General features: G+C 38.4%; 1 protein-coding gene across 1 annotated transcript; it reads right to left on the bottom strand.

The window, feature by feature from the left end:
- Positions 1 to 34,522: 34,522 nt before the first annotated feature.
- On the bottom strand, positions 34,523 to 37,548 carry LOC109793057 (cysteine-rich receptor-like protein kinase 25). The gene is made up of 7 exons (XM_029270289.2): positions 36,623 to 37,548; positions 36,302 to 36,436; positions 36,074 to 36,198; positions 35,768 to 35,978; positions 35,334 to 35,571; positions 35,073 to 35,220; positions 34,523 to 34,969 (listed from the first exon to the last, which is right to left on the bottom strand). The coding sequence occupies exons 1-7, from the start codon at positions 37,407 to 37,409 to the stop codon at positions 34,724 to 34,726; spliced, it is 1,890 nt and encodes a 629-aa protein (XP_029126122.2). The 5' UTR covers positions 37,410 to 37,548; the 3' UTR covers positions 34,523 to 34,723.
- Between the last annotated feature and the right edge of the window lie 34,541 nt (positions 37,549 to 72,089).

The raw sequence follows: 72,089 nt of genomic DNA, 5'->3' as shown, positions 1-72,089 counted from the left end.
ATGGATTAGTGGTTTTCGCAAAAAGAAGGGGTTCTTGGAGTCGCCACCAATGTTTTACTCAAAACATTGGAAAAAGATATAAGGCAATTTGATTTTCGCAAATCAACTTCGGCCATTACAACCAGAGTTGGGTAAGGGAGTCGGTTACGTGTGAGGAAGGTGTTAGCACCCCACAACGCCCCTTTCGGGTTCCCTATGACAGATTATTTCATAAATAATAGCGTAAAGTTACTAAATTACCCCCATTTATTAGAAACGGTTATAAGTAAAATATTTACATGATGAAAGCTTTAAACGTGTAATGCAACAATCAAAAAGCGGTAAAAGAAAGGATTTTGGGAATAAACCTTTGAAGCGTGCTTTTATATATTCAAAACGAAGTTTAGGAGGCTTTTTGGCGCTCCTTCCCACTACACGTCCGCTCGCTCCTTTCCCTAAAAATAATTTTTACTATGGAAATCAAAGAGATTTCCCTTCGACTTGTTCGAGTCTCAAGCTAATGGCTCATGACTCAAGAACTTCGTCGGATTGGCTCTCGGAGAGACTTCTAGGGCAGAGAATAGCTCAAAAACCCAAGAATACTCAGCACGAGGGTCCAGAAGTGTGGAAAAAGTGTGGGAGGACGTGCCAATGACGTCCTATTTATAGGATTGAGGCGCAGTACGGCCTAGGGGGTCAATACGGCCCGTACTGAGTTTTTGAACTACAGTACGGCCGTATTGATTTCACTACGGCCGTATTGTAGTTCAAATGGCTCAGTACGGCCGTACTGAACCTCTAGGAGGGTGTATTGAGCTCCAATCCTCGCACACCCTTACTCTAAGCTACTCTAAGACTTCTAGACCTACAAAGAATCATCCTAGGGTCTTCCAGGAGTCCTTCCGGCTGACTTTCCTTCGGTCTTCGAGAGTCTTTGAGTCTTATTTCCGACCCGGACAATTTTAGGGGTCTACAGCAAGGCTTAGGCCCAAGTTAAGGGCACCTAGGTTGCATGGTCTTATCATGCACCTAGATGTAGCTTAAAAAAACCCAAACATTCCATCATTGGCCACCAAGTAGGATCTAGGGTTAATTTAGGTTTCATTTGAAGTGCATTTGGCTTGCATTTTTCAGCCAAGCACTCTCAAATGCAACCCTAAATGCTTCCTCCCTTCTATAAATACCCTAGGCTATGCAACTTGTAATCACTTTGGAAATTATGATATTGAGAGTGCCTTTGAGCCTTAATATCCTTCCTGTCGCCACCGGCCCAAAACGGGCTTTCGGCATTTGCGAAGGATGGTTGGACTCGTTTATTTGTTTAAAAATATGGATTGCTAGAACGACTTATTCTCAAACTGAGACCTTATCGAACTAACAATTTTATTAAATGATTCACCAATCCATGTTAATCCCAAGCGGGACCCTCCATGGATTAATGGTTTTCGTAGTAAAAGGAAGGGTTCGTGGAGTCGCCACCAATGTTTTACTCAAAACATTGGAAAAAGGGATAAGGCAATTGATTTTATAAATCAACTTCGGCCATTACAACCAGAGTCGGGTAAGGGAGTCGGTTACGCGTGAGGAAGGTGTTAGCACCCCACAGCGCCCCTTTCGGGTTCCCTATGACAGATTATTTCTAAAATAACAATATAAAATTACTAAATTACCCCTATTTATTATAAGCGATTATACTTTAGATATCTACATGATGACAATTTTTAATATGCACACAGAAAGCAGTAAAAGGAAGGATTTAAGAAGAAACCTTTGAAGCGTGCTTTTATATATTTCGAGTAAAACTGGGAAGCTTTTTGGCGTTCCCTCGCTCTACAAGCCCGCTCGCTCCCTCCTATAAAATTTTAACTATGGAAATCCGGAGGATTTCCCTTCGACTAGGTTCGATCCTCAAGCAAAATGGCTCGGGGCTCAAGAACTTCGTCGGATCAACTCTCCGAGTGATTTCTAGGGCAGAACACTGCTCAAAAACCCCAGAATACTCAAGGAGAGGGTTAAAACTATGTTCAAAAGTGTCAAATGACGTCCAATTGACGTCATATTTATAGGGAACAGGCCCAATACGGGCCCTGGAGCCAATACGGCCGTATTGAAATTTTTGAACTTCAATACGGCCGTATTGAGTTCAATACGGCCGTATTGAAACGCAGAAATTTCAATACGGCCGTATTGAGTTCACTGCGGCTGTATTGAAGCTTCAATACGGTCGTATTGATTTCAGTACGGCCGTATTGAAGTTTCAGAAACTTCAATACGGCCGTATTGAGTTCACTGAGGCCGTATTGAAGCTTCAATACGGCCGTATTAAGTTCAGTACGGCCGTATTGGGCTTCATTCCCTCCACTTTCTTATTTTGAGCTATTCTAAGACCTCTAGACCTACAGAGAACCCTCCTAGGGCCTTCCAGGAGTCCTTCTGGCTGATCTTCCTTCAGTCTTCGAGAGTCTTCAAGCTTTATTTCCGACCCGGACAATTTTAGGGGTCTACAGTTGCCCCCCCTTTACTTAGTCAAACGGCCTTTTGGTGTACCGATTGACAAGTAAAGGAGTTGACCCAATTGTCCGGGTAATACACCAACCTTCTGACTTGTAGTGTCTTCCGGTGGAAAATTGTTGAGTAGCCTCTCCAGGTTGTTGCATACCTTGGCGCTTCTGACAACCTCGGTAGCTAAGTTTAACACCAACGTGCTTCTGACGACGCTGATGGCTGAGTATTGTCTCTCCAGACCTTGAGTATTGTCTCTCCAGACCTTGAGTACTGTCTCTCCAGACTTTGTTTGAGTATTATCTCTCCAGACTTTGTCTGAGTACCGTCTCTCCAGACTTTGTTTGAGTATCGTCTCTCCAGATTTTGTTTGAGTATCGTCTCTCCAGACTTTGTTTGAGTATCGTCTCTCCAGACTTTGTTTGAGTATCGTCTCTCCAGACTTTGTTTGAGTATCGTCTCTCCAGACTTTGTTTGAGTACCGTCTCTCCAGACTTTGTTTGAGTACCGTCTCTCCAGACTTTGTTTGAGTATCGTCTCTCCAGACTCTGAGTACTGTCTCTCCAGACTTTGAGTACTGTCTCTCCAGACTCTGAGTATCGTCTCTCCAGACCCTGAGTACTGTCTCTCCAGACTTCGAGTACTGTCTCTCCAGACTTTGAGTATCGTCTCTCCAGACTCTGAGTACTGTCTCTCCAGACTTTGAGTACTGTCTCTCCAGACTTTGAGTATCGTCTCTCCAGACTTCGAGTACTGTCTCTCCAGACTTTGAGTATCGTCTCTCCAGACTCTGAGTACTGTCTCTTCAGACTCTGAGTACTGTCTCTCCAGACTTCGAGTACTGTCTCTCCAGACTTTGAGTATCGTCTCTCCAGACTCTGAGTACTGTCTCTCCAGACTTCGAGTACTGTCTCTCCAGACTTTGAGTATCGTCTCTCCAGACTCTGAGTACTGTCTCTCCAGACTTGTGCATACCTCGGTGCTCTCGACAACTGGGTAGCTGAGTACTGCCTCTCCAGGCTTGTGCATACCTCGGTGCTCTCGACAACTGGGTAGCTGAGTATTGCCTTTTAGGCTTTGAGATGATTTTGTCTCCACAGTCCACGATGCTGCTTCGACGGTTTTTCTGATTTTGTGCCGCTGAGGGCTGGATAACGCAGGGATCCGTCTAGGGGATGTGCAGTCATTCATAGGTTCCTGTGCCCCAACTTGCATTGCATTGTTGGTACCCATGGGGAATTTCTGTTTCCTTGGGGTGTAGACACAGATGCTCTTCTTGAATTGAGCGATGCCTTATGTTTGGCTGACGTCCTTTGACGTTAGTGGAGTATCCCGGTTGTCCTTATTCGGGTGACTCTTTTTTATTTTCTGGTTTTATTGCCTCTGTGTAGGCTGTTATCCGCTGGGGGATTCTGTCATGATGATTTTGTCTCCACAGTCCACGATGCTGCTTCGACGGTTTGTTTTTTGATTTTTGTGCCGCTGAGGGCTGGATAACGCAGGGATCCGTCTAGGGGATGTGCAGTCATTCATAGGTTTTTGTGCCCCAACTTGCATTGCTTAGTTGGTACCCATGGGGAATTTCTAACTCCTTGGGGTGTAGACACAAATGCTCTCTCTTTGAGTTGAGCGATGCCTAATGTTTGGCTGACGTCCTTTGACGTAAGTGGAGTATCCCGGTTGTCCTTATTCGGGTATCTCTTTTGGTTTTCTGATTGTGTTGCCTCTGTGTAGGCTGTTATCCGCTGGGGGATTTTGTCGTTGATTTTGATTAGCCTCTTCTGTTAGGCGTATCGGCTTGACATTCGATGTTTGGCTAAGAGCCGGATTCCACTTGGGGAATACTTATTGATATTTTTGATTTTCTCCTTTTGTAGGGGTGCCTCTTGAGTAGGCGACTGGGGATTTAGGGATCTTATGTATCCCAGAGTATTATTTAGGAAGCCTCTGCAGGCTTAGCCTCACTCAGCTCTTGAGTTGGAGAGCTATCTTCCACTGAGGAAGTTTTAAGTCCTTTGACTGAATATTTTGCTTTGGATGATCGCGCTTCCATTGGGGATTTTGACGATCTTGCTTTGATAGCTCTCGCTGGGGATTTGTTCCATGAGCTTAAGCTGAGGTTTCTCTGGGGAGTATTATTTCTGCGAGCCTCTTCAATTATTCTGTACAGTTGGGGAGTATTATTTCAGCAAGCCTCTCCAGGCTCAATTATTCTGAGGGAGTATTGTTTCGGCAAGCCTCTCCAGGCTCATTTATTCTGTACAAACTGATGAGTATTGTTTCGGCAAGCCTCTCCAGGCTCAGTTATTCTGTATGGTCAGAGAGTATTGTTTCGGCGAGCCTCTCCAGGCTCAGTTATTCTGAGAGTATTATTTCGGCAAGCCTCTCCAGGCTCAGTTGTTATGTGGGAGTATTATTTCAGCAAGCCTCTCCAGGCTTAATTATTCTGTGGGAGTATTATTTCTGCAAGCCTCTCCAGGCTCAATTATTTTGTATAATTTGTTGGATTTTCTGTATTTTGCCTTTTTGTTGATTTTGGCTTTTTCTGTGTTTTTGCCTTTTTTGTTGATTTCAGCTTTTGCTGTATTTTTTGTTAATTTTGGCTTTTTCTGTATTTTTGCCTTTTTTTGTTGGTTTTGGCTTTTTCTGTACAGAAATGTCTCTAAGGAGTATTATTTTGACAAGCCTCTTCAGGCTCAGTTATTCTGAGAGAGTATTATTTCGGCGAGCCTCTCCAGGCTCAATTATTCTGAGAGAGTATTATTTCGGCGAGCCTCTCCAGACTCAGTTATTCTGAGAGAGTATTATTTCGGCAAGCCTCTCCAGGCTCGGTTATTCTGAGAGAGTATTATTTCGGCAAGCCTCTCCAGGCTCAGTTATTCTGAGAGTATTATTTCGGCAAGCCTCTCCAGGCTCAGTTATTCTGCACGTTTTATTGATTTTGTTTGCTGCTGTCATACACAAACAATTTTTTCTATTTTTCTATTTTATGTGATTGCCTCATGACGAGGTCTTTGAAAATTTCTTTGTAGCCAATACGGCCATATCCATTTCAGTACGCCCGTATTGAATTGAAAATTTGTTCATAACCCTAATTTTGGTACGGGTGTACTGAACATGATACGGGCGTATTGTTTTTCTGAAGTTTATATTTTTTGTTTTTTTTGTTTTTTTGTTTTTTTTGTTTTTTTGTTTTTTTTGTTTTTTTGTTTGTTTTTTTTTTAATAAACAGAGAATAAGTGATCTTCCAGTACACCTATCATCTGTATGCATGTATGCAGTATGATGCACCTAATTCTATTTGATTTATTTTTTCAAAAGAATTAACCGATGCGTTTCTTTGTTTGGATCTTGCCATTCCTCTAGACGGGCTGTGCGCTGCCGACTTCTATAACCGAGGAACGATGCGTATTAAGATTTGGTGTCATCAACCAAATGATCCTTCCCTTCCTTTAGAAGATGTGTCAACCCTCCTATTGACCACTATATCTCCATGTTTCCACTAGATTATTAAAAAATCGTTGGGACAAGAGAGAAAAGAAGGAAAGGATATATTTTTTCGAAAGTTTATGTTTTAGAGGGGATTTATTTTTATTTTGAAAAATGGTTTTTGTAAGAATGGCTGGCCAAGGTAGGCTTATTGTGTTTAGGCTTGTTTGATTAAACACTTATGAAGTTAAGCACGTCTTGGTTATTAACATTTGTGATTTGACAACTTGGATAGCTTTTCTTGAGCCCCTTTGTTGAATTCAGTTGGTGGTTCCATCATGGATTTATTCTGTTTTTCGATTGCCCTAACTTTTGCCTAAAACACCCATTTGTGGAGTTTTAGCGGGCTTTTGTTTTTGTTCATTATTTTGTAACCCTAATTTTTGCCTAGGTCACCCTTTTGTGGGATTCCTAGCGGGTCTTTTGCTCTTATTTTTGCGCAGTCCCCTTTTTGGGTTTCCTGCCGAGCTTTTTTTTTTTTAGGATTTTTGTCCTGAATGGATTTCTTTTTATCCATGACGACACTTATTGAGGCCAAGAAAAGGTGCTCCAAGTTGTCGTGCACATTTCCACACAAAATGATGTGGGTTTATTGATTATTAAGACGATTTTAACCTCACTTATGTTCATTCAAACAGGGTTAAATAATGTGGTTTAGAATTTTATTGCAAGCAAGAAAAGAAGCAATAAGAAATAATGAAGAATGATTTTATTATAATCATAGTGGAAACATGTGCCCTATCGAGGCTCGGGGGTCGGGCTGTCCCCGAGGAGTGATCTCTAATAGTCACTGAATTTACACATCCCTATTAGAAGGAAAAGGACACTTGATGACGATAGCTGGCCTTGACGTTTGTGAACCAGCCTTCCTAAAGATCTGGCTTAAAGAACGTCGAGAAGGATCTTGATTCCTCTTCGTTCTTTGATCTTTAACGGGGTTGTATCCTAACCCTTGTTTCCCCGAATTATCCTTGATAATGGGTAGCTCCGGGATTCCTTGGGAGTCCTTGCCTAATCCTTGTCCTGGCAAGTATCCGTTCTTAGTGAGCATATGGGCTACCCTCTTCATTTCTCGGGGAAACGTCTCAGCATTGGCAATTTCCAATGCTTGGAAGGCGGTTTCCAAAGCTTCCTCTACTGCATCCACATAAGGTATGGTGGATGGCTTGCTGATGAGTATGTCATCTTCAGCTTGTACAGTCACCAGTTTGTCACCCACTATGAACTTGACTTTCTGGTGGAGCGTAGAGGGTACAGCTTTTGCATCATGAATCCAAGGTCGGCCGAGGAGACAGCTGTATGCGGGAGTAATGTCCATTACTTGGAATTCGACATTAAAGATAGTGGGTCCAATTTGGATCGGAAGATTGATTTCTCCCACCACTTCTCTTTTGGACCTGTCGAAAGCTCGAACGATCATGTTGCTCGGGCGCATTTGGATTCCCTTGATTGCCACTTGCTCGAGCGCTCTTTTTGGCATTACGTTCAAGGAAGATCCATTATCTACCAAGACTTTAGCGATGTGATACTCCTTGCACTTTATAGAGATGTGCAAGGGCTTGTTGTGGTTTGATCCCTCGGCGGGGATTTCTTCATCGATGAAGGTGAGGTGATCATTAGCCTTGATGTGACTAACAATCCCCTCAAACTTGTCTTGGGAGATAGTGTGCGACACGTATGCCTCGTTCAAGACTTTCAACAGAGCTTGTCGATGCGGTTCGGAGCTTAGGATCAACGACAACAGCGTAATCTTTGCTGGCGTCTTATGAAGTTGATCCACGATGGAGTACTCGCTCTGTCGGATATATTTTAACAGCTCGTCTGTCTCCTCCTCGGATTCTTTTTCCTCGGTTTTTTCTTCTTTTTCTTTATTCTTGGGGGCTTTATCATGAAGATCTTCGGGAGTGTAGACCCTGCCACTCCTAGTCATGCCCCCAAGTCCAGCGATGTTAGAGATATCGCTGTCGGCAGAAGAATGGATGTCGTATATCCACGGCACAGCCTTATTTGATTCGTAGGGGAAAGGTCTTGGAGCAGTGATCCTTAACGGTGTTGGACCTTCCCCTTTGTTCGTCTTGATTACCAACAACGGAGTTGACGTGTGTTCGCTTGGTGCGGTTGTTGGCTTACACTTGATAACGAACGGCGTGTGATCCATTCTTTGAATATACGCATCGATTATTTCTTTCTTTTTATTAATGTTTATTAATGGATTACTAGGAGAGATGTATGAATGACTCCTAGATCTCTCCATGATCTATATGCATGATATGAGATGATGAGGTTGAATATGCATGCATAGTGTTTATTCAACTAAGCATTATCATGTTTTTAGGATGTTCCTAAGATGATGCATGATATTGCTTGGTTTGGATAAATAACCCTTTTTTCTCTTTTTTCGGGTATTTTGTTTTGTATATATTTTTATTTTTATTTTTTTGGGTGAAAATGGAAACTACCTATATGAATGTGATGAAGGTAGATGTTAACACCATGTAACGGAAGATTCTTATTCCTATTTATTCTTATTTTAAAAAGGAATGTTGTATGTTTAAAGAATGCAATGTATGCTCAAACAATGTCACATAAACAATGCACAAACAATTCACTCATCCACGAACAGTCACGAGCGAATCACGAGGTAGGGGTCTCCTGCAGAAAAGTGCATGTTCAAGGTGGTTCTAACTGTTCTCACCGGTCTGAGGCCCCCAAGGTGCCCCCATTATAGGGACCCAATTCCTCTCGTCGTAAGTCGATGGAAAGTTCCAACGCACTGTCGGACTTGAGTTCATGGTTATCACCTTGAGTGATGCTTTCCGACAACGGTCTACGGGCACCTATAGACCCATTCGACAACCGGCCGTACTAACATCCACTCCCTATGGATTACCACTCATGCCCCCGGGTATAGAGGGAACTGTTGTGTGCAAAGGTTTGTGTACAGTTTGTATTTCAAACAATTGCGTAAATTTAAAAATACAACAGTTATTAAAGCCAAATAGATAAACATGTTATCATACAAGTGAGGGGTAATGAAGTAATTTTAAACTATTATTTTAAAAACAATCTGTCACTAAATGCGACTGACTCTCGAAGCTTCCCCAGTGGAGTCGCCATCTGTCGCCACCGGCCCAAAACGGGCTTTCGGCATTCGCGAAGGATGGTTGGACTCGTTTATTTGTTTAAAAATATGGATTGCTAGAACGACTTATTCTCAAACTGAGACCTTATCGAACTAACAATTTTATTAAATGATTCACCAATCCATGTTAATCCCAAGCGGGACCCTCCATGGATTAATGGTTTTCGTAGTAAAAGGAAGGGTTCGTGGAGTCGCCACCAATGTTTTACTCAAAACATTGGAAAAAGGGATAAGGCAATTGATTTTATAAATCAACTTCGGCCATTACAACCAGAGTCGGGTAAGGGAGTCGGTTACGCGTGAGGAAGGTGTTAGCACCCCACAGCGCCCCTTTCGGGTTCCCTATGACAGATTATTTCTAAAATAACAATATAAAATTACTAAATTACCCCTATTTATTATAAGCGATTATACTTTAGATATCTACATGATGACAATTTTTAATATGCACACAGAAAGCAGTAAAAGGAAGGATTTAAGAAGAAACCTTTGAAGCGTGCTTTTATATATTTCGAGTAAAACTGGGAAGCTTTTTGGCGTTCCCTCGCTCTACAAGCCCGCTCGCTCCCTCCTATAAAATTTTAACTATGGAAATCCGGAGGATTTCCCTTCGACTAGGTTCGATCCTCAAGCAAAATGGCTCGGGGCTCAAGAACTTCGTCGGATCAACTCTCCGAGTGATTTCTAGGGCAGAACACTGCTCAAAAACCCCAGAATACTCAAGGAGAGGGTTAAAACTATGTTCAAAAGTGTCAAATGATGTCCAATTGACGTCATATTTATAGGGAACAGGCCCAATACGGGCCCTGGAGCCAATACGGCCGTATTGAAATTTTTGAACTTCAATACGGCCGTATTGAGTTCAATACGGCCGTATTGAAACGCAGAAATTTCAATACGGCCGTATTGAGTTCACTGCGGCTGTATTGAAGCTTCAATACGGCCGTATTGATTTCAGTACGGCCGTATTGAAGTTTCAGAAACTTCAATACGGCCGTATTGAGTTCACTGAGGCCGTATTGAAGCTTCAATACGGCCGTATTAAGTTCAGTACGGCCGTATTGGGCTTCATTCCCTCCACTTTCTTATTTTGAGCTATTCTAAGACCTCTAGACCTACAGAGAACCCTCCTAGGGCCTTCCAGGAGTCCTTCTGGCTGATCTTCCTTCAGTCTTCGAGAGTCTTCAAGCTTTATTTCCGACCCGGACAATTTTAGGGGTCTACACTTCCTTAGTCACCTTGGTCAATTCGGCCACCTATCTTCCTCATCTTTACCGTGAGTGTTCTCACATTTAGGAGTGGCCTTCATCCATCAATGAAGTGAGCCAAAAGCCCTAGAGCACCATTCTATCATTTCATCAAACACCTAGCCTCCATAAACACCATTCGCCCATCTCCATCACCAAGGCTAGAAACCTTGAGTTCCATGATCCAAGGAGTCCGGTCTTTCCTCTTTGATGCTCCTAACTCAATTTATGCAAGGAGGGTTGCCATCATATAAGTGTCTATAGTTTGTCTGGGAACCCTAAGTACAAAATAACGTGAATTAGTAAGTAACAATAATGTTTTGGATGTAAGAGTATTTAATTGATGACTTACTAGTGTAAAATTAAGCTTATTATACATTTTTACCGATTGAATTCCATGTTTTTCATTTGGGTATATGATGTGTGATTTTTTTGGGTGTTAGACGTGGGAGAGATAAAGAGTATAAGTTGGCCTTTGTGGCTTGTACGCTAGGTGTGGGAACTCGAAGGGCTCCTTAGTGAAATCTCATCGCGCATGAGTGTATTCATGCTGAGCATGTTCCTTTTAGAGAGAAACATATGTTCTCTATGTGAATTACGTCAGGTGTAAGGTACTTGACGTCGGGCGCCACTCTATTATGTTAAGTTATTTGTTCCTATATGCTATGACCTCTAGTATTTAAATAATATAATATGCTAAATGAGTAATGAATTGTGTGTAATGTAATAGTATAATTTAACTCTATGCTTACATTTGGCAGCTTGTTGTGGATGATATGTGAGGTGTTCATGTGTGGACCATGTTATGGTCATGTAATGTGAAGTCTAAGTTAAGGCTTAGCCAGGATAAAGTTTTGGTGTGATTGCGTAGTCATGATATGTCATGAATGTGATGTTTAACATAAACTTATGATGGTGAATACATGTGATATGAACCATGCATCGAGTCTTGTGTGACATGCATCATAACCATAATGTTTTGTGATAGGTACAATATGGAATATGCTGCCAGGAAGGTCCCCTTGTATGAGCTTAGGGTTTCATGACCTTAGGGATAGTTGAGTTTAGAAGTCCTAGTTCCACCCATTTGTGTGCATGGGGTGTAGCTTGACCAACATCACTATCCCAATGTTCTTGGGTGTATCTCCTCCCAATGTAGAGTGTTGTGATGGCTTGACCCGACATGTTCTCCTAGGTTAATTAATGGGTTCCTTCAAGCAAACGTTAAAATGTTTTATTGGTGTCACATGCATATAGACTAATGAAATTTGTGTCCATATAATTGGTGTGAATAATGACTTGTTAATGTGTTAAGTGAAATTGAACCGTGATTGCTATATTGCAATGATCATGTTGCATTTTTGTTTATATGTGCGTGTGTTGTTTTGTTGTGTGTGGCTACACAATCAAATCTTACACCGACAGCTAGAGTGAAATGTTTCCCACTCCTATTTTATTTGTGTCTGTTTTTTGTTATGTTTTGCAACTAAGAATCATCCTAAAGATGATGCTAGATAAGAGATTTAGGCCTTATGTGTTGGTGATGTATTGAGCTCGAATAGGATATGCAACATCGGGGTAATAGTTTAGGATTTCCTATTTTCTTAGTTTCATCATCAGTATGATTTGTGTTAGTTTTTCAGTTGTAAACATCTTGTTAGACACCTATTTCATATGTGATAACTTTATTCAAAAGGATTTTGTAAATGGTTTTCTAATGGACTCCTTCCTTCCATGGTGTGATCTTTGACTTCCAAGGAGGAGCTCGCTCTTTCTCCACAGATTAAGATGAAGAATGATGGCTGGATGTTTCCTCAAGGGTGATGAGAAACAACTTTGGGTGGTAAAGAAGTGAAGGTAGACAAATAAAGAGAAGGATATATAGGTGGAAGGTGTTTTTGGTGCTCTTGGCTAGCTTTCTCCACTTAGGGATGGTGGAGGCCACTCAAGGGAACCCAAGCTCACTATAGGGTAGAGAGAAGAGGATATGGATGTGAGGTCCTAGGAGACTAAGGAAGGCTTCTTGAGGCAAAAATGTTCACTCAAAATGCATATATTCCAAAGTGGCTATAAGGTGGATGATGTAGAGTACTTATAGAGAAAGAAGAGCATATAGGGTTTTTGGGAACATTTGGATAAAATTTTCAAGCCCAAATGCATTCTAAATGAGCCCTAGATACAATCCAAATGAAATGGCTTTCATCTCCCCAAAAAGAGTAAAGTGCCCTTAGGCCTAGAAAATGAAAGCAATGGGCCTTGACCTCACAAGTCAAGGTTTAAGTCCCAAAATAAATCCTAAGACTAATTTGCCCCATAATACAAAGCTAAATAAAAATACAAAATAAAGTCCTAATATTTAATGTACCCCAAAATACAAGGGAAAAATAGGAAAAGAAAGCAACAAACTAAGGAAAGGGTACAAAATCCACACACATGATGATCATTGCTTTTGGTGTGGTGTGTTCTTCATCTTCCTCCATTCACCTAGCCATGGACCTTGCGATATGCCCTATATGATGCCTCAAGGATGGTCCTCCATCCTCCCTTCCTTATTGAGAAGGATTTGTCATCAAATCTTCAAGTTCATCCATGTCATTAGTCCCTACAAAAGTTGTAAGATCGCAAAGATTAAAGTAGGAACTAACTCCATAATCGGAGGGAAGGTCTACGATGTATGCATTGTCATTAATCTTGTTAAGAACTTGGAAAGGGACATCTCCTCTAGGGCTTAGTTTGGACTTCCTTTGAGTAGGGAATCTATCCTTCCTCAAGTGAAGCCAAACCCAATCCCCAACTTCAAAGGTTACCTTTTTCCTCCCTTTGTTGTTGTACTTGGCATTGTTGTAACCCAGAAATTTATGATCTCATGACCAATGGTTTGGACTACCTTTTGAAAAATCTCATCAATTAGGGAATTCCGGAGACCAGACTAATCCCTAATTAATGGTTTTGAAAATAAGTTCTTGGAATCGCCACCAATGTTTTACTCAAAACATTGGAAAAAGAAAAGGTTTTCGAAAATCCAATAATGGCCTTGACAACAAAAATCGGGTTTGGGGGTCGGTTACATGTAGGGAAGGTATTAAGAACCCCCACAACGCCTTAAATCGGTGCCCTTATGATGAAGTTAACATGACAAGAATTAATTGATTAGATACTACATGCCCTTTGTCAACAGTTACTTAAATATGAGAAATTTAAATTTACACGGTTATTCTTGAAGCATCTACATGATGATTATTGGTTTAGGGTAATATTTAACAAAGTGAGATGTATAAAGGAGGGAAGAATATTGATTGAAATACCTTGTAATTGAGCTTTTATTTGATCTTCAAACTTGAGACTTCTTAGGTGCTTTTTGGCCACCTATCACACTACACTTCGCCTCACAAGATTTCAAGAAATACAAAGATAAAAGAGAAGAGAAGAGATTTCGGGCTAGATGAAGTTCTAAAGTAATTTTTCTAACCCCTAGGACCAGTGTCTAAGTCTACTATTTATAGACGTCAGACCTGACCAGAATGGCCCATTCTGGATTCAGAATGACCCATTCTAGGTGATTTAGTTATGAGTTAAATTTGAACCTAGAACGGCCTGTTCTGAAGATGGAACGACCCGTTCCAAATTTGAACGTGTCTCATAACAGACTACACTGGAATGGCCCTTTTTTTCCCGTTCTCAATTAGGGTTTTTGGGCCTTTTAGTAGCTTGAAATGGCCCGTTCCAGTTTAGGAACGGCCCGTTCTAGCTTGGGAACGTCCCGTTCTGGGCTACTAAACCATTTTTATTGGGCTTCAAGTCCCCTCCTTGTTGGCATATGGTGTTATCTCCAAGCTTTGGGAGTTCCTTCCTTTTGTAATAGAAGTCCATTTCGTTGATTACGGGTCTAGACGAAATTGGGTGTCTACAGCTACATCTGTATCGGACACAATTATTTTGGGTAGGCCATGCAATCGGACCACTTCCCTAAAGAAAAATTTAGCTATATAGCTAGCATCATCTACTTTGTGGCATGGTATGAAATGAGCCATTTTTCTAAAACGATCCACTACCACAAAAATAGAGTCAAATCCTCTTTGAGTCCTTGGGAGACCAAGCACAAAGTCCATACTAATATCAACCCAAGGGGAGCTATCTATAGGGAGGGGTGTATAGAGTCCATGATGCATTACTCTTGACTTTGCTTTAAGACAAGTGATGCATTTTAAGCAATGCCTTTGGTCATTGTCGCCACCCGCCGAAACGGACCTTGGCATTCGCGACGATGGTCAGACTCTTTTTAAGAGTTTGAAAAATGATGGAATGTTAGAACGACTTATTCTCAAACTGAGACCTTGTCGAACTAACAATTTTATTAAAATGGTTCACCAATCCATGTTAATCCCAAGCGGGACCCTCCATGGATTAGTGGTTTTCGCAAAGTAGGGTTCTTGGAGTCGCCACCAATGTTTTACTCAAAACATTGGAAAAAGGGATAAGGCAATTGATTTTCGCAAATCAACCTTGGCCATTACAACCAGAGTTGGGTAAGGGAGTCGGTTACGTGCGGGGAAGGTGTTAGCACCCCACAACGCCCCTTTCGGGTTCCCTATGACAGATTATTTCATTAATAATAGTGTAAAATTACTAAATTACCCCTATTTATTATAAGCGATTATAAATTAAATATCTACATGGCGAATAAATTAGATATGCAATGCAACAATCAGAAAGCAGTAAAAGGAAGGATTTTGAAGAAGAAACCTTTGAAGCGTGCTTTTATATATTTCGATGAAGTCTAGGAGGCTTTTTGGCACTCCCTCCCTCTACAAGCTCGCTCGCTCCTTCCAAAAAAATAATTTTTACTATCGACTAGTTCGAATCTCCAAGCTAAATGCTCGGAATTCCAGAACTTCGTCGGATCAACTCTCAGAGTGAATTCTAGGGCAGAACACTGCTCAAAAACCCCAGAATACTCAAGGAGAGGGTTAAAACTGTGTGTAAAAGTGTCCCATGACGTCCAAATGACGTCTTATTTATAGGGATGAGGCGCAGTACGGCCCCTGGGTCCAATACGGCCCGTATTGAAGTTTTGAACTTCAATACGGCCGTATTGAATTCAGTACGGCCGTATTGAAGTTCAAAGACTTCAATACGGGCGTACTGAGTTCGCTGCGGCCGTATTGTAGTTCGAAATGCTCAATACGGCCGTACTGAACCTCTGGGAGGCCGTATTGGGCTTCATTCCTCCCACTTTTCTTATTTTAGCTATCCTAAGACCTCTAGACCTATAGAGAACCCTCCTTAGGCCTTCTGGAAGTCCTTCTGGCTGATCTTCCTTCAGTCTTCGAGAGTCTTCAAGAGTCTTCAAGCTTTATTTCCGACCCGGACAATTTTAGGGGTCTACAGCTGCCCCCCCTTTACTTAGTCGGACGGCCTTTTGGTGTACCGGCTGACAAGTAAAGGAGTTGACCCAATTGTCTGGGTGATGTGCCAACCTTCTGACTTGTAGCGTCTTCCGGTGGAAAATTGTTGAGTAGCCTCTCCAGGTTGAGTTTGCCCTCTCCAGGGTGAGTATTAGTCGTCGCCTCTCCAGGCTCATTGCATACCTCGGTGCTCTGGACATCTGGGTAGCTGAGTATTGCCTCTCCAGGCTTGTGCATACCTCGGTGCTCTGGACATCTGGGTAGCTGAGTATTGCCTCTCCAGGCTTGTGCATACCTCGGTGCTCTGGACATCTGGGTAGCTGAGTATTGCCTCTCCAGGCTTGTGCATACCTTGATGCTCTGGACATCTGGGTAGCTGAGTATTGCCTCTCCAGGCTTGTGCATACCTCGGTGCTCTGGACATCTGGGTAGCTGAGTATTGCCTCTCCAGGCTTGTGCATACCTCGGTGCTCTGGACATCTGGGGAGCTGAGTATTGCCTCTCCAGGCTTGTGCATACCTCGATGCTCTGGACATCTGGGTAGCTGAGTATTGCCTCTCCAGGGATTTGTGATAGTTTTGTCTCCACAGTCCACGATGCTGCTTCGACGATTATTTTTGATTTTTGTGCCACTGAGGGCTGGATAACGCAGGGATCCGTCTAGGGGATGTGCAGTTACTCATAGGTTCTTGTGTCCCAACTTTCCATTGCGTAGTTGGTACCCATTGAGGAATTTCTGTTTCCTTGGGGTGTAGACACGAAGATGCTCTTTCTGATGTGAGCGATGCCTTATGATTGGCTGACGTCCTTTTGACGGTGGTGGAGTATCCCGGTTATCCTTATTCGAGCGACTCTTTTTGTTTTTCTGGTTTTGTTGCCTCTATGTAGGCTATCATCCGCTGGGGGATTTTGTCGTTTTGTTGTGATTAGCCTCTTCTGTTAGGCGGATCATCTTGACGCTTGATGTTTGGCTCGATGCCGAATTCCGCTTGGGGAATGATTATTGATTTTTTTTTATTTTCTCTTTTTTGAAGGAGTGCCTCTGAGTAGGCGAATGATCTTGATGTTCAGTGTTCGGCTGAGTGCCGGATTCCGCTTGGGGAATGGTTATTGATGTTTTTGATTTTTTTTCTCTTTTTGAAAGGGTGCCTCTGAGTAGGCGAATGGGGATTGAAGATCTTATGTATCCCAGAGTATTATTTAGAAAGCCTCTTCAGGCTTAGCTTCACTCGTCGCTCGAGTTGGAAAGCTATCTTCCACTGAGGAAGTCAAAGTTCTTTCGACTTAGATATTCTGCTTGGATGATCAAGCCTCCCTTGGGGAATTTTGCTGATCTTGCTTTGATAGCTTTCACTGGGGAATTTGGTCCGAGCGTGGAAGCTGAGATATATCTGGGGAGTATTATTTCGGCAAGCCTCTCCAGGCTTAATTATTCTGAGAGAGTATTATTTCAGCAAGCCTCTCCAGGCTCAATTATTCTGAGAGAGTATTATTTCGGCAAGCCTCTCCAGGCTCAGTTATTCTGTACGAGTATTATTTCGGCAAGCCTCTCCAGGCTCAATTATTCTGAGAGAGTATTATTTCGGCAAGCCTCTCCAGGCTCAATTATTTTGAGAGAGTATTATTTCGGCGAGCCTCTCCAGGCTCAATTATTCTGAGAGAGTATTATTTCGGCAAGCCTCTCCAGGCTCAATTATTCTGTATAATTTGTTGGGTTTTCTGTATTTTGCCTTTTTTGTTGATTTTTGGCTTTTTCTGTATTTTTGCCTTTTTTGTCGATTTTTTGGCTTTTTCTGTATTTTTGCCTTTTTGTCGTTTTTTGGCCTTTTCTGTTGACTGCTGCCATACACAAGCAATTTTCCTATTTTTCTATTTTATGCAATTGCCTCATGATAAGGTCTTCGAATGTGCAACTAATGTGAGTGATGCACAAAATGCAAGTTAATTATTTGGTTGATGTTTAGAAAATGAATGGCTCTCCCTATCCTCTCCTTGGAGGATTTTCTGTCATTGACGCGAGGGAGGATTTTTGTGAGCCTTTTACGCAGGAGTTTTACAGATTTTACAGGAACCCCTCCAATTTCTTTATTGACCGATTATTAAAGGAATTTCGTACAATTTTTATGAAATACCAATTTTAGAGGCATAATCACATGGTCAAGAGAGAAGAGAAAATGAATAGACATTTTATTGATATTCACAAGTGTTTTTACAGAAAGATATACAGAAGGAATTTCTGAAGAAAGGCTGGCCAGGGTAAGCTATATACATTGGCTTTAATAATCATATTTGTGATTGCTGCTCTTCCCGTTCCCCTAGTCGCTTCGGGCGAGATGCCTGAGCCAGGAGTGTAGATGCCGCAAGACGCTTGCTTCTAGAAGATTATCACTTGAACCGCCTTTCGGTTTTCGGTTCAAGTGATCGCTGCTTGCTTTGTTTTTATATCTTATTCTTTTGCCCCTAATTTTTGCCTAGGACTTTTCCTAGCGGGGGTAAATTCACCTTTGTTTTGCCTAGTACCCTTGTACTGGCGGGCTTTTTATTTTGCCCTAACTTTTGCCTAGGATGCCCTTTTTGGGTTTTCATCCTAGCGGGCCTATGCAAGCAACGTCTTCAAGCATAGTACTTCTTTACCACGTCAGCGTTGACTAGGTATCGAAGTTCTTCTCCATCCATGTCTGTGAGGATCAATGCTCCTCCTGAGAAGGCTCGTATGGTCCTCCGTGATTTGGGGCACACTTTCCGATTTTGTCCTTTTGAGTTGGTAGCAATTTCTTCATTACCAATTCTCCCTCATGGTAGACTCGAGGGTGGACTTTCTTGTCAAAAACCTTTTTGATCTTCCTCTGATAGGTTTGACCATGGCATATGGCGTTCAGCCGTTTCTTTTTGATAAGGTTCAACTGGTCGTATCGGCTTTGAACCCATTCTGCCTCGGAAAGTTTTGTTTCCATGATTACCCTTAGAGAAGGTATCTCGAATTCGACGGGTAGAACTGCCTCCATCCCATAAACGAGGGAGAATGGAGTAGCTCCTGTAGACGTGCGTACTGAAGTCCTATAGCCATGAAGAGCGAAGGGTAACATCTCGTGTCAGTCTTTAAATGAGACAACCATCTTTTGCACTATTTTCTTGATGTTCTTTTTGGTTGCCTCGACTGCCCCATTCATCTTTGGCCGATATGGGGAAGAGTTGTGGTGTTGGATCTTGAATTCTTGGCACAGTTCTTCCACCATTTTATTATTCAGATTAGATCCATTTTCAGTGATGATTTATTTCTCCATGCTTCCACTAGATTATTCTAAAATCTTTTGGGACAAGAGAGAAAAGAAGGGAAAGATATTTTTGTTCTGAAGTTTGTGTTTTAGAGGGGATTTATTTTTTCAAAAATGGTTTTTGTAAGAATGGATGGCCGAGGTAGGCTTATGTGTTTAGGCTTGTTTGATTAAACACTTATGAAGTTAAGAAAATCTTTGTTTATTGACGTTGTGATTTGACAACTTAGATAGCTTCCCTTGAACCTTTCTTTTTGAATTCGGTTCATGGTATCATCATGGATTTCTTTTGTTTTTTGATTGTCCTTATTTTTGCCTAAAACACCCTTTTGTGGCGTTTTAGCGGACTTTTGTTTTTGTTCATTTTTGCAACCCTAACTTTTGCCTAGGTCACCCTTTCGTGGGATTCCTAGCGGGTCTTTTGCTCTTATTTTTGCGCAGCCCCCTTTTTGGGTTTCCTGCCGAGCTTCTTTTATTTTGAAAGATTTCTTTTTACCTATGATGGCACTTGTTGAGGCCAAAGGAAGGTGCTCCAAGTTGTCACACACACTTCCACATAAAAATGATGCGGGTTTATTATTATTAAGATGATTTTAACCTCATTCATGTTTATTCAAACAGGGTTAAAAATAATGTGGTTTAGAATTTTATTATAAGCAAGAAAAGAAGCAATGAAGAATGATTTTATTATAATCATAGCGGAAACATGTGTCCTTATTTCATCACTGGTATGGGTCCCAATGTTGACCTCTTTTATCTCTCGGCCATGCCCCAAATTCACAGTCTCCAATTTCTCTTGACGAGCTTCTTGATCTAGCAATCTTTGCAGATCCGGAGAAATGGTCTCCTCATCACTGTCCAACTCAACCCATTTATCCTCAACTTTCGGATCCCGGTCAGAGCGAACAATTACAGACATAATTATTTTATTGGTTCTGTTTAGGTTTAGAATTATTAATGTTAATGAGGAAAGAGAGAAAAGAACAAAAGAGAGAATGATATGTGAAAAATGCCTCTTTATTGATATATGTAAAATGTACAAAACCCTTATTTATATGAAAGGTCCTCATGATCTCGGGTACTGATTATGAGTCCCAAAAAGAAAAAGAAAATTAAGGAGGGGCCCTATCGTGGCTTGCCCTTCTCTCTACTCCTGCTTTGGCAGAGGGTTCTTGCTCACGTCGGGCGCTGTCGAATCGAAAGTGACCCACCCAGCATCAATAAGGCTTTGGACCTTATATTTGAGAACTCCGCAGTTCTCCGTTGAGTGCCCCGGTGCCCCCGAATGGTATAGACATTTATCTTGTGGATTGTACCAATCGGGGTAGGGTGGATCCATTTTCTTTGGTGGAACATAAGCTAGAAGATAAGCTTCCACCAGCTTCGGCAGGAGGTCGCTATATGTGGTCGGAAGCTCATCAAACTTCCTCACAGGGTTATACTGCGACTTTCCTGACTTCGAAGTGGAAGAAGATGAAGAAATAGTTATGGCGTTGACTCCTCCCTCCTTCTTCTTCCTGAAGGTCTTCTTAGCTTCGAATGATTGGGAGGGCTTAGCTAGCTTCCCACTTTTCAGCCCTTGTTCCACCCTTTCTCCAATGGTGATGATGTCCGAGAAGAGTGTTGTCGTGTTCCCTATCATTTTGTCATAATAGGGACCGGTCAACGAGTTTATGAATAAGGACACCATCTCCTTATCCGACAGCGGGGGCTCTATCTGTGCCGCCAACTCCCTCCATCGTTGGGCGTACGCCTTGAAAGATTCATCATTTTTCTTACTCAAGGCTTGAAGATCTGACCTATCGGGTGTTAGGTCGATGTTGTATTTATAGCGCTTGAGAAAGGCGTCGGCCAACTGCCTCCATGTATGTACTAGATTTCCATCTAGCTGCATATACCAATTGAGCGCAGTATCGGCTAAGCTCTCTTGGAAGCAATGGATCAAGAGCTTTTCATTTGTGGCATATGCAGCCATTTTGCGACAGTACATGGTGAGATGACTCTTAGGGCAAGTCGATCCCACGTACTTTGGGAAATCCGGCACTTTAAATTTAGGAGGGAATTGGATGTCCCTCACTAAACACATGTCGGCGGCATCTTTAATATCGAAGTCATGCCCCTCCATAGCCCTTAGCCGATCCTCTAGGGCGTGGAATTGTTCCTTTGAAACCTCGGGCTCTTTAATCATAATTCCAGCCCCAATAGGTATGGCGTGCGGAGGCTCTTCTTCATGCACCTCCTCTTCCTCATGATGGGACCCATGGTCACTGTGGCTTGATCCATGGAAGTTATGTTGACGCATGAGTTCCATCATTTGCGCCATCTGCTCTTTAAGCTGTGAAAGCTCGGTTGTGAGCTTCTTATTTTGCTCCTCCAATGCTTCCATTTTCTTGATTTTCTGCGCGCGCGTGAGGACAGAGAGATGACCAGCCACTTTCTAAAATGTTTTAATCTAATTAGTTTATTCATGGTATGAATACACTCTCGATGTGAGCTTGATAAGACTCCATCTTTAAGGCGCTGCCTTTTTAAGATGAAGGTTTATCACCCTCCCTAGCCTATGATCTCTTCCCAACGGAGAATCTCAATAGTCATGGGTCCCTTTTACTCACATCGAGAGGGTATTGGTGATCCTAAAATGAATAATTGATGAGGATGCATGAGGTCTTATTGATAATGATGCACATGCTCCTCACTTTTATTATATTTTCGCACATGGTCTTTCCTCTCATGTCATGGTATTTTCATGCATGGGGATTTATTCTTAGACCTTATCACGAGGTTATTTATTAATGCACAAACAATTGCACATAAGCATTTACACAAACAATTCACTCATCCACGAACAGTCACGAGCGAATCACGAGGTAGGGGTATCCTGTAGAAAAGTGCATATTCAAGATGGTTCTAACTGTTCTCACCGGTCTGAGGCCCCCAAGGTGCCCCCATTATAGGGACCCAATTCCTCTCGTCGTAAGCCGATGGAAAGTTCCAACGCACTGTCGGACTTGAGTTCATGGTTATCACCTTGAGTGATGTTTTCCGACAACGGTCTGCGGGCACCTATAGACCCATTCGACAACCGGCCGTACTAACATCCACTCCCTATGGATTACCACTCATGCCCCCGGGTATAGAGGGAACTGTTGTGTGCAAAGGTTTTGTGTGCAGTTTTTATTTCAAACAATTGCAAAAATTTAAACATTCAACAGTTATTAAAAGCCACATAGATAAAACATATTATCATACAAGTAAGGGGTAATGAAGTAATTTTAAACTATTATTTTAGAAATAATCCATCACTAAATGGGACTGACTCTCGAGGCTTCCCCAGTGGAGTCGCCATCTGTCGCCACCCGCCGAAACGGACCTTGGCATTCGCGACGATGGTCAGACTCTTTTTAAGAGTTTGAAAAATGATGGATTGTTAGAACGACTTATTCTCAAACTGAGACCTTGTCGAACTAACAATTTTATTAAAATGGTTCACCAATCCATGTTAATCCCAAGCGGGACCCTCCATGGATTAGTGGTTTTCGCAAAGTAGGGTTCTTGGAGTCGCCACCAATGTTTTACTCAAAACATTGGAAAAAGGGATAAGGCAATTGATTTTCGCAAATCAACCTTGGCCATTACAACCAGAGTTGGGTAAGGGAGTCGGTTACGTGCGGGGAAGGTGTTAGCACCCCACAACGCCCCTTTCGGGTACCCTATGACAGATTATTTCATTAATAATAGTGTAAAATTACTAAATTACCCCTATTTATTATAAGCGATTATAAATTAAATATCTACATGGCGAATAAATTAGATATGCAATGCAACAATCAGAAAGCAGTAAAAGGAAGGATTTTGAAGAAGAAACCTTTGAAGCGTGCTTTTATATATTTCGATGAAGTCTAGGAGGCTTTTTGGCACTCCCTCCCTCTACAAGCTCGCTCGCTCCTTCCAAAAAAATAATTTTTACTATCGACTAGTTCGAATCTCCAAGCTAAATGCTCGGAATTCCAGAACTTCGTCGGATCAACTCTCAGAGTGAATTCTAGGGCAGAACACTGCTCAAAAACCCCAGAATACTCAAGGAGAGGGTTAAAACTGTGTGTAAAAGTGTCCCATGACGTCCAAATGACGTCTTATTTATAGGGATGAGGCGCAGTACGGCCCCTGGGTCCAATACGGCCCGTATTGAAGTTTTGAACTTCAATACGGTCGTATTGAATTCAGTACGGCCGTATTGAAGTTCAAAGACTTCAATACGGGCGTACTGAGTTCGCTGCGGCCGTATTGTAGTTCGAAATGCTCAATACGGCCGTACTGAACCTCTGGGAGGCCGTATTGGGCTTCATTCCTCCCACTTTTCTTATTTTAGCTATCCTAAGACCTCTAGACCTATAGAGAACCCTCCTTGGGCCTTCTGGAAGTCCTTCTGGCTGATCTTCCTTCAGTCTTCGAGAGTCTTCAAGCTTTATTTCCGACCCGGACAATTTTAGGGGTCTACAGTCATATATTCTCATATGTGGCCAATAAAATTTAGCTTTTAAGAAACTTAGGGTTTTATCAACCCCAAAATGGACCATGAGACTCCCTTCATGACTTTCCTTGACCAAAAGCTTTCTAATGGATCCTTGGGGTATGTAAAGTTTTCCCATTCTAAAGAGATACCCTTCAAGAAGATAGAATCCATCAAAAGGCTTTTGGAGGCGTATGACATAAGTGGCTTGGAAATCTAAAGCAAGCTCATACATTTCCTTCACATCATCAAATCCAAGTATTTGTGTTCCTAGGGTGAAGAGCAATGTATGTCTTCTTGAAAGAGCATAGGCTACCACATTGTTCTTCCCCTTCTTATATTTGATAATGTAGGGGAATTGTTCAAGATATTCCACCCACTTTGCATGCCTTTTATTCAACTTTCCTTGCCCTCTAATGTACTTAACTGGCTCATGGTTGGTATGTATGATAAATTCTTTAGTCACTAAGTAATGCTCCCAAACTTGGAGGGCTCTTATGAGGGCATAAAGTTCATTGTCATAGGTGGGATAATTCAAGGTGGCCCCATGAAGTTTTTTCACGAAAGTAAGCAATGGGGTGGCCTCCTTGAAGTAACATGACACCTATGCCAAAATTGGATGCATCACATTCTAGCTCAAAGGTTTGAGCAATGTTTGGTAGAGCTAGAATAGGTGCATTGGTAAGTTTCTCTTTTAGGGTTTTAAAAGCTTTTTCTTGGGCATCACCCCAAATGAATGGTACATCCTTCTTAACAAGATCATTAATAGGGGATGTAAGTGTGTAGAAGTCTTTCACAAATCTTCTATAGAAGCTTGCTAAACCATGAAAGCTTCGTACTTCTCCAACACTTTTTAGGGTGGGCCAATCTTGGATGGTCTTTATTTTCTCGAGGTCAACATGCACTCCCTCTTTGCCCATTATGAAGCCCAAAAATTTTACTTTCTCTTGAACAAAAGTGCATTTTTCAAGGTTGGCATAGAGGTGGTTGGCCCTAAGAATAATTAAGACTTGCCTTAGATGTCCAAGATGTTCATCTATGGTTTTGCTATACACAAGAATGTCATCAAAGTAGACAACTACAAATTTTTCTATGCAATCCCTAAGTATATGATTTATTAGACGCATGAAGGTACTAGGGGCATTGGTGAGGACAAATGGTGTCACTAACCATTCATACAATCCAAATTTGGTCTTAAAAGCAATTTTCCACTCATCACCTTCTTTGATTCAAATTTGGTGATAACCATTTTTAAGGTCAATCTTGGAAAATATGATGGCCCCATGCAATTCGTCTAACATATCATCTAGCCTATGGATTGGGTGCCTATACTTTATTGTAATGTTATTGATGACCCTACAATCGGTACACATCCTCCATTTTCCATCTTTCTTTGGCACCAAAAGAACAGGGACGGCACAAGGACTAAGGCTCTTTTGAACCCAACCTTTCTTCAACAAGTCATCAACTTGAGATTCTATCTCTTTGGTCTCTTGAGGGTTAGTCCTATAGGAGGGCCTATTTGGAAGACTAGCACCAGATATGAGGTCTATTTGATGTTCTATCCCTCTTAAAGGTGGAAGTCCACTTGGAACCTCTTGTGGGAATAAATCATCAAATTCTTTCAAACCTCACGAGGTAGAGACTCAAGTTAATAACTAGTGGCAGCTAGTGTCTCTTTGAAATAGAGAAGGTATAAAGGTTGTTCACACAAAAAGGGTTTTCTTGATATCATTCTTGAGTGACAAATGACTTTTGTGTACAACTTCCTTAGAGGAGACACTTGTCTCTAAGCTTGATACCTTACCCTCCCTTTGTTTATTCTTTAAGGGATGGTTTTTCTTTTGTTTTTGTTTTTTTCTCTCTTCTTCTTCTCTCTTAGTTTTCATTTTGATTTGGTCCTCACTCACTTATGAAGGTGATAAAGGACACAAAACAATTTTCTTGCCCAAACGATGAAAACTTATTTTATTAGTGAGGCCATCATGAATGGTTTTCTTGTCAAATTGCCAAGGCCTCCCAAGTAAAATATGACTAGCATCCAATGACATTATATCACATAAGACTTTATCTTTATAATTGCCAATGGAAATAGGTATATTTACTTGTTGGTTGACTACTATACCTCATTCCTCATTTATCCATTGTAATTTGTAAGGTTTGGGATGAGGTAGAATAGTCAAGGCTAACTTGTTAACCAATCTAGTACTACAACAATTACAACTAGATTCACTATCCACAATAAGAGAACAAGTATTTTCTAAAACCTTGCATCTTGTATGGAATAAGTTCTCCCTTTGGGATTGATCTATGTCACTAGATTGATTTCCAAGGAGCCTTCTAACCATTAATACGTCTCCTTCACAAGGTAAGTTTCTTCCTCGGGTTCCAAGACTTATTCTTCATCACTTGAAGATGAAGAAGTAGCTTCATCAAGGCTACTATAGTGATCTTGGCCCCTTAAAATCATGATTTTCTTTGTTGGGCATTGAGAAGCAATGTGTCCTTGACCAAGACACTTCAAACACTTAATGTCACTTATCCTAGTCTCCTTAGAAGGTGCCTTAGGAGAAGGTATTTCTTTTTCCTTTTCTTTTTCCTTTTCTTTTTCTTTTTCTTTTGGGAAAGGTTTGGAAGAGGGGCCCTCCTTCTTAAAATTCCTGGAATAAGGAAGAGTGAAGTCTTTTCGAAAAGATTTTCTCTTAAGTTGGTGTTCCACTCTTGAGCAAAGTTGAACAACTTCATTCAAATCTCTATATGGTAAGAGTTCAACTTTGTCCCTTATTTCAAGGTTAAGACCACTTTGAAACCTTGATATGGTGGTACTCTCTTCTTCCCTTATCCCAGTCATCATCATTAATAACTCCATATTTTGCTTATATTCTTCCAAACTAGATGACCCTTGATTCAATCTTTGAAGCTTGTCCATAAGCTCTCAGGCATAGTATGGAGGAATATGCCTCCTTCTCAAAGTACTACGAAGCTCATTCCAATATTGGATTAAGGGCTCATGATTTATTTTCCTTTCTTTTTCTAAGGAGGTCCACCAATACATAGTATGCCCTTGGAAACTAAGGGTTGCTAAAGAAACCTTCCTCTCTTCACTCACTCCATGGCAAGAGAAAAGTTGTTCAACTTTCATTTCCCAATCTAAATATGTTTCCACATTATCTTTTCCATGAAATGAGGGAAGAGTGATGTTGGGTTCCTTACTGGAAGATTCCCTATGTCTAGGTTGTCTTGGGGGTCTTTGATAGTAATCATCATTGTGATGACTACTATAAAGGCTTTCACTTGGAGGTTAGGTATGATGCCCTTCCTCCTCATGAACACTTGAAGGGATTCTAACCCCTTTGCCTTTTGGGGACCTAGTTGGAGGGACCCTTGGTTTGGATCCACTAGCTCCCCCCCCCCCTCCCACAACTAATTTGGCAAGTAATTGCCTTATCTCTTCATTATTCTTTGCATATTTTTTTTTCTAATTTCTTCCTCTCTTTTTATGTTTTCCTTTTCCTTTTTTCTTATGTACTATTTCAAGTACCTAAGCTCATCCATAATACTAGGTCTACTACTATAGGAGTTATAACCATGTACACTAGAATGATCACTCATCTTTGATCAAGAAAAGTTTTCATATATAGAGTTCAAAAAGGATTTCACAAAGAGTGAGTGATAAAAGGTTTTCACAAATGTTTTTAGAATTATAAGACTAGTATTAGAAAGCTTAAGTGTACAAATTGAACTATCAAGGGAGGTGGACTACAAAGAATCACTTAATAACCAAGCCTTTTCAAGTGAAAATCACTAAGCCCACTTACACTTTTCTTACAAAAAATAATTTTTGCACATGTGTGTGTGCACGACCCCCTAATAGGAAACTTGAAGCCTTCTAAATGAAAATAAGAAAAGTAAAAGATCCTAAGCAATTATACTATCAAAGCAATAAAACATGCAAGGAAAGAAATTAAAGCATGTGCTAGTCGGATTCCCTAGGGTGGGAGCTTGAAGTGACCTTGGTGGTAATCAAGCCACTCCCACAAGCACTACTCGAATTACCCTAAAACTACTTAATTAAAGAGGCCAATTACAAACCAAAAATCAAATAAACAAAGGCCAAAAATACAAGTGGCCGAAAATTTGCATAAGAGAAAAACAATTTGAAAAATCAAGTCTTCAAGTCTCCAACTTGCTTCCCTTCACAATAAAAACCCAAGTTAGTCCTCTCCTTGGCATTTGCTCTCTTAGTTTTTGGTGTAATTTCCCAAAGCACCTTGGGCACCAATTCGGACATCCCCTCCACTCAATCCTCCAAGAGAGTGTGTGGTTATTTTAGAAGCTTTCCCCAACTATGCCAAGAAGAAACTAAACCAAGAGTACAAGAGGCCAGGAATAAAAGCTAAAAAGGAACAATTAAAAGGCTAAACTCAAGTGAAGATGAATGTGACAAAATTAAGAATAGAAAGAAGACACAAAGCTAAAATTAAGGCACATTAAGAAAGGAAAGCACTCAAGAGATCAAGTCTAGAATGGCACTAGAATGGAATTCAACAAGTAGGTTTAAAAGAAATGATGCACTTAATATGTTTGATTCAAGGGTCTCATTCGACCATAAAATATTGTTCAATGGTCCAAGAATAACTCTAATTGCTAAGATAGGAAAATTTGTCCCAAGGTCCACAAGTCTAGCAAAGGTTCCTTTTTTACTTGTTTTTAATTCTTTTGTTGTTTTTGCATTTGTTTATGGCTCAGTCTTTAAGAATAATGTCTAGCCACTTTTCCTTTTTTTTGTGTTAAAATCCTTCCTTTGCTTAGATTTTACACTTGTGTCTGAAATTGGATTAGCAAAAGTTTTAGGAGTGTCCTTTTTTAACAACTTGTGATGGCTCAATGAGATAACAATTTGAGTGATTTTTAAAGCTTTCAATGTGCAAATGTCCAGCAATAAAATATGCACATAAAAATCATTCTCATACTCAAATCATCAAACAATATGTAGGCATATCAAGTGCACACAAAGACTATTTTAATGGCCGAAAATTTTAGAGCAAGAATGTGCAAAGAAATTAATCACAAGAATGAATATGGCATGAATCAACACATGAAAGAGACAATATGGATCATGAAAACATGGTAACGCAATGACCTATTTTAGCACAACATTTTTGACAAGCAAGAAGGCTCAAAACATGACCAGAATTTAAAGTGGACTAGAGGTTACCCTTGAAGAACATTTGGCTTTAGATACCACATGATGGAATCCTTGCTAGCATTGATGGAGGAATGTTGATATTGGAGAAGGACTCCTTGAATCCTTGGATTAAAGCTTTTCAAAGTACTAGATGTGTTCTTAGAAGGGAGACCGAAAATGGAATGTGGGGGAAAGGTGTTTGATGAAAGGTTTGAGAGGGCACTCTAGGGTTTGGCTCACTCCATGGGTGATGAAGGCCACTTCTAGGGTTTTTCTCTCAAGGGTAGAGATAGGTAGGGTTTGGCCGAAATTAGCCAAGGGAGACTAAGGAAAAATATAAAGGCACAAAGGCTTTCTCTATAATTAATATCCAAAGTGTTTACATGAGGTTCTCCCTAGGGTATTTATAGGTGATGGGTGATGTCATAACCCTAGGGAGGTGTGACGACTAGGTCATTATTGGATAATCATTCCCACCTCAAAATGAGAAGGAAATGCACTCCAAATGACACCCACATGCAACCCTAAAAGTGTCGCACATGCAACCCAAAAAATGGAATCTTTTTGGGTTAAGTTAAGCTACATCAAGGTGCATGATGGGAGTATGCAACCTAGGAGCCCTTCCACTTGGGCCAATGTGTTAAGTCAGACGAAGAAATTCTCAACAGTTTTGAACATGACAAATATAATACATATTGTTATTTCTAACATATGTGTTAGTGTTTCAGATAAATATAAGAACAAGCAAAATTGAAAAATGAAGTATGTGTTATTACACATACTATGGTAAAACCAAACGAAGCCTAGTTGAGCTATACAAAATATCAGACGATGGTTGATCAAGCATCAAGAGTAAACCTAATCAAAAGCCAGAAGAAAATATAACAAACACAAGACAAGGCGTACTACCAGTCAAACATCAACAAAGTATCAGACGATGGATAACACAAGACAAAGAAACATTCCAGACGGAATTCAAGTCTATCCATACTGACCAAACAGAAAGAAAAGTCAAAGTCTACTTCTTAGATGGAGACTCAAATTTGAGATGCATTACTAGACGCAAACGAAGAATACTGAAAAGCGTTTGAAGTCCACTATTCACAATAAGAAAAATCAAATATCGTCTACACTCATAGAAGAACACACGAAGTCATCAAATTTGTGAGAAGAAAGAAGAAAGATAGACAAGCACATATCCACAAGTCAAAGCAAGCGTGTGTTAGAGAAAGTAGACCTACTTTTCAAAAAAAGACAACGCCTCTACAACTACACTGACGGAGAGAGAACAGAAATACCTAGGTCATGATTGAAGTTAGAAATAGAAGTAAGGAAACTACACAAAAAGACCTCCGTAACACAGATTCAGTAAGCAAACATTTAATGCAAGATCAAATGCATTAAATGAAATATCTACATGGCCATGAACGAACTACTATCTGCACCAATAGGAACCTCTGCTCCAACGGACACGTTCAAATTTAAACAACGGGCAGATTTATCACGAAGCTATAAATATCAAGACCTAACAAGAGAAGGCAAAGAAAAGAGAAGCAACGAGCAATAAGCAAAAGCGAACGTAAAAGCAAACTTACATCTCTTCCTGTACAGTCTTGTATATTTGTGTAAATCTAAGATAGCTTATCTTAGTAAGTGTTAAGACTATCCTATCCTCTCTGTGAGAGTAATACACACACTCAAAACACATATCTCTATAAAACTAAGGTTGCATACCTTAGTGAGTGTAGAAACCATCCTATCATCTTTGTGAGAGTTATACACACACTCAAAACATCTATCTACTGTAAAGCTTGAAGATGCTAGTTGAAAGAATACTTGGGGAACCAGAAGTGGTTTAAGAATACTAGCACTAACGAGTGAAGTTGGTAAACCAGGAGTGGTTGATAATACTTGGGGAACCAGAAGTGGTTTAAGAATACTAGCGCTGACGAGTGAAGTTGGCGAACCAGGAGTGGTTGATAATACTTGGGGAACCAGAAGTGGTTTAAGAATACTAGCACTGACGAGTGAAGTTGGCGAACCAGAAGTGATTGATAATACTTGTAATCTGTTGAGAATAGTGGAACCCTTCGGTTGAAGGAGACTGGACGTAGCTCAGGTCGAGCGAACTAGTATAAAACTCTTTGCACTTTTTATCTATTTCTCATACGCAATTTTTCTTAGCTGATATATCATATTGAAAATTTTTTCCACTGCTTATTTCTCACTGCAACTATCTTCAGATGGAAAATACATTTGCCTAACTTATTTTAAGAAAAAATTTCCTTGTGCAGACGATAAACTCTCAAACGCAAAATATTTTGTTGAGCCAACCTTGCACAGTTTTTAAGTGTTCAAAATAATATTTTCATTAGACGAAAAATAGTCTCTTTGCAAAATCGGTTTTAAAATTCCTTCGTTCATACACACATTCAACCCCCTTCTGTGTGTTTTTTCGTTAACATCACAATGCTCCACTTAGCCCAAAAGAACCCATATTGTCACAAGCAAAAACTATACCACTAGGAGAGTAAAGCCCTAAATTCTAAGTACCCCAAAATACAAGGGTAAAATGGAAATAAAGTTTAAGGAAAATAATCCCTACATTAATGAGGCTTAGGAGAATACTTAATACTCTATGATCATGAGAAGAGTATCTCTTGGTGTATGAGCTCCCCCCTCTTCTTTTATCCTCCTAGTCATGGACCTTGTGATGGGCCCCACATGTGTCTTCAAGGATGGTCCTCCATCAGGTGGACTACAAAGAATCTCTTAAAAATCAAGCCTTTTCTAGTAAAAATCATTAAGCCCCCTTACACCTTTCTCACAAAATCAATTTTGGCACAAAAGTGTGAGTGTGTGCACGAACCCTTAGTAGGAAAATTTAGAGCCTTCTAAATGAACAAGAGAAACTAAAGCATGCATACTAACAACAAGAAGGAGTAAAGGAAAGCAATAAAAACATATACTAGTTGAAGGCCCTAGGGTGGAAGCTTGAAGTGACCTTGGTGGTATTCAAGACACTTCCACAAGTACTAAACGAAATTATTACAAAAGTTAATTAGTTAAGAGGCCAATTACAACCTAAATGAATGAATAAGGACCAAGACACAAGTGGACTAACAAAAACAACAAGAAAGGGAACGAAAATGGCACAAAAGAAAAGACAAGGAAATTAAAGTCTTCAAGCCTCCAATGGTGGTTCTTTCACAATGAGCAAACTTGGTTAGTTCTTTCCCAAGGTCTCTACACTCTAAGACTTTTAGTAATCCCTCCAAAGCAATTTGGGCTACACAGACAACTCCTCCCACTCAAATCTCCCCAAAGTTGCAAGGTAATATTGAAATATACTTCATCTACACCAAGTAAACCAACCAAGAGCAAGAAAGGAGGCCAAAGAAATAAAAAATAAAAATGATAAATTAGAAAGGCTAAACTCAAGGGGAATATTGATGAGACAAAACACAAAGAGTTCCAAGAAAGACAAGCAAAAAATTAAGGCACATCTAAAAAAGCAAGCACTCAAAGGAAATCCTAGAATGGCTCTAGAGTATAATTAAGTGTTTAATGTTTCTTGTCTTTGTAATTTCATGTCCATCCTCCTAAGTCCAACCAAGGTATTCATCCAATTCCACCCAAGATTTTGGTCTCAAATAGGTCCAAAAATAGTCCAAGTCCAAATGTGCAAGGGTAAAATGGTAAAGTGTCCACAAGTTTAGCAACAATTCCTTTTGTTTTTTTTTATTTTGTTTTTCACGCCCACATGACCAGGTTTTAGGGTCAAATTTTTTTGAATTTGACTTGTTGTGTTGCTTGGTTTTTACACTTGTGGTGGTTTACAAGGTTGCACAAAAAAGAAAAGAGGACAAAAAAGGACTAGTATCATGTAAATGATATGTTTTTGGGTGAAGTGTATTTGGTACTTTGTCCTCTTGTTAGGTTCAGATTTTTTGCAGGTTGTTCAGCAAATTTTCAGAATACAACTCACTTGGTTGACTCACAAAATGTACAACTAGACAAGGGATGATGGTAGCATCCAAGAGTGGCTAACCATAAGTGTGCAAGAAACAATTTACACATGGAATGTCAACAAAACCTTGGAGCATGCTAAGGACTAATTACCATGCAAGATTAACCTCTAAATGGAGCATACAATTTTCGGCCAGCCACAAGGAAAAAGCATCATGCATCATTTTTTCATGTTTCATGCAAAGAAAGGTGTGTGATGCATAGATTTTGAATTTTAAGGAGAAAGAAAAGAGAGGGAAAACACAAACTTTGAAAAAACTTGGACAAGGAAAGATCAAAATAGAGTTCATGAAGTGTTCAACATGTTCATCATGTTCTTGAAACAAAAATTTCCAGCTAAGATAAAATAGAGAAAAAGCACAAAAGAACCAATTTTATGATAAACCGAAAGGAGAACAAGGAGGCTCATGAACAAGTACTGAACCACTCAACAAGAAGACAATATTTCAAACAATATTTGAGAAGATAATATCAAGACATGTAAGAAGACATAGACGAGACAAGGAAAAAATTTAAAAAACACAAGAGAAGAGACAAGTCACCCTTGAAGACAACCATAGCTCTGATACCACGTGATGGACTACTCCTTCCTTCCATGGTGTGATCTTTGAATTCCAAGGAGGAGCTCCCTCTTTCTCCATGGGTTAGGATGAAGAATGATGGCTAGATGTTTCCTCAAGGGTGATGAGAAATAACTTTGGGTGGTCCAAATGCACCCAAAGGATAGGTGGAAGGTATTTTTGGTGCTCTTGGATAGCTCTCTCCACCAAGGGATGGTGGAGGCTACTCAAGGGAACCCAAGCTCACTCTAGGGTAGAGAGGAGAGGATATGACCGTGAGATCCTAGGAGACTAAGGAAGGCTTCTTGAGGCAAAAATGCTCACTCAAAATGCATATATTCCAAAGTGGCTACAAGGTGGATGGCCTAGAATACTTATAGACAGAGGAGAGCATCTAGGGTTTCTTGGGAGCATTTAGCCAAAATTTTCATGCCCAAATGCACCCTAAATGAGCCCTAGATGCAGCCCAATGAAATGGCTTTCATCTCTCCAAAAGGATTAAAGTGCCCTTAGGCCTAGAAAAGGAAAGAAATGGACTTTGACATCATAAGTCAAGGTTTAAGTCCCAAAATAAATCCTAAGACTAATTTGCCCCATAATAAAAAGGCTAAATAAAAATACAAAATAAAGTCATAATATTTAATGTACCCCGAAATACAAGGGCAAAATAGGAAAAGTAAGCAACAAACTAAGGAGAGGGCTCAAAATCCACATACATGATGATCATGGCTTTTGGTGTGGTGTGTTCTTCATCTTCCTCCACTCTCCTAGTTATGGACCTTGTGATAGGCCCTATATGATGCCTCAAGGATGGCCCTCCATCATTTTCTTTTCAGTAAAGTTTAATTTGAACTTCTTTTTTATTTATTTTATTTGATATGATTTTATTAGCATGTAGGGAAAAGGGTATTACAACTAGTGTTGTTCATGCTCTTAAGTAAATAAGTTTTTTATTAGAAGGAAAAATTACAACAATGTCAATGAGAATGGAATCTAAGTCCTGATGCACCTATCCCACCCACACCAATTAGTATTTAATTAATATTTGTCTCTTTAGTTAGGATTTATTGTTATATTGATTCATATCAATTAATTAATTTCATTTTAAGAGGTTAAATTATTATATTAATCTCTTTAGTTGGTATTTCTTATTATTGATTCATGTCAACCAAGTAATTTCTGTGTAAGAGGTTATATTATTATATATACGATTGACAGTACATTTTAAAGTCAATTAATTTCAAACATTTCTATAAAATAAAATTTTATATAAAATACAATACAAATACAAAGTATATAAATATACAGATACATAGGACAAATAAAATTGATCCTTAGAAACTTTTCATCAACACATAATGCTGCTGAATAAACTTCAACTAGACTCTAATTCTTTGTCATTCATCCTTGATTTCCGTTTTTCCACGCATTAAAAAGGCTGGCTCTTGAGGTAAAGGCAGATCAACTGAATTACAGTTAAAATACAAAGCAATTGTTGCCATGATAGGCCTCTGATCTGGGTGTCCTTGCACACATAGTAGTCCAATCTGTATGCACCTAGTGATTTCTGTTTCAGAAAACGAGTCTTCTAATGTGGGATCCAACAATTCAATGTGTTTACTTTCCTTCCACTTCTTCCAAGCCTGCAATCAAATTGCGAAATAAGATGTTCATTTTTCATTTTTCCTTTATGTGGACATTGTTAATTATTACAAGCACCCAACTTGGATAATATATGATACTCACATAGCTCAAGAGGTCATCAGAATCTTTCCCAGTACAATCAACATTCCTTTTTCCACTAATGATCTCAAGAATTATGACTCCAAAGCTGAATACATCAGACTTCACAGAAAATTGACCAAGCATTGCATATTCCGGAGACATATAACCACTATAAAACAGTAATAAATGCAAAAGCTCATCATATACTGTATGTGTCATAATTTTCCAAAACCAAAAGTTTCTTTGTATTTGAGAAAGAAGCTCTTAAACATCAAAACTTACTATGTCCCAGAAATTATACTAGTATTCCCCTGCATTTGATCAACGGACATAATCCTTGCCAACCCGAAGTCAGATATCTTTGCATTCATTTTGCTGTCTAATAAAATGTTGTTGGGTTTAAGATCGCAGTGTATAATGTTGAGATGAGAATCCTCGTGGAGATAATGAATTCCTCGTGCGATTCCTCTTATAATATTGTATCGTTCAGTCCAACTTAATTTTCTCTGACTTTTAGAGCCTGTAATATTTATTTTGTCACAAATTAGTTAAACTGTAAAAAAAATAAAAAATAAAATAAACATAAGAGACAAGAATGCTTTATTTCAATAATTTGCCATATGTTTAAAAAATTACATGGAGAAAACACATTCAAGGTACAAACACATCAAATAGGCAAGTGAATAAAAGATGAGATATGGTCCAAAGTACCATACAGAATAAGTAATAATCTAGGCTCTTGTTGTGCACAAATTCATAAATGAGTATCTTCTCATTCCTTTCAATGCAAAATCCTATTAGTCTCACAAGATTTCTGTGTTGAAGTTTGGAAATCAACAAAACCTCTTTCTTGAATTCTATAGCCCCTTGACTGGAATTTCTTTTGAGCCTCTTTACGGCTATTTCAAGTCCATTACGAAACATACCCTACAATAGAAATGGCATAATTAAGATTACATATTGAACATTTTAACGAAAGTTCTTCTTTACTGTTTAACACTAGACATCATCAATTTGTTAACCTTGTAAACTGCTCCAAAACCACCTTCCCCTATCATGTTATCATCAGAAAACTTGTTTGTTGCTTCTTGAATAGTATTCAAATCAAATTGCAAAGAGTTCATTTCTGTAGTAATCTCTTCCCCACCTAGACCCAAAAGGTTGAAAATTAGTAAATCATTTCAGCAAAGATAAACTTCTAAGCAAGTAAACTTGAAAACAGTCAAATTAAGATCGTAGTTCCACATTACAATTTCCCTTTTGATGCTTGAGATTCTTCCTTGACTCCCTATGTAGCAGATAGCAACCAAAAACTAAAATCACAACTGGAAGAATTCCATGAAAACATATGATTGATGCAAGTGCTCCAGGATTCTTTCTTTTTCCTGTAATAGAGATTAGTATCAATTCAATATTAATTTACCACAAAAAAAATGCATCTTTTGGAAAATAGTTGCGTTTTTTGTCTTCTTTCAAAATCCCTTTAAAAGAAGGATAAAAGCAAGTAATTATATCTCCAAAAACAAGTCAAACAAAACATATAAACACATAATTTAAAAATATGTTCAAACCTGTAGGAAGAGGAAAAAATAGATTAGGATCATATCTAAGAATACAACTAGGATATAGAACTCTTCCTCCAATCTTGCCTCTAGCACATGTTTGAAGAAAATCCATGGCTTGCCTGAGGCACTTCTTGCAATTGTCCATGGAGAGGTTCGGGATGCACTGAGCAAATCCAAACAGGTGTTTGTCCTCAGATATAGTTACTTTGTTTACAGAAAATTTATTAGAACCAATTGGAGCTTTACTTATTTTAGTTAGAAGATCCTCCGTCAAGGAACTCAGGACCTTGTTGAAACCATCCAATTGGCCTTCATAATCTTCACTTTTCTTCTCACAAAACGATGGCCGTTCCTCCTTAGTGTTGAAGAAAAACCGGTTTGAGTAACGAACCATGCATTCATGAGTCCAAATTACGCCCTTTTTTTCATTTCTGTTGACACACTTTGATTTAAGTGTCTCGATGGATTCCTTCACACATTTCCCACATTTTAATTTCTCTATGTATCCATTGCACATGAAGAGGCCATAGATTATGTCACGTTTGTTTGTTCCACTAACTTTGGCGTGGTAGAAGCTGTGATTGGTGGTGTTGTCACAAGCTTTGGATGCAAGTGTAGACAAGAGTTTCTTTAAGTTGGATTTGTAAGTGCTTTTGAGACCCGAAATAGCCTTGTTTGTGCAGTTGTAATGCTTGAAAATTGAGTCTGTGTCAGTAGGTGAAACGCTAAGGGAGCCAATTACGTTGTAGAACAGAAGAATTGAGAACAATTGCAGACGGATCAAAGAAGCCATGCTAGCATGGGAGATTCTTTGTGCTTAATGTTTTACAATACTCTCGTAAGTATTATCATTATTATGCAACAGTAGGAATGTATCTTGAATTGAAGTAGTTGGATTTATGCTCTTAATTATTTTATTATCAGGAAGCTATATTTAAAGTTAATTATTAAGTAATTGAAAAGTTGAACATTTGGAATCTACTAATCTTTGCCTTTATATCCTTTCTAATGTCTTAGTGAACTACTTATATCTTTTTAGTTTTGCGGTTTGATAGGAAATTGTTTTGGGGACTTTTCTAGTTTTTAGTTTTGTCTTGGCCTTTCTTTTTTATTTTAAAAAAAGAATTATAAGTGAGTTGGATCTCGAAGATTTACAAAGATCAAAGTAGACTTTAGACCTTAAAGTTTTATAAGAACTTATAAAAATACTTAAACCGATGAAATAGTTTCTTTGTGAGTCTATGGCCAATCAGAATTATTTTTTTAATTTGTGTCATTTGTCCCACATGGATGTTAATCTTGAAATTTGAGGTTACACTTGTGCCAATGACGTTTGAATCATGTGTTGAGTTATTACGCACGAATTTTCTTCTTTGAGACATTTGAGACGCCGCACTAAACGCAAGTGGGTAATTAATTTAGTCTCAATAAAAATAAGATTAGAATTACTATACATATAATTGTATATAAGAGGAGGGTTCAAACGACACCGATGTAACTTTTACTAAGTGTTATACTGCTCAATAATTTTATATTAAATGTGAATTTTCCAACCGTAAGATTGAAAGTTCATATCTCTTAGATCATATATATCAAATTTTATATTAATCTAAGATGATTTGATACTTCATTCTCATAAAACAAAATTGACGTAATATATATTTCAAAATATACTAAAATATGAACACTTTGATTACCTTCAAGTTGTTGTTCAATTTTAACAAAATTTGATATATATGATCTGAGAGATATGAACTTTCAATCTAACGGTTGGATTTTGAAAATTCACATTTAATATAAAGTTATTGTGCGGTGTAACACTTAGTAAAAGTTACATCGGTATCGTTTGAACCCTCCTCTTATATATAGTTTGAAGTTTCTAGGGTTGTTTTTTTTTTTCAATCTAGACAAAAGATTCTAAGGATGTTACGAGGATCAAATAACCTAGGTTCTCTCTTGCTTCTATCCAACTTCTACCCTCTAACCACTAAATTAACCCTATCGATCTTTTTGGGTAGGTGTTTATGCATCTAGATAATACAGTGTTAATTAATTTAATGCCTATATGTCACTATCGTCAAAGAAATCACCTTGTAAAACAGTTAAGAAAAATAGTTAAATAAGAAAACTAAGTAGCTCCTCACGGTAACAAAATTACAAAAATTTTGATTAGACCTCAAAGTGAATGACCATCGAAATAAGTATTGGCGGAAAAGGTTTTCGAGAATAAATCAACTAACCATTCATGAGACCAAATGATGGTAGACTTACACTGATGCATATCTCTTGGCTTCGGGCGTATGCTTAGAAATGAGTAAGTAATGACTAGCTCCCAAAAGAACAAAATTTATTATATTTTGGGTATGTTCATTTATGTTTGGTTAAAATATTTTCTTAATTTTTATAGTTTTATTTATTTTGTCTTTTAAATTCTATTATTTAAAATAGACAATTTTAGTTTTAATATTTATCTTTTTTTAATCATTTTTTTGTTTTTGCAGTTTTAGATAAATATTTTTAATTCATATACTTTCAGCTTTTTAATCTTTTAGTTAATTGTTGATCGAGGCCGCACTGGGTCAAATAAAAACAAGTAAATGTAGTGCTAGGAAGTTTTCCTAGATCGTCTCCCAAGGACCAATCTTTTCTATCAAAGGTTCAAACACAAACACGTAATGGGGGGGTTTGGTTCAGATTTATCAAACTTCAAAATGCAATAAAACGCAAAGTAGAACAGTAAGAAAAGAAGATTGACTCCTTGTTAAGATTGCAACTCTCTCTTATCCCTAGTTCTCAAAAGAGTTCTCTGTCAACAAGATCCATGTTCCATCCGAGTTAACCAACTAAGCAAAGATTAACTTAAGACTTCCCTACACGAATTAAGCAAACATATACAACATTAAACCTCTCCACGGGATTAAGCAAACTGTGGCATTAAATGTAGCCAACCCAGATTCATTAAGCATAAACGGATGTTGACAACATTAATACAAAAATTTAATGAAGAAGAATCAAGTGGAAGAGAGGTGAAAAATATGAACAAAACCTCAAATAGAGATTGCAATCTACTCAAGGAGCCAACCCCAAGGTTTAGCCTTCCATTAAAACGAAAATGTAGTAGATAAAATGAAGAACAACAGGAACACAGACAGCCAGCGGGAAGAAAAGGAAACTAACAATATGTATTCATTCAAATGTCAAAACGTAATCTCTAGACAAGTAGAGAAGCCAAAAAACGTAAAAGGAAGAAGATCCAGAAAATTAAATGTGGTCACATCAATCTTAATGTTGATGGCTGCATGGTCAGCCCTAACTTAGGTCCTCAAACGCTAGAAACGTAAATGGACCCCCTTCCCTGTCTGGCCCGAAATTACAAAATGAGGTTGACAAAAATGTAAATATGTTGCTAATGTGGTGATGTGGTGATGTGGTGCTGACGTGGCGCTTTATCTCTTGAAGTCCAAAAATAATATCCAAGCCCAAAAATGCTTCACAATTAACCTGAAAATAATTAATAGACAAAAATTAGACCAAGTAAACTAGAATTAATTAAAATTTGAATTACTGACCCAACAAAGCCCAATCAATAAAACTATGTAATTAATAAGCGATTAAGCCATCAACAATTAAAATAAGTACAAAAATATAAATAAATAAGGGAAAATAATGCCTCATCAATTACTTATAATGTTGTCTTTTTGATGTTAATATGGTAGAGATATTTAAATTTATGTTTCTAATATCGAATTTATTTTGTAGGAATTACCCTCAATTAGATTCTTTAACATTTCGTGCCTCTTTTTTATCTTCACTTATGACATTTATTGCTGAGACACTTTTTTTACCACCACATAATTGAAGACTTTTACCATATCAACACAAAAGATATGACTTTACAAAAAAAAAAAAAAGTTAACAACAAGGATTAAAAAGGTAACTATGCAGACTAAAAATGTATCTTAAACTGTGGGAACTAAAAAAGATTAGTAAAGAAAAATATAAGGAGTAAAAACATCTATTTTAAATTATAAGGCTTAAAAGGTAAAGTAAGTAAAATTATAGGGACTAAAAAGTATTTTAACCTTTATTTTTTATTTGTAAGAAAGTTACAACAAACATGACAATGAAGATCGAATCTTGGTTCTCATGCATCTACCATAATCCCTTTGCCCAAATCATTAGGCTAATCTTAATGGTCTATTGTGGGTATGTTTGAAATAATAGTTTATAAAGTAGTTGGAAAATTTAAAAGCTAGAAGTCAAGAATTCAAACACCAATGCATAAAGAGCTTTTTACAAAGAGATTTTATGTCGAATTTAACCCATCTGACATAGAAAGTGATGCAATGACAAACTCGTAAATATGGTCACACTTCCTATATATATTACGTATTGATTCACTCATCATAGAAAGCTCGTTTATATTGGGTGACACAACACCAGACATTAAATGTGTTGGGAGAGATAACTTTTAAGTTAGCTCCAATCTTTTTATGAAAAATGTAACAACACTCGACAAAGAAGGATTTTTCTATGACAAGTGAAATAACACTTGACGCCAATAGTGTTTGGAAACACCTCCAAGAATCTAACATGGCGAGAGATTGTTAGGCGAAGGCTGCTCAAGCCAGAGGTGCTCCAAGGATAAAGCAACCTACTATTGTAGGTTAGGTGTTTGCTATGATGGGATCTAAGGCTACCACATCTTATTACTTGTTGTTAAGTCAGACGAAAAAATTCTCAACAAGGTTTTGAACATGACAAATATAATACATATTGTTATTTCTAACATGTGTGTTAGTGTTTTAGATAAATATAAGAATAGGACTGAAAAACGAAGTATATGTCCTTACATATACTATGGTCAAAACAAACGAAGCCTGGACAAGACAAGGCATACCATCAGTCAAAGTCTTGAGGTGTTAGACAAAAGGTCAAAACAAGCATCAAATAAGGCTAAGTCAAGAACAAGACAAAGCTAGAGCTTAATGGTCAACTAATAGAAGGTCAAAAGTATCAGACGATGGACAATCTAAGACAAAGAAACATCTCAGACAGAATTAAAAGTCTTCCATCTACACAGCTGACCATATGAAAGGAGAAGTCAAGTTAGACGAAAAAAAAAGTCAAACTAGATGAAAGGAAAAGTCAAAATCTATCTTTTAGACGGAGACTCAAATTAATTCTAGACGCAGACGAAGAATATTGAAAAGCGTTTGAAGTTACTATTCACAACGAGGAATATCATATATCGTCTACAATCATAAGAAGAGCAAACGAAGTCATAAAAAATGTGAAAAGAAAGAAGAAAAATAGAAGCGCGAATTTACAAGTCAAAGTTGCATGTGTCAGAGCAAGTACACCTACTTTTTAGAAAAAGACAACGCCTCTGCAGCTACAATGACGGAAAAAAAACAAGATATACCTAGGTTATGATTGAAGTCAGACATAAAAGTAAAAAAAACTACGCACAAGACTTCACGTAACACAGATTTAGTAAGCAAACATTTAATGCAAGATCATATGCATTAAATGAAAGATCCACATAGCCATGAACGAACTGGTATATGCACCAACGAGAAGCTCCGCTTCAACGGACACATTCAAATTCAAACAAAGGGCAGATTTATCACAAGGCTATAAATATCAAGACCTGAGAAGAGAAGAGGAGAGAAGTGAAGAAACGAGAAAAGAGAACGTTAAAAACAATCTTACATCTCTTCCTGTACAGTCTTGTATATCTGTGTAAAAACTAAGATAGCTTATCTTACGGAGTGTAGAAACCATACCATCCTCTTTGTGAGAGTTATATACTCACACTCTAAACACATATCCTTGAAAAACTAAGGTTGAATACCTTAGCGAGTGTAGAAACCATACTATCCTCTTTGTGAGAGTCGTATACACACTCAAAACATCTATCGTTTGTAAAGTTTGAAGAGGCTAGTGAAAGAATACTCAGAGAACCATAAGTGGTTTAAGAATACTAGCATCGATGAGTGAAGTTAATGAACCAGGAGTGGTTGAGAATACTCGGGGAACCAGAAGTGATTTAAGAATACTAGCATCGATGAGTGAAGTTGACGAACCAAAAGTCGTTGAGAATACTTGTAATCCGTTATGATTAGTGGAACCCTTCAGTTGAAGGAGATTGGACGTAGCTCGGGTTGAGCGAACCAGTATAAAACTCTTTGCACTTCTTACCTTTTCTTTAGAAGCAATTTTTGTTTAGCTTATATATCATATTGAAAATTTCATCCACTGTTAAATCCTTTTTACAACAACTATTTTCAGACGAAAAACACACTCGTTCAATTCATTATCTAAAGAAACATTTTCACTCATAAGATGCTCTTTCTTCAAGCAGAAGATAAACCCTCAAACGAAAAATCATTTTCTAAGCCAACCTTACACCATTTCTAAGTGTTTAAAATAATATTCTCATTAGACGAAGAAGAGTCTCTTTTTAAAAACAGTTTTAAAATTCCTTCGTTCTCACACACACATTTAACTCCCCTTTTTGTGTGTTTTTCCACTAACTTCACTTGTGAAGGGTAAAGGCAAAGTTGTTGGTAAGGATTTTCAATCTTTTATGACCTAGGTGCTATGCAATCTTTTATGTGTATTGTTTGTGTAGAAAGATTAAAGTTTCGTGTCAATCCTTTGAGTGTTGATTTATTAGTGTCTACTACTTTTGCTTTTATGGTGAATTTTGATGTTTGTTTGTGTTGTCCTATTATAGTGTGTGTTTGTGTGTGTTGTTATAAGGTGAACTTGATATGTTTGTCTTCGGTTTAGTTAGTGGTGATCTAAAGGATGGATTGGTTGTCTGTCAATCACATCCTAATAGATTTTGGTAGAAAGGAGTTGATCTTTCTTGAAGTTAAGAATGATGGGTTAGTTTCTGTTAAGTAAATGGATGATCACTTGAAGGAGGGAGCCTAATGATATGTTATTTTATCCTCTTTCAATGTGGAGAATGAATAGCTGGTATAGATAGATAAGGTGGTCAAGGGTTTTTTTTAGATTTTTTCAGATGATGTCCCAAGGTTATCTCCTAAGAGATAAGTGGAGTTTTGTATTGTAGACATCAAATTTAGTCTGAGCTATCAAAACTAAAAACAAAGGACTGCTTTAACAACATGAGCGGCCCTCAAGGGGCCAATAGTGCGCGTAAACTAACCAGCATAGCACTAGAAGGCCCAAAAAACTCAACCCTAATTTCAAGCTCGGAATAGTTGTTCCCAAACCCAAAACGGTCATTCCCAACTAAAAAAATGGCCTATGACCCTAGTTAGGAATAGGTTGATATTCATATTTTAATACATCTTTCTTTATATGTTTTTGCCTTATTTGATTTTTTTAGTGTCATTTATTCATGTATTAGTTTAGATTTGTGTTAGTAAGTCATTTAGTATTTAGTTGTAAATTTTACTAAATTTTCGTAATAATTTTCTCTTTTGACACAGTTTCTTCTGCAGGCCATATCTGGAGCTATACAGCTTGGAATCAGGAAAACTTGGTGTCCCTGGAAATATAAGAAGGAGATCTACAACTTCTATGTTGGGAGAAAAACCCAGTTCGGACGTTTCCAGGCACAGAATCGCGCCTCAAGCTTGCGGCCCTGCACTGAAGTTTTCAGCTTGTCTTGAAACTGTTTAGTTGTAGATGATTAGGCGTTAGGAATGTAATTAGTGAGCTGGACCCTTAATTTAGGTCTATTACTTTTTCTTTAAATTCATTTAATGACCCGTGTCAAGAATTTGGTACTCTCATTTTTCATATTTGGGAATTCTTGCTCAAGAAGTTTCTCTCAAATTCTTTCTTCTCTTCTCTCTTTCTCTCACAAAATCTCTCTCTCTCTCTCTCTTTCATGAAATTTCTCTCTTCTCTATTGGAATTGGCTTAAGCAACATGGTTATAAGGTGAGGCTAATCCATCAATCGGTTTAGGGTTTCAAGAACTATGGTAAATTTGAGTTCCTAATTTTTATCGAACGAATTCTCTCTTCCTCTTCTATTTTCTATTTATGATAATTTTGTTTTTCATGATATATTGAATTTTCATTTTGAATCATAGATAGAAATGAGAAGATGCAATTTCAAATTTGAAATAACCTAAATCAACCTAATTCAATTTGATTACCGTTCTTGAATTTTGTTGGAACCTTGAGTTTGCAATTGCAATTCTTGTTTTAATGAAATTCATAATCTAGATTTAGATCTATGTATTGATTAATTTTGAATTGAATTAGGTTGGTTAAGAATTCGTATTTGTTGTGAAAAATGAAAATTATACCGTAGGAATTGAAACCTTGAACCGTTATTTGATAATATTGAAATTATGTGTTGAGATTCTCTCTTCTCTTTTCTATATATATTGTTGTTTACAATCTTTTTGAAATAAAATCCCCCCAAAACCCAACTCAATTGCATGATAAAAAAAATTGAAAATAGGATGAACTTGTGTCCTTGAGAGATGACCTAGGTTAGTTCTCTATATTATAAAATATTTTGAGAAACCTAGTTTTGTTTAACAGTGACTCGGCAATGCTATCATAGGTCATTCCAAAGACCCATTTCATGTGTAAATTCATGGACCAGAATGGCCGTTCCAAGCCTAGGAACGACGGTCCCAAGCCTAGGAATGGTTGTCCCACACCCTCAAGGGCCTATTTAAGTGTTTTCGAGGCAGATGCTTCGACACACACTACTCAGTTGACCTAGTCCAAGCAAAATCTCTCTCTCTTCCCTCTCTGTACTTTCTTGAGTGTTTGTGAGGTTTTTGTAGAACGAAAGGCTATCAAAACGCACCTATGTACCACACTTGGAGGATTGTCCTATAAAAGCTTGTTGCGGAGGTATTTTCATCAATCTCTCTCTCTCTCTCTCTCTCTCTCTCTCTCTCTCTCTTTCATTGTTTATTTAATTATTTTATTTGTATTATTTCCATAAAAGTATCATTCACCATGTAGACGTTTGATATATGATTAATTAATAAAAAGGGTAAATTTTTAAATTATTATTTATTAATATGTTAAAATTGTCATACGGTACCGAATTAGGACGTTATAGGATACCTAACACTTTCCTTACACATAACTGACCCCCGAACCCAATTCTGGTTGTCAAGGCCATTATTGATTTTTAAAACCTTTTTCTTTTTCTGACATTTTGAGTAAAATGTCGGTGGCGACTCCTAAGAACCTTTTTCAAAAACCATTGGTGAAGGATTAGTCTAATCTTTAGGCATTCCTAAACATATGAGATTTTCAAATGGAAGTCAAAATCATCTATGGGTGAGATCAAAATTTTTTTAGGTTCTGACAAATGGTGACTCTACTTGGGACGCTTAAAGAGGGTTAGGCCCATTAAATGATGAATTTAGCAAAATAAACATAATAATTCAAATATTTACCCATTTTATCTTGTTTGTAAATATTTATCTGTTTATTTTAGTGTACCTTTAATATATGTTTCTTTTTTAAATTCTGAACTTTGTTTGAATTAAAAATTGCACACAAACCATTGCACACAACAATTCTCCCTACACCCTAGGGCAAGAGTGGATAGCCATAAAGAGTGGTTGATGTATAGTCGACCCAAGTGATGGCCTTGAGCCTGTAGGTCATTGTCGAAAGTCACACTCAAGGTAATAATCAGTTATTCTAGCTTGAAATACTGGGACAGACCCTAGAGTCTATCAGGTGACAATGACAGAGATATTGGGTCCTTATAATGGAGGCACCTTAGGAGCCTTTTAAAGATCGGTGAGAACAATTAGAACCACTCTATACCATGCACCTTTCTTTACAAGGACCTCAACCCATGGATTTGAATATGACTATTTGTGGGTGTACGTTGTTTGAGCATTTGTTTGTTACATTTTGTTTATTTACATTGTTTGTTTTTAATAGGAGTGGATTGAAATTTTAAAACAAGAAAACAGATAATAAAAGATAATAAAATAATAATAAAAAAATAAATAAAGAAATTAATATCCCTTTATACATTCTAAGGTCATCGTTCTATTAACATCATATAGGTAGTTTTTTAAAAAAATATATATTAATAAAAAAATAAAAAACCCTATCTTTAACATGTATCATCTCTCCTTAGGTAACAAAAACATTATAAAGTATAGGAGAAAAAAAAAGGGTCATACATCTTTAGGATAGATAATTACTCCATCATGCATTTATTTTCCTTAGGTTACGTAAGATTAGGTAGCAGCATGCATAGACAGTTAAGAAAGGTGAACGTTTTAATATATGACAGTATCTGCGCTCTAAAGAAAGACTCAAATCAATTTTGAAAGATACAATAGTTGGGCCCTCGTTTTGATTATATATATATATATATATTTTGAAACAAGCCTTCTTGGAATCTGATAAGCACTGCTTGCAAAAGCCCATTAGGACAAAAATACAACAAAAGAAACAAAAAAAAAAGCATTCTAAGAAAAAGTAGGGGTTACCAAGACAAAAAAATCTTAAACGAAAAAAAAAATAGTGTAGACTTAGGCATTAATAAGGCATGTTTCGCACAGACATCGATCATCCTAAGGTTTCTTTAGATTCTCTTTCGATATTGTCAAAAACATTAAACATTCACCTATAAACAAATCAATGAGTCTAATATTTATAAATTCTTAATTGTCCTTGCATTTTGTCTCACATTTATTAAGAACATATCCTTCCTTGTAAATGAATAAACAAGATAAAAAGAGAAATTAACCTATGTGTGTTACTCGAAAATAATGGAGAGTAAGTTGTTGGTAATCAAGCTTGCACTTTCGAGTTGGACATGCTTAAAAGATTAAACTAACTATAATCCAAATGGGTAAAATTCAAGGAACGCCAAAATAGTTAACTATCAGGACGCTAAGTCTTTCTCCATATGATAAGGATAGATGATGGAAAACTTGTTGAGAAACCGGATTGATGTTGATTCCTCTTCAAGCTCCTCCTAGATCTTTTGCTCCTTGATTCTTCTTAAGCTTTGCTAAGGTCTCTAATGGAGGTAGAGACCTTAGAACCACCACGGTTTGGTGGAGAACTCTCCCAAGAGATGCCACTCCTTGATGAAGAGATAAGTCTCTTCAATTCTCACCACACTCTTCTAGGGAAGGGATAAGAGAATTGGATGAATATCAAAGAGGTTTAGGGACTTTTAGAAGAGAGAAATCTGAACAATCTCTGAATTATCTCTCAAATATATGCCAAAAGTGTTTTACAAAGAAGGAAAAACAAATATATAGGAGTAGGAAGCTTGGAGAGCAAGCTAGCCTTAACCATGGTTCACTAGGAACCATGGTAAGGTCTAGCTAACCGTCCATGGTCTAGAGGCTTAGAGAGCAAGCTACTCACTTAGCTTGCTTGGTAAGCAAGCCAAGGAAAAGCTTGTGCTTCAAGCTTCTAATCTTGAGAGGAGACAAGAAATTCGGCCAATGTGAACACAAGCCAAGGTGGCCGGCTCTTTGGACTTTATTTTACTCCAACCGGTTTTGAAAATGTTGATTTGGTTTAGTTAGGTTCATCCAATGTGAATGGAACCTAGCTAAATCAAATCTATGAAAAATTAGGAGTAAAATGCGTCCAATATGTAAAATTTTGCCTAGGCCCACCTCTAGGCCCAATTGCTAGTAACACTCTCTAGCTTGCTAGTGACACTCTCTAGCTTGCTAATGCCACTCCCAATCCTACTACTAGAAAACTAAGAAAAGAGTGTATTTCTAGGTTAGGTTAAATGGAGTCAAAGTGTCCAAGTAACCTACCCTAAAAATAATATACAATAGCTATTAAAGGAAATAAAGTGCCTCTCAAATACAAAGGCAAAAATATACCTATACAAGTATCTACTATATACAAAGTACAAGAAATCAACTATAAAAATATGTACAATGGAAACTCAAGAGACTAATAAGAGGAATCATAATCAATGCTCATGAAGAGCAAAGGTCTAAGAATCACCTCCTCTATAGAAGCCTCCTCTAGCTTCCTAACCATGGACCTAGTCAAAGGTCCAATGGCCTTCATGAATACGTCCTCCTTGGATGGTCCTCCATCAATAGAGTCGTGTCATGGATCTGCGAAATCCAAGCATCAAAGGACCGATCCAAAATCACTAGGATAGGAAGAATGACTAGGAATGGATGGATCCACACTCCTAATGAGTTGTAAGATAAAATCTCCAAAAACAAGGAAAATTTCAAAGAAGGAAAGAAAGGAACCCGAGGAGAAGGACAAATTTCTCGAACACGTAAGGCAGAGTGAATAAAGTTTTCTTACCAAGAAAATTCCAAAATGGAGAAGAAACATTATGCTTGAATACATTGCTTGTTAAGACTCCGCTAGGACGAAAACCTGCGAAAGGCGTTTTAGAAAAAAATTATGGTAAGGAAAAAAGGCTCACAAAGACAAAGGTCTTAGGTAAAAAATAAAAAATAAAAAAAGGCTAAAGATCCCAATAGGATATGTCTTATGCAAAGGCTAGGGATAAAAGAAAAAAAAAAGTCAATGTCTTCTTAAGTAGAAAATTAAAAGGCAACTCGAGTATTCTCTCTAAGAAGCAAGACTCCATGAAAGTTCTATTCCAAAGCTCTACTATCGCTCCCACCTACAGTCGCCTCTTAGGAAAGGCCATGGGTTCATCAAGAACAAGTTATACCCTTCTCGTTCTACCAAAAGTTAAGTTCGTGGTGGATGACAAGCCGGTAATGGTTCAAGCTAAGGAAGAAATACTTATCAACAAGCCACTCATCATCTCTTACGTGGATACAATAAAGGAAACCCTAGGGATCACTTACATGGACACGGTCTTGAGCAATGGAAGCTTAGTATCATAGATGCCATTTAAAAAGGGGTACCAGCCAAGACAAGGGCGTGGTAGAAATCTTTAAAGAATGACTAAAGCCACCAGACTTCTAAGACAACCCAAGGTGACAAGGATTAGGATATGAGCCAGCTGCATCTTTAAGGGAGGAGAAGATGAGATGACTTCCTTTGCATTAGACTTTCCAAAGCACTGGCATGAAACCATTAAAAAAAGGCTCAAACTTATCTAAGGGCACTCTCCCTCTTCTTCTCTATGTACAAATCACGAACTCGAGGCATGTCCGAACCCTCAAGCTACACTAAATGAGCACATGTAAATCAAAAATATTATTTTAATGTCATACATCTTTCAACTTCATTTCTTTTCTTCCTCTAATCTACTCTAAGCCTTGTTAACAAACCTTAAATGAATAAGTACGTTTGAAATAGAGACGTCATTGGAAATAATGGCTTAATACGCAATAAGGACTGATAACACATAAAGATCAATTAGAAAAACTCAACATGACTTGCGGATAAAAGTCCAAGCGAAATCAGTACAAGGGGCATCCCCTTTTTTAATGAAGGAATAAAAGGTGATCACAAATGTTGCAAAAATTAAAAAACAAAAGCTTGGCAGGAAATCCATTAAGGGGGCTGCGCAAAAATTAGGGCAAAACTCGCTAGGTAACAAAGAGGGAAACCTAGCCAAAAGTTAGGGTCCAAAAATAAAAGTCCTCTAAGAATGCCACAAAGACAACAATCTAAGAGCAACATCCTGAGCTGAAAAATGAAAGGCATTTCTAAAAGATCATTTAATCAAAACACAATCCCAAGTCATCACTTAACTTTCAAGAAAATAATAAGCTAACGCGGAAAATGGTTTCCCCATTTTGAATGTGTTTGTTCATCATCCTAAACACCAACCTACCTTGGCCAACCCTTCTTCTAAAACCATTTTTGAAAAAATTTTCTAAACAAACCCTTTGCAAAAAATATACCTCCCTTTCTTTCTCTTCTCTTGACCTACATGACATTAAGATAGTATTTAAAGATGCACAAAGTATGCATAGTGAAAAATCACAGAGAAATGTTAGAGTTGTCCTAGAATACAGTCTAGGAACACTTAATCTAATAAGCTAACAAATCATATCCCGCACAGGCTAAGGATGGCCTAATGTACAAACCTCAAGTTCAAACAAGAATAATCGACAAAGATGGATTCGACATGGTTGAAGGATAATGATCCACACCAATGATTAATGTGCATATATTAATTTCTTGAAAGTAAAACTAATCTTTATTTTTAAGCATTAGCGTAGAAACATCATTACATAGCATGCATATGACACAAGTATGCATAGAAGGGTAATAATTTTGAAAAAAATAAAAATAAAAAATCAATTCATTCCTGCTTTGCATCCCTATATTCTTTGTTTGTGTCTACTTGTTATGGGAATCATCAGGCTGAAGCACCCATAAACAGCAGGAAGCTCAATACTCGAACAAGGCCTTAATAGTTGAAACCATATCAAAAAGAAGGCATCAAAAGCCTAGCCCATCAGGGGAACTCCTTACAAGTGGTTCCGTGTAGCCACCAAACAAAGAAATACACGTTAACAATAAGACAGAGCAGAACCTACCAAGGAGGAATAAGCGAGCCTACAAGTATGAAAAGGCCACCAAGCTTCATTTTGCCTTCAACTGAGCTTCATGTTGTCTTTGGCTAAATCAAGAATGATTCAAGAGAATGCTAAAACCAGGAACGCATTATAGAATACCAAAGCTAGGAGTGGTTTCAAAATAATACTCATCAAGTAAACACTCCATCAAGCACCGTCATCAGGGAGAATGTATCTTTTTGCCATTAGCGATTAAATAGAAAAGGCAAACGATTTAGAAAAATGGAAAGCTTCATACATGTTGAAAAGGCCGAAGCATTCAAAAAAGCAAAAAATAGCAAGAAAAAGGCAAGCTTCAGACATGTTGAAAAGCCGAAGCTAAGGAAATAAAAATTCAGAAATGCACCAACCAAAAAACCCCAACCAAACCATCTAAGACTAACAGTCGTTTAGGCTACAAGATATCAAAGATCCAAATAAGGGGCTGTAGACACCCAATTTCATCCGGGGGCATACAAACAAGGAAATGGACCTCTGTTATGAAGGGAAAGAGATCCCAAAGCATGCAAACAACAGGACAGGACATCAGAAGGCCTAAAGCCCAAATAAATTGGTTTTAGTGGCCTGAAACGGGCTGTTCCAAAATCAGAACGAGCCGTTCCAAGCCACAATAAAGGCCTAAAAATCTAGTCTGGAACGGGCCGTTCCAAACCAGGTAAAAGGCCTAAAAATCTTAGGCTGGAACGGGCTCCTAAACCAGAACGGGCCGTTCCAAACTGCTAAATAGCCTAAAAAACCTAGTTTGGAACGGTCCGTTCTAGCAATGCATTTTTGTGTTAATCTCAACCCCAGAACGGGCCGTTCTGGTTTCAGAACAGGTCGTTCCAGGGCAAGAATTTAACATATAACGTTCAGATCCTGAATGGGTTGTTCAGAATTTGGAACGGGCCGTTCTAGCACCCTTCTGATGCCTATAAATAGACAGCTTGGGCACAGTTCTCAAGGCCTCAAAAATTTCGTCCAAGACTCCTTAGAGCTTGAAATTTCTCTTTCTCTCTCCTATTGTATTTCTTGAGTTTTGTGAGACATATTGTAGTGTGAAAGCTTGCCGCAAAGCACCTAAAATCTCCATAGTTGAAGATCTAATAAAGCTTGTTACAAGGTATTACTCATCAATCTCTTGTTCTATCTTTCTCTTCTTTTATTTCATATATTATAATAAACGCAATCATGTAGATATCTTAGGGTTCATCGTGTAATTTAATTTTCATGTAAATAATCATTAATAAAGGGGATTAAATATTTAAACTATTAATTCTTATTACGTTATCTTCATCATAGGATACCGATTTAGGGCATTGTAGGGGTGCTTAATACCTTCCCTACATGTAACCGACCCCCGAACCCAATTCTGATTATCAAGGTCATTATTGGACTTCTAAAAACCTTTTCTTTTTCCAATGTTTTGAGTAAAACATTGGTGGCGACTCCATGAACCTATTTTCAAAACCATTAATTAAGGATTAGTCTGATGTCCGGGCATTCCTTAATTGATGAGATTTTCAAAAGGATGTCTAAACCATAGGTCACAAGATCATAAATTTTTGGGTTGCGACAGATGGCGACTCCACTGGGAACGTTTAATGAGGGTCAGACCCATTTAATTGATGAAGTTAATAATATAAAAATAATAATTTAAATATTGTCCCCTTTACTTTGTTTGGTTTTAATATCTGTTTGTCTGTTTAAATTCTACATCTGTTTGAATAAAAAATTATACACAAACCTTTGCACACAACAGTTCCCCCTACACCCGAGGGCATGAGGGAATTAAACATAGGGAGTGGTTGACTTACGACCGGCCCAAGTTTGGCCTTGAAGCTTGCGAGCCTTGTCAGAAATCACACTCAAGGTGATAACCGGTTACTCTAGCCTGGAATACTACGACAGACCTTAGAGTTTGCCAGGTGACAGCGACAAAGATATTGGGTCCCTATAATGGGGGCACCTTGGGGGCCTTAAGACCAGTGAGATTAGAACTATCCTATACAACGCACTTTTCTTAACAGGGACCACAAACCAAGGATTTGAACGTGACTATTCGTGGGTTACTTTGTATGAGCATATGTTTGTTGCATTTTGTTTATTCAAACCATTCATTTATTTTTTATAATTCCCCCAAGGTAAAGAAAAACATAAAATTAAAATACATTATCATGAAGGAAAACCTAGTGTGAAAATAAGATCTGTGAGAAGCATACACCCCTTCTTTAAAAAAGGGGACATCATGCATTTTCCAAAAAAATAACAAAAAAAATCAAAAAATAAAATAAAAAGAGATATTCAAAAGGAGGGACATGCATACCATATACATTCCTAGGATTACTAGGAGATTTCCCACAAAGACTAATGAACTCCAATTAGTGTGACCTTTGTCACATCGTAAAAATTTACGAAAAGGGACATTATGATTTCATGTTCAAAGGAGTGGTTTCAAAGTCTTTGTTGAGAGACCTCCTTCATGCATCATCATTTAAATAAGCTTAATAGGAAATTATTTTATCCCTCAAAGGTGGCTTTTCAACACTCCATACTCATGAACGCTTAGGGTGGAAGAGTCATGGAAGCTTTACAAGAAGGAATTCGTGTACTTTTTAAGGAGTTCATACAGCTCAAACAACAAATGGCTAAGATGTTTGAGACCGTGACTAGAATGCAACACGACATCGACCATATTAGAGGTTATCTAGGTGCCCTAGAGGAAAGATTGAGAACCATTGAGGACCACAAATTTGATGGAGGACCATCCTTGAAGACACATGTGGGCCCCATCACTAGGTCCATGGCTAGGAGAGTTGAAGAGGATGAGGGAGTTCACACACCTAGGGACACTCTCCTCATGATCATAGAGTATTAGTGCTCTCCTAAGCCTCATTAATTTAGGATTTATTTTATTTTCCATTTTTACCCTTATATTTTGGGGTATTTTAGTCATAGGATTTATTTTCCTTGTATTTCCCATTTTACCCTTGTATTATGGGGTGCTTTAGATAAATAGGTTTTTAATTTTGGGCTAGGGTGTTTTAGTGAGGAGGTGACGCATTTTTGGTGAGTCTTGGACATATTTTTGGTGTTAGAAAGGCTTAGGCCCAAGTGGAGGGCAAAGGTTGCATGGACTTATCATGCACCTAGTTGTAACCAATCTAATCCCTTAGATTCCATCCTTGGCCACCAAGTAGCATCTAGGGTTCATTTGGCATTGCATTTGGAGTGCATTTGCCTTGTGAATTTCGGCCATGAATTGCTCCAAATGCAACCCTAGATGCCTCCCCTCCTATAAATACCCCACACCCCACCACTTGTAAATACTTTGGATTATATAGAATTTGAGTGAGTTTTTATGCCTCAAGTCCTTATCCTTAGTCCCTAGGGTTACTTCGGCTAGCCTTCCTTCATTCTCCACCCTTGGAGAGTGAAACCTAGAGTGGCCTCCAACTACTTTGGAGTGAGCCAACTTTGAGCCACCAAACACCTTCTCATAAATAGCTTCCGCCAAACTCCTCCCTTCTCACGCCAACTTCCTTTCCTTCACCAAGTATCTACCTTTTGTCTACCTTGTTGAACCTAGATCAAGGGCCAAGGCTTCCTCTCTACATTCCCTACGTCAAGCATGGAGGAGGAACCCATCAAGTGGTATCAAGAGCCAAGGTTCTACAAGGGTAACATCTAATCTTTTTGTGTCTCCTTTGAGTCTTTTGCTTTCGGTCACTTTCCTTCTTCTTGTTTTCTTTGTGTGGCCGAATAGCTTTGGGGTTCACACCTTGTTCTTTGTGAGCCTTCCTTGCAATTTTAGGTTCCATTGTTAGGTTTACCATGCTTTTCTAAATTTTAGGTTGAGTCTCACATGAAAATGCCATGAATATGCTTTTTATTTTTGAATCCACCTAAAAGTTTTGTCTTTGTATGTTTCCTATAATTTGTCAACAAAAATTTCCATGTATGTGCCCAAACACTTTGCATGACTACATGATCAAAATTTATGCCATATTGCATGATAGTGGGCGTGACATTTAGAAGCTTTTTAGAGGTCATTCATGCATGCTAAATAGTCCTAGCATGTTCCTTGTAATTTGAGTTTCCATGTGTGAAATGCTTCCTTGCACATGCATATAACTTGCTGCCCACTTTTCCTTTGCATTCCACTTGTTTTGGTTAATTTTGTATGCTTAAAGGAACCCTAAAAGAATCTAAGAGGTGGCTGAAAAAAAAATAAATTGTGCAAACAACTTGTACTAACTTGTACAAAACAATTTCCACTAAAAAGATTCCTTAAGGTACCTCTAAGAAACCGCCACTTGTCATCACTTCCTCTCCTAAAGTTTAACCTAATTTTTGACCATCCACAAGTGCAAAACCTAAGCAACATTTGGGCTTAATTTAACAAAAAAATTTCGGACCCAAGACATATAAAAGAAAACATTGCCGTGAAAAGAAAGAAAAAGACTAGAACAAAAAAAAAAATTCTTGGACCAAAAAGGACTTGTTGCTAGACTTGTGGACTTGGACCAATACCTATGCATTTGGGAGTTGGACTTATGACATTTTGACCTTAATTTGGGACCTTACCTTTGGCTGGACCGAAACATATAAAGGACCTAATCAAGTGGACTAAACACTAACCTAATTCTAGTGCCTTTCTAGGATTACTCTTTGTGTGCTTCCTTTCTTTGATTGAGTCTTAATTTTTTTTTGCTTGTCTTTCTTGGCCTCTTTTGTTTTGTCTCCATAAATTCTCTCTAATTTTAGCCTTTCCTAATTGTGCTTTTCAGTTTTATTTCTTGGACTCTTGCTTTGGGTTGGTTTCATTTTGATTGTAGGTGAAAAACCACTCTAGTCAATTTTCACACCTTTGGTGGATTTGAGTGGAGGGGTGAACCGAATCCAAGCCTAGCCTTTGGAGGGACTTACACCACACATAAAGGAGTGAACAAACACTTGGAGAGGTCTAACACGTTTGTTCATTGTGAAGGAACCCAATTGGAGGAGTTTGAAGACTTAAATTCTTGTTTTTGTCTAATTTTTTGCTTACTTTTCTCTCTCGGCCTCTTTGTTGTTTTTGGCCTTAGTTTCATTCTTTTGGTTTGTAATTTGGCCATTTCTAAACCTCTTCAACTTGGTTTTAGTTCGTGTAGTTGAAGGTGATTTGAAAACCTTCACCTAGGACCTCGACTAGAACATGTTTTAAGTGTTTTCCTTTTGCATGTTTTAAAGCTTTTAGTAGTATAATTGCTTAGGACTTTATCTTTGTGCAATTACGTTTAGAAGGCTTGTTTTGCCTACTAGGGGTAACGTGCACACACTCACTTATTGATTGTGCTAATTGTTTTGTAAGAAAAGTAGCAAAAGGCTTAGTGATTTTTACTTGATAGGGCTTGGTTATTAAGTGATTCATTGTAGTCCACCTCCCCTTGAAAGTTCATTTTGTACACTTAGGCCTTTTTCCTACCTATCTTGCACCTTGAAAACCTTTTGTGAAAACTCTTTTATCACTCACTCTTTGTGAAAACCTTTTCAAACCTTTTTGAAAACAATTTGTGAAAACCTTTTCTTGATCAAAGATGAGTGATCATTCTAGTGTCCATGGTCGTAATTCTTGTAGTACTAGGTCTAGTGTTAGGGATGAGCTTAGGCAACTAAAAGAGTACCTAAGAAAAAAAGAAGAGGAAAATATAAAAAGAGAGGAAGAGTTGAGAAGAAAAGAAAAGGAGTTTGAAAAAAATAATGAAGAAATAAAAGGATTGCTTGCTAGGCTAGTTATGGGAGGAGAGGCTAGTGGTTCAAAACCAAAAGTCACTTCTCCTCAACCTTCAAGAGGTAAGGGGCATGTGCATTCAAGTGTTCATGAGGAGGAAGGGCATCACACCCAACCTCTAAGTGATACCTTCATTAGTAGCCATCACAATGATGGTTACTATCAAAGACCCCCAAGGCATCATAGACATAGGGAGTCTTCCAATAGGGAACCTAACATCACTCTTCCCCCATTTCATGGCAAAGATAATGTTGAAAATTATCTAGATTGGGAAATGAAAGTGGAACAACTTTTCTCTTGCCATGGAGTGAGTGAAGATAGGAAGGTTTCTTTAGCAACCCTTAGCTTCCAAGGGCATGCTATGTATTGGTGGACCTCCTTAGAAAAAGAAAGGAGAATAAACCATGAGCCTCCAATTCAATATTGGAATGAGCTCCGTAGTGCCTTGAGAAGGAGGCATATTCCTCCATACTATGACCGTGAGCTTATGGATAAGCTACAAAGATTGAAACAAGGGTCATCTAGTGTGGAAGAATATAGGCAAACTATGGAGTTACTCATGATGAGGGCTGGGATAAGGGAAGAAGAGAGGACCACCATTTCAAGATTCCAAAGTAGTCTTAACCTTGAAATAAGGGACAAAGTTGAGCTCTTACCATATAGAGATTTGAATGAGCTTGTTCAACTTTGTTCTAGGGTGGAGCACCAACTTAAAAGAAAAACTTTTAGAAAAGACTCCACTCCATCTTATTCCAAGAGTTTTAAGAAGGAGGGCCCCTCTTCCAATCTTTTTCCCAAAGAAAAAGCAAAAGAAATCTCTCAAAAGACGTCTTCCAAAGACACTAAAACAAGTGACATCAAGTGTTTCAAGTTTCTTGGCCGTGGGCACATTGCTTCACAATGTCCCACTAAGAAAACCATGATTTTAAGGGGCCAAGATCACTATAGTAGCCTTGATGAAGCTACTTCTTCATCTTCAAGTGATGAAGAAGAAGTTTTAGCATCCGAGGAAGAGACTTACCCATGTGAAGGAGACTTATTAATGGTAAGAAGGCTACTTGGTAATCAATCTAGTGACTTAGATCAATCCCAAAGAGAGAACTTATTTCACACAAGATGCAAAGTTTTAGACAACATTTGTTCTCTCATTGTGGATAGTGGATCTAGCTGTAATTGTTGTAGTACTAGATTGGTTAACAAATTAGCTTTGACTACTCTACCTCATCCTAAACCTTACAAGTTGCAATGGATCAATGAGGAAGGAGGGATTGTAGTTGACCAACAAGTAAATATTCCTATCTCCATTGGCAAGTATAAAGATGAAATTTTATGTGATCTAGTGCCATTGGATGCTAGCCATATTTTACTTGGGAGGCCTTGGCAATTTGATAAGAAAACCATGCATGATGGCCTCACTAATAAGATAAGTTTTCACCACCTAGGTAAGAAAATTATTTTGTGTCCTCTATCACCTTCACAAGTGAATGAGGACCAAATAAAAATGAAAGCCAAGAGAGAAGAAGAAGAGAAAACAAAAAAAAAACAACAAAAACAAAAACAAAAGAAAAATTCCCCCTTGAATGAAGAAGGGGAAGAGAAGGTATCAAGCTTAGAGGCTAGTGTCTCCTCTAAGGGAGTTGTACACAAAAGTCATTTTTTCCTTAAAAATGATATTAAGACAACTCTTTTGTGTGAACAACCTTTATACCTTCTCTACTTCAAAGAGACACTAGCTGCCACTAGTCACGAGCTTGAGTCTCTACCTCATGAGGTTCAAAAACTTTTAAAAGAATTTGACGACCTATTTCCTCAAGAAGTCCCAAGTGGACTTCCACCTTTAAGAGGGATAGAACATCAAATAGACCTCATACCGGGCTCTAGTCTTCCTAATAGGCCCGCCTATAGGACTAACCCTCAAGAAACCAAAGAGATAGAAGCTCAAGTTGATGACTTGTTGAAGAAGGGTTGGGTTCAAAAGAGCCTTAGCCCTTGTGTCGTCCCCGTTCTTTTGGTGCCTAAGAAAGATGGCAAATGGAGGATGTGCACTGATTGTAGAGCCATCAATAACATAACAATAAAATATAGGCACCCAATCCCTAGGTTAGATGATATGTTAGATGAATTGCATGGGGCCATCATATTTTCCAAGATTGACCTTAAGAGTGGTTATCACCAAATTCGAATCAAAGAAGGTGATGAGTGGAAAACCGCTTTTAAGACCAAATTTGGTTTATATGAGTGGTTAGTGATGCCTTTTGGCCTCACTAATGCCCCTAGTACTTTCATGCGCCTAATGAATCATATTCTTAGGGATTGCATAGGTAAATTTGTGGTTGTCTACTTTGATGACATCCTTGTGTATAGTAAGACCTTAGATGAACATCTTGGACATCTAAGGAAAGTCCTAATAATTCTTAGAGTCAACCACCTCTATGCCAACCTTGAAAAATGTACCTTTTGTCAAGAGCAAGTAAAGTTTTTGGGCTTCATTGTTGGCAAAGAAGGAGTACAAGTTGACTCCGAGAAAATAAAGGCTATCCAAGAATGGCCCACCCCAAAGAGTGTTGGAGAAGTTAGAAGTTTTCATGGCTTAGCTAGCTTCTATCGAAGGTTTGTAAAAGACTTCTCCACACTTGCATCCCCTCTTAACGAGCTTGTTAAGAAGGATGTACCATTCCTTTGGGGTGAAGCCCAAGAAAAAGCATTCAAAACCCTAAAAGAGAAACTCACTAATGCACCCATTTTAGCTCTACCAAATTTTGATCAAACCTTTGAGCTAGAATGTGATGCATCCGGTTTGGGCATAGGTGCTGTGTTACTTCAAGGAGGTCACCCCATTGCTTACTTCAGTGAAAAACTTCATGGGGCCACCTTGAATTATCCCACCTATGACAAAGAACTCTATGCCCTCATAAGAGCTCTCCAAGTTTGGGAGCACTACTTAGTGACTAAGGAATTTGTTATTCACACCGACCATGAGTCACTCAAGTATCTTAGAGGGCAAGGGAAGTTGAATAAAAGGCATGCAAAGTGGGTGGAATATCTTGAACAATTCCCCTACATCATCAAATATAAAAAGGGAAAGAGCAATGTGGTAGCCGATGCTCTTTCAAGAAGGCACACCTTGCTCTCCACCTTAGGGACACAAATACTTGGCTTTGATGATGTAAAGGAATTGTATGAGCTTGATTTAGACTTCCAAGCCACTTATGCCAAATGTCTCCAAAAGCCTTTTGATGGATTCTATCTTCTTGAGGGGTATCTTTTTAGAATGGGCAAACTTTGCATACCCCAAGGATCCATTAGAAAACTTTTGGTTCAAGAGAGTCATGAAGGAGGTCTCATGGGCCATTTTGGGGTTGATAAAACCCTAGGTTTCTTGAAAGCTAAATTTTATTGGCCCCACATGAGAATAGATGTCCAAAGGCATTGCTCTAAATGCATTACTTGTTTGAAAGCCAAATCAAGAGTAATGCCTCATGGACTCTATACCCCCCTTCCTATAGCTAGCTCCCCTTGGGTAGATATTAGCATGGACTTTGTGCTTGGGCTTCCAAGGACTCAAAGGGGATTTGATTCCATCTTTGTGGTAGTGGACCATTTTAGCAAAATGGCCCATTTTATACCATGCCACAAAGTGGATGATGCTAGCTATATAGCTAAACTTTTCTTTAGGGAAGTGGTCCGCTTGCATAGTCTACCCAAAACAATTGTGTCTGATAGGGATGCTAAGTTCCTTAGCCATTTTTGGAAAGTTCTATGGGAAAAATTAGGAACTAAGCTCCTCTATTCTACTACTTGTCATCCTCAAACCGATGGCCAAACCGAAGTAGTAAATAGATCCCTATCCACTTTGTTGAGGGTACTCCTAAAAGGAAATAAGAAAACTTGGGATGATTGTCTCCCCCATTTAGAATTTGCATACAATAGAGTAGTCCATAAGACTACTAATCTTTCCCCCTTTGAAGTTGTATATGGCTTTAACCCAATCACTCCTCTTGATCTTTTACCCCTCCCTAATACCCCTTCCTTGTTTCATAAAGAAGGAGTATCTAGGGCGGATTTCATTAAAAAATATCATGAAAAGATCAAGAGTCAAATTGAACAACAAACTCAAAAATATGCCAAATACAACAACAAAGGAAGAAAGAAACTTACTTTTGAAGTTGGGGATTGGGTTTGGCTTCATTTGAGGAAGGATAGATTTCCTACTCAAAGGATGTCAAAACTAAACCCTAGGGGAGATGGACCATTCCAAGTCCTTCACAAAATAAACGACAATGCATATAAATTAGACCTTCCTTCTGAATATAGCACTAGCTCGTCTTTTAATGTTTGTGATCTCACACCATTTTTAGGAGCTGAGGATTTGGATGACGAATCTAATCTGAGAACAGATGCTTTTCAAGAAGGAGGGGATGATGGAGGACCATCCTTGAAGACACATGTGGGCCCCATCACTAGGTCCATGACTAGGAGAGTTGAAGAGGATGAGGGAGTTCACACACCTAGGGACACTCTCCTCATGATCATAGAGTATTAGTGCTCTCCTAAGCCTCATTAATTTAGGATTTATTTTATTTTCCATTTTTACCCTTGTATTTTGGGGTATTTTAGTCATAGGATTTATTTTCCTTGTATTTCCCATTTTACCCTTGTATTATGGGGTGCTTTAGATAAATAGGTTTTTAATTTTGGGCTAGGGTGTTTTAGTGAGGAGGTGACGCATTTTTGGTGAGTCTTGGACATATTTTTGGTGTTAGAAAGGCTTAGGCCCAAGTGGAGGGCAAAGGTTGCATGGACTTATCATGCACCTAGTTGTAGCCAATCTAATCCCTTAGATTCCATCCTTGGCCACCAAGTAGCATCTAGGGTTCATTTGGCATTGCATTTGGAGTGCATTTGCCTTGTGAATTTCGGCCATGCATTGCTCCAAATGCAACCCTAGATGCCTCCCCTCCTATAAATACCCCACACCCCACCACTTGTAAATACTTTGGATTATATAGAATTTGAGTGAGCTTTTATGCCTCAAGTCCTTATCCTTAGTCCCTAGGGTTACTTCGGCTAGCCTTCCTTCATTCTCCACTGATGGGATTCCTCTCCATGGAATACGTTGAGATGGAGGAGAAGACGCCCTAGCTCTTGATCTTAGTTCAACAAGGAAGATGAAAGGAAGCTTTATGGTGAGAAAGGTAGGAATAGGCGTGAAAAGGGAGGTGTTTGGCGGAAGCACTTTGGGTGAAGGTGTTTGGATGGTTTAGGTTGGCTCACTCCAAGGTAGGTGGAGGCCACTCTAGGTATCACTCTCCAAGGGAGGAGAATGGAGGTGGGCTAGCCGAAGCAACCCTAGTGACTAAGGAAGGATTTTGAGGCACTAAATGGCTCACTCAATATCATATATTCCAAAGTATGTACAAGGTGATAGGCTAGGGTATAAATAGGAGTGCTAGCATCTAGGGTTTCATTTGGTGTTGTATTGGCCGAAATTCACCAAGCCAAATGCACACTAAATGAGATGCAAATTAACCCTAGATGCTACTTGGTGGCCAAGTTTGGCATCTTTAAGGGTTTAGGTTGGCTACAACAAGGTGCATGATAAGTCCATGCAACCTTGGCCCTCCAATTGGGCCTAAGCCTACCTAACACCAAAAAAAATGACCAAACAACACCACTAAGTGTGCGTCACCTCCTTAATGGATGCACCCTAGCCCAATTAAAATCCTAAGCATCTAAATTACCCCAAAATACAAGGGCAAAATGGGAAATACAAAGAAATAAATCCTATGACTAAAATACCCCAAAATACAAGGGTAAAAAATGGAAAACAAAATATAATGCTAGACTACTCTAATTAACCATTGGTGGGCTTCACATGAAGTCAAGGATGGTCCTCCATCATACCCTCCTTCTTGAGAAGGATTTGACCACAAATCTTCAAGCTTTTCCAATCCTTCAAAAGATGTGAAACCTCAATTAGGGAAGTAAAATACTAAAAATTTAACTATGCAATCCTTAAGCATACAATTTGTTGAATGAAAGCACTAGGGGAAAGGAGAGAGCCAAAGAGGCTTCATCATCAAAATTATTGTTCCCATGCAATTCATTCACCAAATTATCTAACTTAGGGATTGGGTGCCTTTTATGCAATGATGGCTTTTTTTAAAATAGTGCACATCCTCTATTGCCATCTTTCTTTGGCACCAAAGAAAAAGAGGATGGCACAAGGGTTAAGGTTCACTTAAACCTAGCCCTTTGTTATCAAAGGAAAAATTCTTTTTGTCTTTTCTTTTCTTTTTGTTTTTGTTTTTGCTTTTCTCTTCCTCATCTTTTTTAGCTTTGAGTTTGAGTTGGTCCTCATTCACTTGAGATGGTGATAGAGGACACCACACAAACTTTTTACCTAGATGTTGGAAACTTATTTTATTAGTGAGGCCATCATGGATTATGTGCTTGTCAAATTGCCATGGCCTCCCAAGCAAGACATGACTAACCTCTAATGGCACTATGTCACACAAAACATTTTCTTTATAGTTGCCAATAGAGATTGGTATGCTTGCTTGTTGGTTAACTACAACACCTCTTTCCTCGTTGATCCATTGCATTGTGTAAGGTTTAGGATGAGGTTTTGTAGTTAAGGCTAGCTTATCAACCAATCTAGTACTACAACAATTAGAAGTAGACCCACTATCGACAATGAGAGAACAAGTACTTTCTAAGACCTTGCATTTTGTTTGAAGCAAGTTCTCTCTTTGTGATTGGTCAATTTTACTAGATTGATTGTTAAGGAGCCTTCTAACCAACAATAGGTCTCCTTCACAAGGTAAGATTTCTTCCTCGGATGCTAAAACTTCTTCTTCATCACTTGAAGATGAGGAAGTAGTTTCATCAAGGCTACTATAGTGATCTTGTCCTTTTAAAAGCATTGTTTTTTTGGTGGGACATTGTGAAGCAATGTGCCCACGGCCAAGACACTTAAAACACTTGATGTCACTTGTTTTAGTGTCTTTGGAAGAAGCCTTAAAAGATGGTTTTTCTTTTTCTTTTTCTTTTTCTTTTTCTTCTTTGGGATAAGGTAGGGAAGAGTGGCCCTCCTTTTTGAAATTCTTGGAATAAGAGGGAGTGGAGTCTTTTCGAAAAGGTTTTCTTTGAAGTTGGTGCTCCACCCTTGAACAAAGTTGAACTAGTTCATTCAAATCCCTATAAGGTAGAAGTTCAACTTTGTCTCTTATCTCAAGATTTAGACCACTTTGAAATCTAGAGATTGTGGTCCTCTCTTCCTCCCTAATCCCAGCCCTCATCATTAGCAACTCCATAGATTGCCTATATTCTTCCACACTAGAGGACCCTTGTTTCAACCTTTGAAGCTTATCCATAAGCTCTCGGTCATAGTATGGAGGAATATGCCTCCTTCTTAAGGCACTACGGAGCTCATTCCAATATTGGATTGGGGGCTCATGATTTATTCTTCTTTCTTTTTCTAAGGAGGTCCACCAATACATAGCATGCCCTTGGAAGCTAAGGGTTGCTAAGGAAACCTTCCTATCTTCACTTATTCCATGGCAAGAGAAAAGTTGTTCAACTTTCATTTCCCAATCTAAATAAATTTCAACATTGTCTTTGCCATGAAATGAGGGAAGATTGATGTTGGGTTCCCTATTGGAAGACTCCCTATGTCTATGGTGTCTTGGGGGTCTTTGGTAGTAATCATCATTGTGATGACTACTAAATAAGATGTCACTTGGAGGTGGGGTATGATGCCCTTCCTCCTCATGAATGCTTGAATGCATATGCCCCTTACCTCTAGAAGGTTGAGGAGAAGTGACTTTTGGTTTTGAGCCACTAGCCTCTCCTCCCACAACTAATCTTTCTAATAATCTCTTTATTTCTTCATTATTCTTTTCCATCTCTCTTTCTTTCCTTTTTAATTCCTCTTCTCTCTTTATATTTTCTTCTTCTTTTCTCCTTAGGTACTCTTTAAGTTGCCTAAGTTCATCTCTAACACTAGACCTAGTGCTATGAGAGTTATGACCTTTTACACTAGATTGTTCACTCATCTTTGATCAAAAAGGTTTTCACAAAGGTTTTTTTGAAAAGGTTTGAAAAGGTTTTCACAAAGAGTGAGTGACACAAAAAGGTTTTCACAAAAAGTTTTTAAAAGTGCAAGATAGGTAGGAAAGGCCTAAGTGTACAAAGTGAACTATCAAAGGGAGGTGGACTACTATGAGTCACTTAATAACCAAGCCTTATCAAGTAAAAATCACTAAGCCTTTTCTACTTTTCTTACAAAAACGTTTTTAGACACAAACAAGGTAAGTGTGTGCACGCACCCCTAGTAGGCAAACAAGCCTTCTAAACGTAACTTTGCACAAAGAAAAGAAAGCCTAGGCAAATATACTACTAAAGCTTTAAAATCATGCAAAAGAAAGCAATTAAAGCATGTTCTAGTCGAGTTCCTAAGTGAAGGTTTTCAAATCACCTCCAACTACACGAACTAAAACCAAGTTTGTAGAGGTTTATCAATGGCCAAATTACAAACCAAAGCAAAGAATTTAAAGGCCAAAAATACAAGGTGGCCGAGAACAAGAAAATTCAAGAAAAGATTAAGAACAAAAAATTAAGTTCTTCAAAGCTCCTTCAAATTTCGCCTTCCCTTCACAAGGAACAAACAAAGGTTAGCCCTCTCCAAGTGTTTGATCTCTCTTTTAGATGGTGGAATTCCCTCCAAAGGCTAAGCTTGGATTCGGTTCACCCCTCCACTCAAATCCACCAAAGGTGTGAAAATGACTAGAGTGAGTTTTGGACCTACAATGAAAAGAAACCAACCCAAAGCAAGAGTTCCAAGGAAAGAAAACTGAAAAGCACAATTATGAAAGGCTAAACTCAAAGAGATTTGAAGATGACAAACAAAAGAGGCCAAAAAGACAAGCAAAAAAAATTAAGACTCAATCAAATAAAGCAAGCACACAAAGAATTCAACTTAGAAAGGCACTAGAATAGGTTTGGTGTTTAGTTCACTTGATTAAGTTAATTTTTGTATTTTTGTCCAGCCAAAAGAAAGTCCCAAATGATGTCCAAAATGTCCAAAGTTCAACTCCCAAATGCAAAGGTATTTGGTCCAAGTCCACAAGTCTAGCAACAAGTCCTTTTTGTCCAAGAATTTTTTTTTTTTTTTGTTCTTTTGTTCTTTGTTCACGGCAATTTGCTTTTAAATTGTCTTTGGGTCCGAAATTTTTTTTGTAATTTAGCCCAATTGTTGCTTAGGTTTTACACTTGTGGTTGGTCCAAAAATTAGGTTAAAACTTAGGAGTAAAAGATGGTGACAAGTGGCGGTTTTCAAAGGGTTCCTTAAAGGAATCTTTTTAATGGAATTTGATTGTACTAGTTAGTACAAGTTGTTTTGCACCAAAATTTCCAGCCAGCTATTATATTCTTTTAGGGTTTCTTTTAGGCATACAAAGTTAACAAAATCAAGTGAAATGCAAGGGAAAAATGGGCAGCAATTATAATCATGTGCAAGGAAGCATTTTTACACATGGAACTTCAACAAAATCAAGGAACATGCTAGGACTATTTAGCATGCATGAATGATACCTAAAAATGTAAGATATGTCACGCCCACTATATCATGCAAGATGGCATATTTTTTTTCATATATTTCATGCAAAGTGTTTGGGCACATACATGGAATAAAAGTAGACAAAATATAGGGAACAACAAGTGACAAAACTTTAGGTAGATTAAAAAAATAAAAGCATGTTTATAGCATGTTTTTCATGTTCATGTAAGACTCAAAATGAAAGCATGGAAAAATACCTAAAAACATGGAAACCTAAGATGTTAAAGGAAGTTCACAAGAACAAGTTATGAACTAGAAAGCTATTCGGCCATACCAAGAAGCAAGAAGAAGAGATGACCGAAAGCCAAAAAGAAGACTAAAAAAAAATGACTCAAAGACTAGATGACATTACCCTTGAAGAACTATGGCTCTTGATACCACTTGATGGGATTCCTCTCCATGGAATACGTTGAGATGGAGGAGAAGACGCCCTAGCTCTTGATCTTAGTTCAACAAGGAAGATGAAAGGAAGCTTTATGGTGAGAAAGGTAGGAATAGGCGTGAAAAGGGAGGTGTTTGGCGGAAGCACTTTGGGTGAAGGTGTTTGGATGGTTTAGGTTGGCTCACTCCAAGGTAGGTGGAGGCCACTCTAGGTATCACTCTCCAAGGGAGGAGAATGGAGGTGGGCTAGCCGAAGCAACCCTAGTGACTAAGGAAGGATTTTGAGGCACTAAATGGCTCACTCAATATCATATATTCCAAAGTATGTACAAGGTGATAGGCTAGGGTATAAATAGGAGTGCTAGCATCTAGGGTTTCATTTGGTGTTGTATTGGCCGAAATTCACCAAGCCAAATGCACACTAAATGAGATGCAAATTAACCCTAGATGCTACTTGGTGGCCAAGTTTGGCATCTTTAAGGGTTTAGGTTGGCTACAACAAGGTGCATGATAAGTCCATGCAACCTTGGCCCTCCAATTGGGCCTAAGCCTACCTAACACCAAAAAAAATGACCAAACAACACCACTAAGTGTGCGTCACCTCCTTAATGGATGCACCCTAGCCCAATTAAAATCCTAAGCATCTAAATTACCCCAAAATACAAGGGCAAAATGGGAAATACAAAGAAATAAATCCTATGACTAAAATACCCCAAAATACAAGGGTAAAAAATGGAAAACAAAATATAATGCTAGACTACTCTAATTAACCATTGGTGGGCTTCACATGAAGTCAAGGATGGTCCTCCATCATCCACCCTTGGAGAGTGAAACCTAGAGTGGCCTCCAACTACTTTGGAGTGAGCCAACTTTGAGCCACCAAACACCTTCTCCTAAATAGCTTCCGCCAAACTCCTCCCTTCTCACGCCAACTTCCTTTCCTTCACCAAGTATCTACCTTTTGTCTACCTTGTTGAACCTAGATCAAGGGCCAAGGCTTCCTCTCTACATTCCCTACGTCAAGCATGGAGGAGGAACCCATCAAAATTTGGCGATAAAAATGCGATCGGGACCCACCTAATACAAGACATCCCATTCGGATATGAAACCATAGAGCCCCCACCGTTGGACAATGGTCTGTCAAAAGGGCTTTATGAAAAGAAGAGGGAAGAAGGGGTCCACGCTGTCATCTTTGCTCCAAAGAGTCGAGTTGCATCACAGGAAAAGCCTAGAGATGACAAGGTAGTAGACAAAATTCCCATCACATATGCAGAGCTACTACCCCAACTCTTGGAGGCCTCGATGTTAGTACGACTTCCTCCAACAAAGAAGATGGACCCTCCTTACCCATCGTGGTACAAGCCTGAGGAAAGGTGCAACTATCATTCTGACTCTCCAGGGCACTCCGTGGAGCGATGCAAGGCCCTACGATTTCGTGTGCAAGGACTTAGAGAGGCCGGTTGGTCAAAATTTGACACCAACACACCCAACATCAACAAATACCCATTGCACAAGCACGATAAGAAGTGACCTTGGAATGCAATGTTGAAAGGCCATTGGGGCAGGGTCTCCATTAAGTTTTGTTTTCTTTTTGCCCACAACTTTCGCCCAGGGTTGTGGGATCTCAGAATAAAGGCTTGTTTTTTTACATTCATCAATAATATACGTCATTTCCATAAATATCTTGTGTTTATTCTTTTCCCCCTCTTCCCACTTATTAAATTCTAAAATCAATCACAATAAAAAACAAATATGACCGAAGATAATAAAATTAATCAAAGCTTCGAACATCTACAACGCATTATCTGAGTCTAAGGTAGATAAGAAGATCACCTCCTCGAAACACACAAAAATAAGAAAGTGATCAGAAGAGTCTTACACAAGATTCTCATTGCATAAGAAGAGTCTTGCAAAAAAACAAATTTCGCTCAATTTGGCCAACAAAGGAAGCACAAATCTCGGCCCATGAAAGAACTCTCTCTCAACACTCGTAGGCTGGGCCAGCATCTTTCTCATTGGTGTACGGGATGGGGGGCAGTGTTAATCATGAAAGACGCTGGTCCTCCCAAACGCGGATGGCAGGAAATTTTTTCAAAGCAAAGAAATGTTATGCCAAAAAAAATAATATGACTTTCAAAATACTGCTAGGATGAAAACCTACAAAGGGCATCATAGGCAAAAAATAAAAAAATAAAAGAAAAAAAATTGAAAGTTCCCGCTAGGACACGTCCTAGGAAAAAATTAGGGATCTAAAATGGATAAAAATAGCAAGTGATGATTCTCATAGTTGAAAGCTAAAAGGCGGCTTGAACACTTCTACAAGGGGCCAAATTTTGTGAAGACTCTGCCTGAGACTCAGATATGTAGTTCAAGATAATTAGGAGAATGATTATAATAATTATCCAAGGAAATGTTTGTTTAAAAAAACTTAAACACTCACCTACCTCAACTACCCATTCATTCTAAATCATCTTTTTCTTTCCTTTCTATCTTGTCCAATCTTAATGATGTATATTGTTTATGGTTGTCAAAATTTAAACAAGTACAAAAAAATAGAAACAAAAAAATGAAAATGACCCGCTGGGATGAAAACCCATAAAGGGCGTCCTAGGCAAAAATTAGGGCAAATGAAAAAAGCAAAAAAAATACCTACTAGGATATACCCTAGGCAAAAATTAGGGTTTTTAAATAAAAAGAAAAAAAAGAGCCCCAAGATGACTCAATACACCAAACGGCCAATATGACTAATGTTGCACATCAATCAAAGCAATCCATTCGTGGGAAAGAGAAAAGAAAAGCCACCATCTAAAAAAGGGGGAAACAAAAATATGCATCGCATGCATCTAAAATAAAAAGCATCTCACACACTTAGAAAATTTTCTTTATCAAAGGGGAATTATTCAAAATATGCAATAACTACCATCATGAATAAATAAGCATTCAACATCTTTTTGCATCTCAACAAGAAAATCCAAAAAGGGAAACATAAGTTCCGATTGATATCATCTCAACAAGAGGCAAAAGCAGCCCAAACTAGTGGCATCAACAATCATCAATCAGGAAAGCATAAACAATCAGTCATCAACAAATCGAAGGGACACCACAACAGATGCCTAGAGAGGCATCACAATACTCACATGGCAAGGGCAGCACCAAAATCTCTGTCACCCATCTACTCCTTTGCCCATCAGCACAAGGGCACCACCTACCAGTAATCCTCGTCTTCATCAGACGTCCTCCCCAAAGAAAAGGGGCAATCACATCATCATCACCAGTAGGTAGCCTAGAGAGGTGATGGAGGACCATCCTTGGTACTTCATGTGAGACCCATCACATGGTTCATGGCTAGGAGAATGGGGAGATACCATGTATGGATCCATCTCCTAGGCCCAATTTGAGAAGTATAGAATTTTATTGTTTTATTCCAATTTTACCCTTGTACTTTGGGGTATTTTAGTCATAGAATTTATTTTACTTGTATTTCCAATTTTACCCTTGTATTTTGGGGTATCTTAGTCATAGGATTTATTTTCTTTTGTATTTCCCGTTTTACCCTTGTATTATGGGGTGCTCTAGATGATTAGGGTTTTAATTTTGGGCTAGGGTTTTAAATTAGGAGGTGACGCATTTTTTGGTGTTCTTGGACCTATTTATGGTGTTAGAAAGGCTTAGGCCCAAGTGGAGGGCAAAGGTTGCATGGTCTTATCATGCACCTAGATATAGTCAATCTAAACCCAAAGATTTCATCCTTGGGAACCAAGTTGTATCTAGGGTTAATTTGCATTTCATTTGGAGTGCATTTGCCTTGTGAATTTCGGCCATGCATTCTCCAAATGCAACCCTAGATGCCTCTCACTCCTATAAATATCCAATGCACCACACCTTGTAAATACTTTGGATTATATGATATTAAGTGAGCATTATTTGCCTCAACATCTCTTCCTTAGTCTCTAGGTTAACTTCGGCTAACCCCCTTCATTCTCCATCCTTGGAGAGTGAAACCCTAGAGTGGCCTCCACCATCACTTGGAGTGAGCCAACCTTTTGAGCATCCATACACCTCACCTTCACCCCTCATCACCTTACGTCCAAAACCATCTTTCACCCTCACATCCACATATCATTTTCCCTTTGGTGAACCTAGATCATGGGCAAGGTGACTCTATTCATTACATCACTATCAACCATGGAAGGGAGGTCTCCATCAAGTGGTATCTAGAGCCAAGATTCATCAAGGGTAACCTCTAGCTTTGTGTCTTCCATTCGGTCTTTGTCTTTCTTTGTGTGTGGTCGAATGCTTTGTGGTTCATATTTTGTATCTTGTGAACCTTCCTTGAACATCTTTAGGTTTCCTTGATTAGGTGATATCCATGTATTCCATTTTTAGGTTGAATCTCATATTAACATGATAAACATGCTTTTTTGATTTTTGAATCTTTTAAGTTTTGTCAAGTCTTGTTTCCTATATTTTGTCAAAAAAAAAAACTCCATGTATGTATGCCAAACACTTTGCATGAATGCATAAATCAAAAAAATACCATGATTCATAACATAAGTGGGCATGACATATAGAAGCTTTCTAGGAGTCATTCATGCATGCTATTTAGTCCTAGCATGTTCCTTGTATTTTCTTTTGAGTTTCCATGTGTAAAATGCTTCCTTGCACATGCATTTAAATTGATGCCCACTTTTTCCTTGCATTTCCACTTGTTATGGTCTATATTTGATGATTGATAATCCTAAAAGAATCTAAGAGGTGTGCTGGAAATTTAGTACAAAACATGTCCTAAATAGTACAAAACCAATTCCACTAAAAAGATTCCCTAAAACCCTCTAAGAACACGCCACTTGTCTCCTTTCTCTTTCTCCTAAATTTGACCTAATTTTCCCATCCACAAGTGCAAAACCTAAGCAACAAATGGGATGAACATTAAAGAAAATAAATTGGACCCAAGGAATATAAAAAAATTGACGTGAAAAGAAAAGGAAGAAAAGAAAGAACAAAAACAAATTGACCAAAAAGGACTTCTTGCTAGACTTGTGGACTTGGACCTTTACCTATGCATTTGGGAGTTGGACTTAAGACCTTTTTGAACCTATTTTGAGACCTTAAGAGTGGATGGACCGAATCATATAAAAGACTTAACCAAGTGGACTAAACACTAATCCATTCTAGTTCCATTCTAGGATTACTCTTTTGTGTGCTTCCTTTTTAATTGTGTCTTA

The sequence above is a fragment of the Cajanus cajan genome, chromosome 2, assembly GCF_000230855.2.
Source record: "Cajanus cajan strain Asha chromosome 2, NIPB_CcT2T_4, whole genome shotgun sequence".
In the NCBI taxonomy this organism is placed as follows: domain Eukaryota; kingdom Viridiplantae; phylum Streptophyta; class Magnoliopsida; order Fabales; family Fabaceae; genus Cajanus; species Cajanus cajan.
Note: the sequence above shows the minus strand (reverse complement) of the source record. Positions and strands in the feature narration are given on the sequence as shown.

Coding starts and splice junctions, on each gene's coding strand:
- LOC109793057 (XM_029270289.2), bottom strand. CDS start 37,409: ATGGCTTCTTTGATCCGTCTGCAATTGTTCTCAATTCTTCTGTTCTAC. Junction 36,199..36,301: donor CAAGCATCAAAAGGGAAATT/GTAATGTGGAAC, acceptor TTTTGGGTCTAG/GTGGGGAAGAGATTACTACA. Junction 35,221..35,333: donor AGTATAATTTCTGGGACATA/GTAAGTTTTGAT, acceptor ACTGTTTTATAG/TGGTTATATGTCTCCGGAAT.